Source organism: Mustela putorius, unplaced genomic scaffold (assembly GCF_011764305.1).
Source record: "Mustela putorius furo isolate JIRA1106 unplaced genomic scaffold, ASM1176430v1.1 tig00000095_pilon_pilon_pilon, whole genome shotgun sequence".
NCBI lineage: Eukaryota > Metazoa > Chordata > Mammalia > Carnivora > Mustelidae > Mustela > Mustela putorius.
This window is the reverse complement of record NW_025421280.1, coordinates 30,242,573-30,314,661: the sequence shown is the minus strand read 5'-3', so window position 1 is coordinate 30,314,661 and position 72,089 is coordinate 30,242,573. Positions and strand designations below refer to the sequence as shown.

Sequence of the window (72,089 nt, the reverse complement as noted above, 5' to 3'; positions counted from 1 at the left end):
CTCCCACCAAAATGACTAGGAGGAGGAATGCCCAACAGAAGAAAAATACAGAGGATGGACCTTCTGCAACAGAGCTAATGGTTATCAACATAGACAATATGTCAGAAAGAGAATTCAGGCTAACAATTATCCAGGCAATAGCTAAGTTGGAGAAAGCCATGGATGACCAAATGGAATTGATTAGGGCCAAGCTGAAAGCAACGAGAGATGATGTTCACAATGTTAGGGCTGAGCTGAAAGCTACCAGGGCTGAGCTTCACAATGCTCTCAATGAGTTCCAATCAAATCTAAATTCTCTCAAAGCTAGGGTAACTGAGACAGAAGATAGAATTAGAGATCTGGAGGACAAACAGAGAGAAAGGATCAGGAGGAATCCTGGAACAAACAGCTTAGAAACCACGAAAACAGAATCAGGGAAATAAATGATGCCATGAAACATTCCAATGTCAGAATTATTGGAATGCCTGAAGGGGAGGAGAAAGAAAGAAGTCTAGAAGATATAGTGGAACAAGTTCTTCATGAAAATTTTTGCAATTTTGCAAATGGAACCAGCGTTCATGTACTAGAACCTGAACGGTCTCCACCCAAGATTATACATTCCAAAAAAAAAATCATGACACTTGATAGTCAAATTGAGGAATCATAATTGTAGGTATAATCACTTGAAAGCCACGTGGACAAAGAGGCTCCTTACTTACAGAGGAAAGCCCATCAGAATAACATCAGACCTGTCCACAGAGACCTGGCAAGGAAGAAAGTGCTGGCAAGATATATTCAGGGCACTAAATGAGAAGAATATACAGCCAAGAATAGATTATCCAACAAGATTGACATTCAAAATGGATGGAGAGATAAAGAGTTTCCAAGACTGGCCAGGCTTAAAAGACTATGCAACCACAAAGACGACACTGCAGGAAATATTAACGGGGGTTGTATAAAGGAGGAAAAATCCATTGCATTGAATAGTATTGAGCAGAAATATAGAGACAATCTACAAAAAGAAAGACATCAAAGGTAACTCGATGTCAATAAAAATGTATCTATCAATAATCATTCTCAATGTGAATGGCCTAAATACGCCCATAAACCAGCACAAGGTTGAAGGCTGGATAAAACAACAGAACCCATCCATATGTTGCCTACAAGAGACCCATTTTGAACCTAAAGATACACTCAGACTGAAAGTGAAGGGATGAAGAAGCATTTTTCATGCCAATGGGCCTCAAAAGAAGGCTGGAGTAGCGATTCTCATATCAGATAAATTAGACTTCAAACAAAAGACTGTAGTCAGAGATACAGAAGGACACTACATCATTCTTAAAGGGACTATCTACCAAGATGATCTAACAATTGTAAATAGCTATTCCTCCAATATGGGAGCAGCCAATTACATAAGAAAACTGTTACTCAAGATAAAGAGTCATATTGATATGAATACACTAATCATAGGAGATCTTGACATGCCTCTCTCAGAAATAGACAGATCATCAAAGCATCAAGGGCAAAAATGAACTATTTGGATTTCATCCAGATCAAAAGCTTTTGCACAGCAAAGGAAACAGTTAACAAAATCAAAAGACAACTGACAGAATGGGAGAAGATATTTGCAAACGACATATCAGAAAAAGGACTAATGTCCAGAATCTATAAAGAACTTAGCAAACTCAACACCCAAAGAACAAATAATCCAATCAAGAAATGGGCAGAGGACATGAACAGACATTTCTGCAAAGAAGATATCCAGATGGCCAACAGACACATGAAAAAGTGCTCCATATCACTCGGCATCAGGGAAATACAAATCAAAACCACAATGAGATATCACCTCACACCAGTCAGAATGGCTAAAATCAGTAAGTCAGGAAATGACAGATGCTGGCGAGGATGCGGAGAAAGGGGAACCCTCCTACACTGTTGGTGGGAATGCAAGCTGGTGCAGCCACTCTGGAAAACAGCATGGAGGTTCCTCAAAATGTTGAAAATAGAACTGCCCTATGACCCAGCAATTGCACTATTGGGTATTTACCCTAAAGATACAAATGTAGTGATCCAAAGGGACACATGCACCCGAATGTTTATAGCAGCAATGTCCACAATAGCCAAACTATGGAAAGAACCTAGATGTCCATCAACAGATGAATGGATCAAGAAGATGTGGTATATATACACAATGGAATACTATGCAGCCATCAAAAGAAATGAAATCTTGCCATTTGCAACAACATGGATGGAACTAGAGCGTATCATGCTTAGCGAAATAAGTCAGGCGGAGAAAGACAACTATCATATGATCTCCCTGATATGAGGAAGTGGTGATGCAACATGGAGGCTTAAGTGGGTAGAAGAATAAATGAAACAAGATGGGATTGGGAGGGAGACAAACCATAAGTGACTCTTAATCTCACAAAACAAACTGAGGGTTGCTGGGGGGAGGGGGTTTGGGAGAAGGGGGTGGGATTATGGACATTGGGGAGGGTATGTGATTTGGTGAGTGCTGTGAAGTGTGTAAACCTGGTGATTCACAGACCTGTACCCCTGGGGATAAAAATATATGTTTATAAAAAATAAAAAAATTATAAAAAAAAAAAAAAAAAGTGCTCCATATCACTCGGCATCAGGGAAATACAAATCAAAACCACAATGAGATATCACCTCACACCAGTCAGAATGGCTAAAATCAACAAGTCAGGAAATGACAGATGCTGGCGAGGATGCAGAGAAAGGGAAACCCTCCTACACTGTTGGTGGGAATGCAAGCTGGTGCAGCCACTCTGGAAAACAGCATGGAGATTCCTCAAAATTTTGAAATTAGAAGTTCCCTATGACCCAGCAATTGCACTATTGGGTATTTACCCTAAAGATACAAACGTAGTGATCCAAAGGGGCACATGTACCCGAATGTTTATAGCAGCAATGTCCACAATAGCCAAACTATGGAAAGAACCTAGATGTCCATCAACAGATGAATGGATCAAGAAGATGTGGTATATATACACAATGGAATACTATGCAGCCATCCAAAGAAATGAAATCTTGCCATTTGCGACAACATGGATGGAACTAGAGCGTATCATGCTTAGCGAAATAAGTCAAGCAGAGAAAGACAACTATCATATGATCTCCCTGATATGAGGAAGTGGTGATGCAACATGGGGGCTTAAGTGGGTAGGAGAAGAATCAATGAAACAAGATGGGATTGGGAGGGAGACAAACCATAAGTGACTCTTAATCTCACAAAACCAACTGAGGGTTGCTGGGGAGAGGGGGGTTGGGATAAGGAGGGTGGGGCTATGGACATTGGGGAGGGTATGTTCTTTGGTGAGTGCTGTGAAGTGTGTAAACCTGGTGATTCACAGACCTGTACCCCTGGGGATAAAAATATATGTTTATAAAAAATAAAAAAAAATTAAAAACAAGATAATCAATAAAGAAACAAGAGCATTGAATGACACATTGGACCAGATGGACCTCATAGATATATACAGAACATTCCACCCTAAAACAACAGAATGCTCATTCTTCTCAAGTACACCTGGAACCTTCTCTAGAATAGACCACAAACTAGGTCACAAATCAGGACTCAACTGATACCAAAAGACTGAGATTATTCCCTGCATATTCTCAGATCACAATGCTTTGAAACTGCAGCTCAACCCTAAGGAAAAGTTTGGAAGGAACTCAAACATCTGGAAGCTAAAGACCACCTTGCTTAAGAATGCTTGGATCAACCACGAGATCAAAGAAGAACTGAAACAATTCATGGAAACCAATGAGAATGAAGACACTTTAGTCCAAAACCTATGGGATACAGCAAAGGCGGTCCTAAGGCTAAGGCTAAGGCTATGGATAGCTATCCAAGCCTCCCTTAAAAAAATTGAAAAACCCAGAACACAGCAGCTGTCTCTACACCATAAAGAACTGGAAAATCAACAACAAATCAAACCAACTCTACACATAGGAAGGGAAATCACCAAGATTAGAGCTGAGATCAATGAGGTAGAAACCAGAGATAGAGTAGAACGTACCAATGAAACTGGAAGCTGGTTTTTTGAAAGAATCAATAAGATTGATAAACCATTGGCCATACTAATCCAAAAGAAAAGAGAGAAAGCCCAAATTAATAAAATTATGAATGAAAAGGGAGAGATCATAACAAACACAAAGGAAGTAGAAACAATCATCAGAAGTTATTATCAATAGTTATATGCCAATAAGCTTAGCAACCTAGAAGAAATGGATGCATTCCTGGAAAACTATAAACTCCCAAAATTGAACCAGGAAGAAATTGACAACCTGAATAGACCAATATCTAGTAACAAGATTGAAGCAGTAATCAAAAACCTACCAAAAAACAAGAGCCCAGGAATTCTACCAAACCTTCAAAGAAGAAATAACACCTATTTTCCCTTAACCTGTTTCAGAAAATTGAAGCAGAAGGAAAACTTCCAGACTCTTTCTATGAAGCCAGCATTACCCTGATCCCCAAACCAGGCAAAGAACCTAACAAAAAGGAGAATTTCAGACCAATATCACTGATGAATTTGGATGCTAAGATTCTCAACAAGATCATAGCCAACAGGATCCAACAGCACATTAAAAATATTATTCACCATGACCAGGTAGTATTCATCCCTGGGCTACAAGGATGGTTCAACATTTGCAAATCAATCAATGTGATAGAACAAATTAATATGAGAAGAGAGAAGAACCACATGGCCCTCTCAATTGATGTAGAAATAGCATTTGACAAAATCCAGCATCCGTTCCTGATTAAAACGCTTCAAAATATAGGGGTAGAGAAAACATTCCTTAACTTCATCAAATCTATCTATGAAAGACCCACAGCAAATATCATCCTCAATGGGAAAAAGCTTGAGTCCTTCCCATTGAGATCAGGAACAAGACAAGGATGCGCACTTTCACTATTCTTCTGCAACAAAGTGTTAGAAGTCCTAGCAAGAGCAATCAGAAAAAAAAAAAAGGGAAATAAAAGGTATCCAAATTGGTAAGGAAGAAGTCAAACTCTCTCTCTTCGCAGATGACATGATTCTTTATATGGAAAACCCAAAAGACTCCACCCCCAAACTACTAGAACTCATACAGCAATTCAGCAATGTGGCAGGATACAAAGTCAATGTGCAGAAATCAGTGGCTTTCTTATACACTAACAATGAAAATACAGAAAGGGAAATTAGAGAATAGATTCCATTTATTATAGCACCAAGAACCATAAGATACCAGAAAATAAATTTAACCAAAGAGGTAAAGGATCTGTAGTCGAGGAACTACAGAACACTCATGAAAGAAATTGAGGAAGACACAAAAAGATGGAAGACCATTCCATGCTCTTGGATCGGAAGAATAAACATTGTTAAAATGTCTATACTGCCTAGAGCAATCTATACTTTTAATGCCATTCTGATCAAAATTCCACCAGTATTTTTCAAAGAGCTGTAGCAAATAGTCCAAAAATTTGTATGGAATCAGAAGAGACCCAGAATCGCTAAGGAAATGTTGAAAAACAAAAATAAAACTGGGGGCATCACGTTACCTATTTCAAGCTTTACTACAAAGCTGTGATCACCAAGACAGCATGGTACTGGCAAAAATACAGACACATAGACCAGTGGAACAGTGTAGAGAGCCCAGATATGGACTCTCAACTCAATGGTCAAATAATCTTCAACAAAACAGGAAAAAATATACAGTGGAAAAAAGACAGTCCCTTCAATTAATGATGCTGGGGAAACTGGACAGCTATATGTAGAATGAAACTCGACCATTCTCTTACACCGTACACACACACAAAAATAAACTGGAGATGGATAATAGACCTCAATATGAGACAGGAATCTTTCAGAATCCTAGAGGAGAACATAGGCAGTAATCTCTTTGATATCAGCCACAGCAACTTCTTTCAAGATATGTCTCCAAAGACAAAGGAAACAAAAGTGAAAAGAATCTTTTCAGACTTCATCAAAATCAAAAGCTTCTGCACATCAAAGGAAACAGTCAAAAAAACAAAGAGGCAACCCACAGAATGGGAGAAGATATTTGCAAATGACAGTACAGACAAAAGGTTGATATCCAGTATCTATAATGAACTCCTCAAACTCAACAAACACAAAACAGACAATCATATCAAAAAATGGGCAGAAGATATAAACAGATACTTCTCCAATGAAGACATACAAGTGGCTATCAGACACATGAAATAATGTTCATCATCACTAGCCATCAGGGAGATTCAAATTAAAACCACATTGAGATATCACCTTACACCAGTTAGAATGGCCAAAATTAACAAGACAAGAAACAACGTGTTGGAGGGGATGTTGAGAAAGGGGAATCCTCTTACACTGTTGGTGGGAATGCAAGTTGGTGCAGCCTCTTTGGAGAACAGTATGGAGATTCCTCAAGAAATTAAAAATAGAACTTCCCTATGACTCTGCCATTGCACTCCTGGGTATTTACCCCAAAGATGCAGATGTAGTGAAAAGAAGGACCATCTGTACCCCTATGTTTATAGCAGCAATGGCCATGGTCACCAAACTGTGGAAAGAACCAAGATGCCCTTCAACGGATGAATGGATAAGGAAAATGTGGTCCATATACACTATGGAGTATTATGCCTCCATCAGAAGGGATGAATACCCAACTTTTGTAGCAACATGGACGGGACTGGAAGAGATTATGCTGAGTGAAATAAGTCAAGCAGAGAGAGTCAATTATCACATGGTTTCACTTATTTGTGGAGCATAACAAATATCATGGAGGACATGGGGAGATGGAGAGGAGATTGGAGTTGGGGGAAATTGGAAAGGGAAGTGAACCATGAGAGTCTATGTACTCTGAAAAACAATCTGAGGGGTTTGAAGAGGCAGGGGTGTGGGAGGTTGCGTACCAGGTGGTGCATCTTATAGAGGGCACTGATTGCATGAGCACTGGGTGTGGCAAAAAAATAATGAATACTGTTATGCTTAAAATAACTAAAAAAAATTGTAACAAAAAGAAAAAAATAGAGTTAATCTACAGCCCAGCAAGTGAACTTCTATATATTTATCCAAAGGATGTATGGACTTTTGCATCATGAAACACTATGGTCTTTGTCTAGAGGTCAGTCACAGCATATATTCCCCAAATGCAGGAAAGCATTTCTCTTTAAAACTCTAATACCTGTACTCTTAGGGATAGGACTGAATGGACAAGAATTCAGAGATGTCAGGTAGCTTCCCTTAAATGAGATCAGATCTATATGAGAAATATCCGTTTATTGATAACAAAATATAAATTGTAGCATATCATTCTGTTAATAGTGCCCATTTACCCCTAATCAAAAGTATACTGCAGTATTACCTCACACCTGTCAGAATGGCTAAAATCAACAACACAAGAAACAGCAGTTGTTGGTTAGGATGTGTAGGAGAGGATATACTCTTGCCCTGTTGGGAATGCACTAATCTGGAAAACAGTATGTAGTTTTCTCAAAATGTAAACAAACAAACAAACAACAAAAACAACAAACTATTTGATCCAACAATTGCATTTCTGGGGTATTTATGCAAAGAATACAAAAATACTATTTAAAATGGATAAGTTTACTGGGATGATTTTAGCTGCATCATCTACAATAGCCAAACTATGGAAACAGGCCAGATGTTAGTCAACAGATGAATGAAGAAGATTGTGTGTGTGTGTGTGTGTACACATTTGCAATGACATGGATGGAGCTAGAGAGTAGTATGCTAAGCAAAAGAAGTCAGTCAGAGAAAGACAAGGGTCATATGATTTCAGTCATATGTGGAAATTATGAAACAAAACAAATAAGCATTGGGGAAAAAGAGAGAAAAAGACAAATTAAGAAACAGACTCTTAACTACAGAGAACATACTGATGTTTACCAGAAAGGAGATGGTAAGTGTGGTTGGGTGAAAAAGATGATGGGGATTAAGGAGGGCACTTGTGATGAGAACTGGATGATGCATGGAAGTGTTGAGTCACTCCATTGTTCACTTGAAACAAAATGTACACCATAGGGGTAATTACTTTAATTGACATTTAAAGTAAAGCTAAAAAAAGAGGAATAAATAAATAAATGAAGCTCATTTACATGAACAATTGTATGTTCTCTTTTTTTTCTTTCCTTGTAGTCACTGCCACCACATGGAAGCATGCAATGATACAAAAATTTCAGAGTTTCTTCTCCTGGGATTTTCAGAGGACCCAGAAATGCAGCCCCTCATATTTGGGATTTTCCTCTCTATGTACTTGATCATCATCCTGGCCATCAGCTCAGACTCCCACCTCCACACCCCCATGTACTACTTCCTGACAAACCTGTCCTTTTTTTTTATTTTTTATAAAAACATATATTTTTATCCCCAGGGGTACAGGTCTGTGAATCACCAGGTTTACACACTTCACAGCACTCACCAAAGCACATACCCTCCCCAATGTCCATAATCCCACCCCCTTCTCCCAAACCCCCTCCGCCCAGAAACCCTCAGTTTGTTTTGTGAGATTAAGAGTCACTTATGGTTTGTCTCCCTCCCAATCCCATCTTGTTTCATTGATTCTTCTCCTACCCACTTAAGCCCCCATGTTGCATCACCACTTCCTCATATCAGGGAGATCATATGATAGTTGTCTTTCTCTGCTTGACTTATTTCGCTAAGCATGATACGCTCTAGTTCCATCCATGTTGTCGCAAATGGCAAGATTTCATTTCTTTGGATGGCTGCATAGTATTCCATTGTGTATATATACCACATCTTCTTGATCCATTCATCTGTTGATGGACATCTAGGTTCTTTCCATAGTTTGGCTATTGTGGACATTGCTGCTATAAACATTCGGGTGCATGTGCCCCTTTGGATCACTATGTTTGTATCTTTAGGGTAAATACCCAATAGTGCAATTGCTGGGTCATAGGGCAGTTCTATTTTCAACATTTTGAGGAATCTCCATGCTGTTTTCCAGAGTGTCTGCACCAGCTTGCATTCCCACCAACAGTGTAGGAGGGTTTCCCTTTCTCCGCATCCTCGCCAGCATCTGTCATTTCCTGACTTGTTGATTTTAGCCATTCTGACTGGTGTGAGGTGATATCTCATTGTGGTTTTGATTTGTATTTCCCTGATGCCAAGTGATATGGAGCACTTTTTCATGTGTCTGTTGGCCATCTGGATGTCTTCTTTGCAGAAATGTCTGTTCATGTCCTCTGCCCATTTCTTGATTGGATTATTTGTTCTTTGGGTGTTGAGTTTGCTAAGTTCTTTATAGATTCTGGACACTAGTCCTTTATCTGATATGTCGTTTGCAAATATCTTCTCCCATTCTGTCAGTTGTCTTTTGATTTTGATAATGTTTCCTTTGCTGTGCAAAAGCTTTTGATCTTGATGAAATCCCAATAGTTCATTTTTGCCTTTGCTTCCCTTGCCTTTGGGGTTGTTCCTAGGAAGATGTTGCTGCGGCAGAGGTCGAAGAGGTTGCTGCCTGTGTTCTCCTCAAGGATTTTGATGGATTCCTTTTGCACATTGAGGTCCTTCATCCATTTTGAGTCTATTTTTGTGTGTGGTGTAAGGGAAAGGTCCAATTTCATTTTTCTGCATGTGGCTGTCCAATTTACCAAGCACCATTTATTGAAGAGGCTGTCTTTTTCCATTGGACATTCTTTCCTGCTTTGTCGAAGATTAGTTGGCCATAGAGTTGAGGGTCTATTTCTGGGTTCTCTATTCTGTTCCACTGATCTATGTGTCTGTTTTTGTGCCAGTACCATGCTGTCTTGATGATGACAGCTTTGTAATAGAGCTTGAAGTCCGGAATTGTGATGCCACAAACGTTGGCTTTCTTTTTCAATATCCCTTCGGCTATTCGAGGTCTTTTCTGGTTCTATATAAATTTTAGCATTATTTGTTCCATTTCTGTGAAAAAGATGGATGGTACTTTGATAGGAATTGCATTAAATGTGTAGATTGCTTTAGGTAACATAGACATTTTCACAATATTTATTCTTCCAATCCAGGAGCATGGAACATTTTTCCATTTCTTTGTGTCTTCCTCAATTTCTTTCATGAGTACTTTATAGTTTTCTGAGTATAGATTCTGTGTCTCTTTGGTTAGGTTTATTCCTAGGTATCTTATGGTTTTGGATGCAATTGTAAATGAGATTGACTCCTTAATTTCTCTTTCTTCTGTCTTGCTGTTGGTGTAGAGAAATGCAACTGATTTCTGTGCATTGATTTTATATCCTGACACTTTACTGAATTCCTGTATAAGTTCTAGCAGTTTTGGAGTGGAGTCTTTTGGGTTTTCCACATATAGTATCATATCATCTGCAAAGAGTGATAATTTGACTTCTACTTTGCTGATTTGGATGCCTTTAATTTCCTTTTGTTGTCTGATTGCTGAGGCTAGGACATCTAGTACTATGTTGAATAGCAGTGGTGATAATGGACATCCCTGCCGTGTTCCTGACCTTAGTGGAAAAGCTTTCAGTTTTTCTCCATTGAGAATGATATTTGCGGTGGGTTTTTCATAGATGGCTTTGATGATATTGAGGTATGTGCCCTCTATCCCTACACTTTGAAGAGATTTGATCAGGAAGGGATGTTGTACTTTGTCAAATGCTTTTTCAGCATCTATTGAGAGTATCATATGGTTCTTGTTCTTTCTTTATTGATGTGTTGTATCACATTGACTGATTTGCGGATGTTGAACCAACCTTGCAGCCCTGGAATAAATCCCACTTGGTCGTGGAGAATAATCTTTTTAATGTACTGTTGAATCCTATTGGCTAGTATTTTGTTGAGTATTTTCGCATCTGTGTTCATCAAGGATATTGGTCTATAGCTCTCTTTTTTGGTGGGATCCTTGTCTGGTTTTGGGATCAAGGTGATGCTGGCCTCATAAAATGAGTTTGGAAGTTTTCCTTCCATTTCTATTTTTTGGAACAGTTTCAGGAGCATAAGAATTAGTTCTTCTTTAAATGTTGTTAGAATTCCCCCGGGAAGCCATCTGGCCCTGGGCTTTTGTTTTTTTTGGAGATTTTTAATGACTGTTTCAATCTCCTTACTGGTTATGGGTCTTTTCAGGCTTTCTATTTCTTCCTGGTTCGGTGGTGGTAGTTTATATGTTTGTAGGAATGCATCCATTTCTTCCAGATTGTCAAATTTGTTGGCGTAGAGTTGCTCATAGTATGTTCTTATAAAAGTTTGTATTTCTTTGGTGTTAGTTGTGATCTCTCCTCTTTCATTCATGATTTTATTTATTTGGGTCCTTTCTCTTTTCTTTTTGATAAGTCTGGCCAGGGGTTTATCAATTTTATTAATTCTTTCAAAGAACCATCTCCTAGTTTCATTGATTTGTTCTATTGTTTTTTTGGTTTCTATTTCATTGATTTTTGTTCTAATCTTTATGATTTCTCTTCTCCTGCTGGGCTTAGGGTTTCTTTCTTGTTCTTTCTACAGCTCCTTTAGGTGTAGGGTTAGGTTGTGTACCTGAGACCTTTCTTGTTTCTTGAGAAAGCGTTGTACTGCTATATATTTTCCTCTCAGGACTTCCTTTGTTGTGTCCCACAGATTTTGAACCGTTGTATTTTCATTATCATTTGTTTCCATGATTTTTTCAATTCTTCTTTAATTTCCCGGTTGACCCATTCATTCTTAGAAGGATGCTGTTTAGTCTCCATGTATTTGGGTTCTTTCCAAACTTCCTTTTGTGGTTGAGTTCTAGCTTTAGAGCATTGTGGTCTGAAAATATGCAGGGAATGATCCCAATCTTTTGATACCGGTTGATTCCTGATTTAGGACCGAGGATGTGATCTATTCTGGTGAATGTTCCATGTGCACTAGAGAAGAATGTGTATTCTGTTGCTTTGGGATGAAAATATCTGTGATGTCCATCTTGTGCAGTGTGTCGTTTAAGGCCTTTATTTTCTTGCTGATCTTTTCCTTGGATGATCTGTCCATTTCAGTGAGGGGAGTGTTAAAGTCCCCTACTATTATTGTATTATTGTTGAAGTGTTTCTTTGATTTTGTTATTAATTGGTTTATATAGTTGGCTGCTCCCACGTTGGGAGCATAGATATTTAAAATTGTTAAATCTTCTTGTTGGACAGACCCTTTGAGTATAATATAGTGTCCTTCCTCATCTCTTATTATAGTCTTTGGCTTAAAATCTAATTGATCTGATATAAGGATTGCCACTCCTGCTTTCTTCTGATGTCCATTAGCATGGTAAATTCTTTTCCACCCCCTCACTTTAAATCTGGAGGTGTCTTCGGGCTTAAAATGAGTTACTTGGAGGCAACATATAGATGGGTTCTGTTTTTTTATCCACTCTGATACCCTGCGTCTTTTGACAGGGGCATTTAGCCCATTAACATTCAGGGTAACTATTGAGAGATATGTATTTAGTGCCATTGTATTGCCTGTAAGGTGACTGTTACTGTATATGGTCCCTGTTCCTTTTTGATCTACCACTTGTATGCTCTCTCTTTGCTTAGAAGACTCCTTTCAAAATTTCCTGTAGAGCTGGTTTGGTGTTTGCAAATTCTTTCAGGTTTTGTTTGTCCTGGAAGGTTTTAATCTCTCCTTCTATTTTAAATGATAGCCTAGCTGGATATAGTATTCTTGGCTGCATGTTTTTCTTGTTTAGTGCTCTGAAAATATCATGCCAGCTCTTTCTGGCCTGCCAGGTCTCTGTGGATATGTCAGCTGCCAATCTAATATTTTTACCATTGTATGTTACATACTTCTTTTCTGGGCTGCTTTCAGGATTTTCTCTTTGTCACTGAGACTTGTAAATTTTACTATTAGGTGACGGGGTGTGGGCCTATTCTTATTGATTTTGAGGGGCGTTCTCTGAACCTCCTGAATTTTGATGCTCGTTCCCTTTGCCATATTGGGGAAATTCTCCCCAATAATTCTCTCCAGTATACCTTCTGCTCCCCTCTCTATTTCTTCTTCTTCTGGAATCCCAATTATTCTAATGTTGTTTCGTCTTATGGTGTCACTTATCTCTCAAATTCTCCCCTTGTGGTCCAGTACCTGATTGTCCCTCTTTTGCTCAGCTTCTTTATTCTATGTCATTTGGTCTTCTATATCACTAATTCTTTCTTATGCCTCATTTATCCTAGCAGTGAGAGCCTCCATTTTTGATTGCACCTCATTAATAGCTTTTTTAAATTTCAACTTGTTTAGATTTTAGTTCTTTTATTTCTCCAGAAAGGGCTTTTATATCTCTCGAGAAGGTTTCTCTAATATCTTCCATGACTTTTTTGAGCCCGGCTAGAACCTTGAGAATTGTCATTCTGAACTCTATATCTGACATATTACCAATGTCTGTATTGATTAGGTCCCTAGCCATCGGTACTGCCTCTTGTTCTTTTTTTTGTGTTGAATTTTTCCGTCTTGTCATTTTGTCCAGATAAGAGTATATGAAGGGGCAAGTCAAATACTAAAAGGGTGGCAACAACCCCAGGAAAATATGCTTTACCAAATTAGAAGAGATCTCAAATCGTGAGGGGGGAGAAAGAGGATAAAAAGAGGTTCAAAAAGGAAGAAAGAAAAAAAAAAGAAAAAAGAAAAAAAAGAATAGAAAAGAATTAAAAAAAAAAGAAAACAAATAAGAAAAATATAAAAAAGAAAAAATATATATATTGGATAAACTAGTTAAAAAATGAACTATTGGGATTTCATCAAGATCAAAAGCTTTTGCACAGCAAAGGAAACAGTTAACAAAATCAAAAGACAACTGACAGAATAGGAGAAGATATTTGCAAACGACATATCAGATAAAGGACTAGTGTCCAGAATCTATAAAGAACTTAGCAAACTCAACACCCAAAGAACAAATAATCCAATCAAGAAATGGGCAGAGGACATGAACAGACATTTCTGCAAAGAAGATATCCAGATGGCCAACAGACACATCAAAAAGTGCTCCATATCACTCGGCATCAGGGAAATACAAATCAAAACCACAATGAGATATCACCTCACACCAGTCAGAATGGCTAAAATCAACAAGTCAGGAAATGACAGATGCTGGCGAGGATGCAGAGAAAGGGAAACCCTCCTACACTGTTGGTGGGAATGCAAGCTGGTGCAGCCACTCTGGAAAACAGCATGGAGGTTCCTCAAAATGTTGAAAATAGAACTGCCCTATGACCCAGCAATTGCACTATTGGGTATTTACCCTAAAGATACAAACATAGTGATCCAAAGGGGCACATGCACCTGAATGTTTATAGCAGCAATGTCCACAATAGCCAAACTATGGAAAGAACCTAGATGTCCATCAACAGATGAATGGATCAAGAAGATGTGGTATATATACACAATGGAATACTATGCAGCCATCCAAAGAAATGAAATCTTGCCATTTGCGACAACATGGATGGAACTAGAGCGTATCATGCTTAGCGAAATAAGTCAAGCAGAGAAAGACAACTATCATATGATCTCCCTGATATGAGGAAGTGGTGATGCAACATGGGGGCTTAAGTGGGTAGGAGAAGAATCAATGAAACAAGATGGGATTGGGAGGGAGACAAACCATAAGTGACTCTTAATCTCACAAAACAAACTGAGGGTTTCTGGGCGGAGGGGGTTTGGGAGAAGGGGGTGGGATTATGGACATTGGGGAGGGTATGTGCTTTGGTGAGTGCTGTGAAGTGTGTAAACCTGGTGATTCACAGACCTGTACCCCTGGGGAGAAAAATATATGTTTATAAAAAAATAAAAAATTAAAAAAAAGAAATATCAAAAAAAATGTTAAAAAAGAAAAAAGTAAAAGTTAAAAAAAAATTTACCAGAAGGCGAGAAAAAAAAACAAAAAATGAAAAAGAAAAAAATTAAATTAACTGCAAGACTAAAAAAAATCACAGGGAAAAAGCCATGAGTTCCGTGCTTTGCTTTCTCCTCCTCTGGAATTCTGCTGCTCTCCTTGGTATTGAAACCATACTCCTTGGTAGGTGAACTTCGTCTTGGCTGGATTTCTTGTTGATCTTCTGGGGGAGGGGCCTGGTGTATTGATTCTCAAGTGTCTTTGCCCCAGGCGGAATTGCACTGCCCTTATCAGGGGCCAGGGTGAGTAATCTGCTCGGTTTGCTTTCAGGAGCTTTTGTTCCCTGAGTGCTTTCCATAGAGTTCTGGAGGACGGGAATACAAATGGCGGCATCCTGGTCTCTGGCCCGGAGGAGCCGAGTGCCCAGGGCCCCACTTCTCAGTGCGCCCTCAGAGAACAGCGCCCAGTTACTCCCATCTGCCTGACCTTCGGCCGCGCTCTGAGCTCAACAAGCCTGCGAATGGTTTGAGGTAACACCGAGCTGTGAGCTCACTGTCGGCTCTGTCTCTGTAGCCGGCTTTCCCGTTCCAATCCCGCAAGTTCTGCGACACTCAGACACCCCCGATCCTTCTTTGACCCTGTGGGACCTGAGGCCACGCTGACCCCGCGTGGGCTTCGCCCCAGTTTAGCCTCTGGAGCGATGTCCCTCAGTGGAACAGACTTTTAAATGTCGTGATTTTGTGCGCCGTTGCTCCGCTGCTTGCAGGGAGCCGGCCCCTCCCCCCGGGGTCTATCTTCCTGTCGCTTTGGATTCACTTCTCCGCTGGTCCTACCTTTCAGAAAGTGGTTGATTTTTTGTTTCCAGAATTGCTGTTCTTCTTCTCTTCGATCTGCCGATGGATTTTCAGGTGTTTGCAATCTTTAGATAAGCTATCTAGCTGATCTCCAGCTAGCTGAAGTAGTCTCAGCCTGCTACTTCTCCGCCATCTTGACTCCTCCCCCCAACCTGTCCTTTGAAGACATGTTTCACCTCCACCACCATCCCCAGGTGCTGGTTAATATACAAAGAGAAAAGTTATAACCTTTGCAGGCTGCATGACACAGACATACTTTTTCCTACTCTGCATGCTGGGATTACTTTCTCCTGAATGTGATGGTCTATGATGTCTTTGTGGCCATCTGTCACCTGCTACGCTACAGGGTCATCATGAACTGGCTCTGTGGACTGCTGGTTTGGTGTCCTGGGTCATAAGTGTTCTGAATTCCTTGTTACAGAGCTTAATGTTGTTGTGGCTATCCTTCTGTACAGAGGTGGAAATCCCCCAGACCCTCAAGGTCCTGAAATACTTGCTTTCAAATTCCTTAGAGACTTATGCTATCCTTAACACCCACTAATTAAAAAGTATATAGTTAGTAACTCCTCACAATCCCATTGCAGCTCTCTGTCCACAGGTCTTGCCTTCATGCAGTAATAAAATCACCTTTTTGCACTGTAGAACCTTTCAATATTCACTCTTGACTGTTGGGCATGACCATCCCCCATCATATAATTCCTTCAGAATTGCATGTATTTGGTGCAGAAGACTTAAAACTAAGTAAGGGACAGGGGGTTCTAGGTAGGGACAGACAGGTGGGGAGCTATGTGACCAGTCTCACACAGAAGACTATATGACCAGGCTCTACAATATTTCTGAGAGAGAAATGAGATGTTTCTGAGAGAGAAAGGAACATAAGGAATCCATGTTGTTTGCCCTAAGTATAAATGAGATATTTGCATGATAGTTATCAATCACCTTGTTTGTCCTAAATGTTATAGATGAGATATTCACCAAGTTCCCTGGTCACTTTTCTATAAAAGGCCAACCATAAAAGCCCTGAGTGGCAACCCAGTCAGAACCCCTCTCACTCTAGAGAGCTTATTTTCCCCCCTTTCCTTTCTGTTCTCACCATCACTTAATAAACTTCCCTTCACTCCACCCTTTTGTGTCTGCAAGATTCATTCTTAAATTCCAGGAGACAAGAACCCTGTAACCTTGCAATAAATCCCCCTACACCTATCTCTTACACAGGAACATAGACCAGGACCAGCACATCAGCATCACCCGGGAGCTTGTTAGAAATGCAGAATCTCTGGGCCCCCCAGGACCTGTGATCTGATCCTATATTTGTACTGTGGTCTGGGTTGTTTCACATGCACATTGAAATTGGAGGGATAATGGTCTAGAAAGATTTCAAGCTTTTGTGGTTGACACTTGCACGAGGATAATAATATTATGGGGATGCTTTCCTTTTGATTGTAGATGTTCAGCAGCATCCCTTCAGACATTGCCAAACCTTCCCCAGGCAAATTCATTTCTGCTTGAGAACCACTGTCCCAGAGCTTGAGAACTAGGAGTATCTCAACAGAATGGCACTCAAGGACAACCATATACTTGGGTATTAAATGTGGACAGATCACTGTACAGCACCAAGGATCATTTATACAATGTAGAATGGAATTCATAAATGAACTTCATTAGGGATTATATGTTTATAAACGTTAAGTAAAAATCCCTATGATATGATAAACTCACATTATAATACATAAAAAGATCTAAATACATCTATTATAATAAAAATTTTTTATAACAAGGGTCAAGTGTCTGCTTTCAATTTGTGATAAAGTAAGAAATTCCTAATTGTAATGGCAAATGTGTCTTGAAGCCAATGTGTATGATGGTCAATATTTATTATCAGAAAAACTCACTTCTCCACCTTATTGAATAGAATAATAGACTGAGTCAGGAGATAGCAGGGCTGGGTCCACACCACATGTGGTATTCCACATTTTGAAAATAAAGAGACCTAACCCAGTCATGATCCTTGGACAATTGTAGAATTGGGAGAAGATTATAATTCAGAGCTTAGACAAGTGGTAGGAGATTTATACATCAGGAAGAGGGCAAGGTAAAGGAAAAGGAGTAAAACAAACAAAAGAACTGGATTGACTTAATCTCTAACCTAGTCTTTTGGGAACATATTCGTTAGGAAAACATCCTTTCTATCCATGCTACAGATTATAAGTTTATCAAAAAGAGATCTTAAAGCCCAAGAATATCAATCCAAAGATGTCACATTAAAAAGGGAAAAGGGGTTAATCTCATCCACTGTCAGATCACATGAAAAGGAATCAGTCAAATAATGATGCAGGTGGTACAGAAAAAAAAAAATCTATACTTGATATAAAAATGTCCACCTTTTTTGTATTGGGTATACTTCCTTTTGTGAAGTGTTGGTGTATCTCTTTGATCAAGGGTCTAGGATATATAAAATATATGTATATGTGTGTGTATATATACACACACATACATATATATGTATATATATTAAATTCTACACATACTTATATTTTTTATTGATATAGTTTTGTGTAAACATACATAAGATATAAGATATCCCTGTCTTTTAAATAAATTTATTCTGTTCTCTTACCATTTTTGCTACGCAAAATGTAATGCAATCAGGGGTTGGAAGCTGCCAGAACTAAGGTAGAAGATACTTCTACACAGTCTCTTAGGGACCACCCAAGCTTTTTAGAACATTCTTCTCGCTCATTCATTTATTCCCCCCTCCCTATCAATCTCTGTTTCTCTGTTTATTGTCCAGACCTTTTTTTTTTTAATGTGATGTTAGTCACCATACACTACATCATTAGTTTTTGATGTAGTCTTCAATAATTCATTATTTGCATATAATACCCAGTGCTCATTACAATGCATGCCCTCCTTAATACCCATCACTGGGCTACACTATCTCCCTACCCACTCCCTTCTAAAACCCTCAGATTCTTTCCAGGAGTTGGTAATCTCTCATGGATTCTCTCTCCCACTGATTCCCCCCTCTTAAGTTTTCTCTTCTTTCCCCTAATGTCATCTTTGCTATTACTTATGTTCCACATATGAGTAAAGCCATATGATAATTGTCTTTCTCTACTTGACTTATTTCACTTAACATAATCCCCTCCAGTTCCATCCAAGTTCATGAAAATGGGGGGTGTTCTTCCTTTCTCACCAGACTTTTTTTATGTTTGTGTAAGTCACAACAAACATTGTCATTCCAATATAGATCCCAAACTACCTTTGTTAATTTGTTTTTTTCTACTTTCTTTTTCTTTTATTAAGTTCAATAAGCCTACATGAAGTACATCATTTGTTATTAATGTGGTGTTCAGTGATTCATTATTTGCATACAATGCCCAGTGCTCATCACAACCAGTGCCCTCCTTAATACCATCTCCTGATTATACCATCCCCACACACCACACCTTTCTTTAAAACTCAGTTTGTTTCCGGGAACCCACAATCTCTTATGGTTTGTCTCCCTTTCTGAATTCTTCCCATTCAGTTTTCCCTCTCTTCCAATATGGTCCTCTATGCTATTCTTTATATTCCACATATGAGTAAAATCATGATAATTGTCTTTCTCTGCTTGACTTATTTCACTCAGCATAATACTCTTCAGTTACATTCATGTCAATGCAAATGCCAGGTATTTATCGTTTCTGATGGTTCAGTAATTTTCCATTGTGTACATGCACCACATCTTCTTTATCCATTTATCTGTTGAAGGACATCTTGGCTCCTTCTGCAGTTGGGCTATTGTGGACATTGCTGGTATGAACATTGGGGTGCATGAGTCCCTTCTTTTTTTAAATTAATTTATTTATTTTCAGCATAACAGTATTCATTATTTTTTCACCATACCCAGTGCTCCATGCAACCCGTGCCCTCTATAATACCCACCACCTGGTACCTCTGCCTCTTCAAACCCCTCAGATTGTTTTTCAGAGTCCATAGTCTCTCATGATTCACCTCCCCTTCCAATTTCCCCCAACTTCCTTCTCCTCTCTAACTCCCCATGTCCTCCATGCTATTTGTTATGTTCCACAAATAAGTGAAACCATAAGATAATTGACTCTCTCTGCTTGACTTATTTTACTCAGCATAATCTCTTCCAGTCCCATCCATGTTGCCACAAAAGTTGGGTATTCATCCTTTCTGATAGAGGCATAATACACCATAGTGCATGTGTCCCTTCTTTTCACTACATCTGTATCTTTGCAGTAAATACCCAGTAGTGCAATTGCTGGGTCAGACGGTAGCTCCATATTTAATGTCCTGAGAAACCTCCATATTGTTTTCCAGAGTGGCTGTCCCAGCTTGCACTGCAAATATCAAGCATAATTTATATTTCATTATCGTAAAATACCATTTCCAATCATTGTATTCTTAGCCATGCAGAGGGTATATATTGGTGACAGCTTCCTTGGATTTGTACTCTATTTCTGAAGTTCCTTGAGGTGATTTTGGGTATGTTATTAAAGAATACTGTGCCTCAGTATTGTAACTTGATGAATGAATGTATGGACAGAATTGTGTTTCCTTAACATTCATATGTTGAAGTCCTAATCCCCATGACCTCTGAATATGGCTGTTTTTAGAGATAGAGATGTTATATGATACGATATATGATACAGTCAACATTGGTAGTCTGTAATCTAATATGAATGGCGTCCTTAGAAGAAAGAAAGAGAAAGATGGAGTGTGGTGGGAAAAGATATATTTCACAGAATTTAACTCACTTGACTGAGGGGCTTTGTAAATTTGGAGGCTGGAAATTCAAGTGAGAGTTGATCTTGAGTATTGCAACCTGGCAGGAAACTCAGGCAGAATTTCTAGTTTGCTGAAGTGCTTCTTCAGGAAACTTTGGTATTTGCTCTTATGGCCTTCCACTGATTGAGTGGGGTTTACCCATATAACCAAAGCATCTGCTTTACTTCCAACTAGTGCTTGGAAATGTCAGTACCGTTAGGACATCTAATCCTGTGTTTGACCAAACAACTGGGTCCCCTAACCTAACCAGGAGGACATAAAGTAAGCTGTTACACAGGGAAATGGAAAAACATGTCAACCACGGATCCTTCTCTCATTTACAGGATAATTAACTAGAAGAATAATGAACAGAATGCCACCACCTTATCCCCAAGACAGCTGACTCTGGGTCTGTGGTTTATAGATCACTACATAAAATCAGTTAACTTGATTTTAAAAATTGAGGGCATTCCCAGCACTCTTGGGTGGTACAGTTGGTTGAGCATGCAACTCATTTTCAGCTGGAGTCGTGATCTTGGGATGCTGATTTGGGCCCCATGTGGGGCTCTGAGCTTAGTGCAGAGTCTGCTTGAAATTCTCTCTCCCTCTCCCACTGCCCCCTCCACTTGTGCACTCTCTCACATATAAATAAATAAATATGTCTTTTAAAAAAACAGTTTAAAAAGTGTTTTTCTTTCTCCACATCCTCACCAACACTTGTTCCCTGTCTTGTTTATTTTTATCATTTTAACTGGTGTAAGGTGGTATCTCAGTGTAGTTTTGATTTATATCTCCCTGATGGCAAGAGATGTTGAGCATGTTTTCATGTGTTTGTTTGGCCATTTGTATGTCTTCTTTGACAAAGTGTCTGTTCACGTCTTCTCCCCATTCTTTGACTTGATTATTTGTTTTTTTTTTTAATATTGAGTTTGAGAAGTTCTTTATAGATCTTGGATACCAACCTTCTATCTATAGTGTCATTTGTAAATATCTTCTCCTATTCCATGGGTTGTCTTTTAGTATTGTTGACTGTTGACTGTTTACTTTGCTCTGCAGAAGCTTTTTATCTTGATGAGGTCCCAAAAGTTCATTTTTGCTTTTGTTTCCCTTCTCTTTGGAGATGTGTCTTGAAAAAAATCACCTGGCCACTGTTTACTGACCAATATACTGAATTTACTGTACTGTGTGATTTTGGTAGATTCCTGTCTCACATTGAGGTCTTTCGTCCATTTTAGGTTTATCTTTATGTATGCTGTAAGAGAATGGTCTAGTTTCATTCTTCTGCACGTGGCTGTCCAACTTTCCCAGCTCTGTTTATTGCAGAAACTGTATTTTTCCCATCAAATATTCTTTCTGCCTTATCAAAGATTAGTTGACCATAGAGTTGAGGTTCTATATCTGCTGCATTTCTGTACACTAAAAATGACACAGAAGAAAGAGAAATTAAGGCATCAGTTTTACTTACAATAGCACCAAAAACCATAAGATACCTTGGAATAAACCTATCTAAAAAGGTAAAGGATCTATACTCTAAAAACTACAGAACACTTATGAAAGAAACAACTATACAAAAGGATAGAAAAACATTCCATGCTCACGTATTCAAACAATAAACATTGTAAAAATGTCCGTGATACCCAGAGCAGTCTATACATTCAGTGCAATCCCTATCAAAATACCATCAACATTTTCACAGAGCTGGAACAAACAATCCTAAAATTTGTATGAAATCAGAAAAGACTCTGAATCACCAGAGGAAAATTTATTAAAACACACACACACACACACACACACACAGCAATGGGCTACACAGTGCTTGACTTCAAGGTATATTATTACAAAACTGTGATCATCAAAACCATTGTGCTGGCACAAAAACAGACACATAGATCAGTGGAACAGAATAGAGACCCCAGAAAAGAACTCTTAACTCTATGGTCAATTGAACATAATTAAAAAAAAAAATCTTAGAGGAGAACATAGGCAGTAACCTCTTAAGCCTTGGCCACAGTGACTTTTGCAAGACACGTCTCTTAAACCAAGGTAAAGAGAAACAAAAATGAACTTTTGGGATTTCATTAAGATAAAAACTTCTGCACAGCAAAGGAAATAGTCAACAAAACTAAAGGCAACCCACAGAATGGGAGAAGGTATTTGCAAATGACATTATGAATAAAGGGCTGGGATCTAAGATATATAAAGAGCTTATCACACTCAATACAAAAAGAAAGAAAGAAAGAAAGAAAGAAAACAAATCCAGTAATGAAATGGGAAGAAGACATGAACAGACATTTATCCAAAGAAGATATACAAATGACCAACAGACACATGAAAACATGCTCCACATCACTTGACATCAGGGAACTACAGATCAAAACCACAATGAGATATCACCTTACACCAGTTAGAATGGCAAAAATTAACAAGATAGGGAAAAAAAAAATGTTGGTGAGATGTGGAAAAAGTAGAAACCTCTTACACTGTTGGTGGGAATGCAAGTTGTACAGGCACCTGGAAAATAGAATGGAGGTTCCTCAAGATGTTAAAAATAGAGCTATCCTATGACCCAGCAATTGCACTACTGGGTGTTTACCCCAAAGATACAGAAGTAGTGAAATGAAAGGGCATATTTCACCCCAATGTTCATAGAAGCAATGTTCACAATAGCCACATTGTGGAAAGAGCCAAGGTATCCTTCAACTGATAAATTGATAAATATATGATAAATATATACAATGGAATATTACTCAGCCATCAGAAAGGATGAATATCATTTGAATTGACATGAATGTAAGTGCAGGGTGTTATGCTGAGTGTAATAAGTCAAGCAGAGAAATACAATCACAATAAGGTTTTACTTATACATGAAATGTAAGGAATACAGCAGAGGATCATAAGGGATAGGAGGGAAAACTGAATGGAAAGAATCAGAGATGGAGATAAACCATGTGACACTACTGACTCTAGGAAACCAACTGAGGGTTGTAGAAAGGGATATGGGTAGGCCAATGGTGTAACTGGATGATGGGCTTTAAGTATAGCATGAGATACTATGATCACTGGGTGATTCACAATGATGAATCATTGAGCACTGCATCAAAAACTAGTGGTGTGATATATGTTGGCAAATTAAATTTAAATAAAATAAATAAACAATTAATTAAGTAAGTAAAGTAATAAAGAATTCACATTTAAATGCAAAGGCACAGAGCACCTGGTTGTCTCAGACATTGGAGCAACTCCAAATAAATTATAGCAACTCTTTTTTTTTTCTTTAAAGTTTTTGCCTTTTTTTAGATTTTATTTATTTATTTGACAGACAGAGATCACAACTAGGCAGAAAGTCAGGCAGAGAGAGAGAGTGGAGAAAGCAGGCTTCCCACTGAGCAGAGAGTCCGATGCTGGGCTCGATCCCAGGACCCTGGGATCATGACCTGAGCTGAAGGAAGAGGCTTTAACCCACTGAGCCACCCAGGTGCCCCTAAAGTTTTTGCTTTTAAGTGATCTCTACCAAAAACGTGGGGCTCAAACCCACAATCCTGAGTTTAAGAGTCACCTGCTCCACCAACAGAAAAGGACAGGCAGCCAGAACCCACTATGCTTGATCTTAGTGTTGTTGTTCAAACCCTACATTGGGCATAAAGATTACTTTAAAAATAAATAAGAAGGGCACTTCAGTGGTTCAGTCTGTTAAGGATCACACTATTTTTTTAAATTTATTTTTTATTTATTTTCAGCATAACAGTATTCAAGGGAAAGTTGAGAAGGAACTCAAACACCTGGAAGCTAAAGACCACCTTGCTTAAGAATGCTTGGATCAACCACTAGATCAATGAACTGAAACAATTCATGGAAACCAATGAGAATGAAGACACTTTGGTCCAAAACCTATGGGATAAAGCAAAGGCGGTCCTAAGGGGGAAGTACATAGCCATCTAAACCTCCCTCAAAAAAAAAAAAATGAAAAATACAGAACACACCAGTTGTCTCTACACCTTAAAGAATTGGAGAATCAATAACAAATCAAACCAACTCCACACATAAGAAGGGAAATCATCAAGATTAGAGCTGAGATCAATGAGGGAGAAACCAGAGATACAGTAGAACGTATCAATGAAACTGGAAGCTGGTTTTTTGAAAGAATCAATAAGATTGATAAACCATTGGCCACACTAATCCAAAAGAAAGAGAGAAGGCTCAAATTCATAAAATTATGAATGAAAAGGGAGAGATCACAACAAACACCAAGGAAGTAGAAACAATCATCAGAAGTTATTATCAATAGTTATATCCCAATAAGCTAAGCAACCTAGATGAAATGGATGCATTCCTGGAAAACTATAAACTCCCAAAATTGAACCAGGAAGAAATCGACAACCTGAATAGACCAATATCTAGTAACGAGATTGAAGTAGTGATCAGAAACCTCCCAAAAAACAAGAGCCCAGGACCTGTTGGATTCCCTGGGGAATTCTACCACACTTTCAAAAAAGAAATAACACCTATTCTCCCTGAACCTGTTTCAAAAAATTGAAGCAGAAGGAAAAGTTCCAGACTCTTTCTATGAAGCCAGCATTACCTTGATCCCCAAACCAGGCAAAGTCCCTACCAAAAAGGAAAATTCCAGACCAATATCACTGATGAATATGGATTCTAAGATTCTCAACAAGATCCTAGCAAACAGTATCCAACAGAACATTAAAAGATTATCCACCATGCCCATGTGGGATTCATCCCTGGGCTACAAGGATGGTTCAACATTCGCTAATCAGTCAATGTGATAGAACAAATTGATATGAGAACAGAGAAGAACCACATGGTCCTCTCAATTGATGCAGAAAAAGCATTTGACAAAATCCAGCATTTGTTCCTGATTAAAACCCTTCAAAGTATAGGGATAGAGGGAATATTCCTGAACTTCATCAGATCTATCTATGAAAGACCCACAGTGAATATCATCCTCAATGGCAAAAAGCTTGCAGCCTTCCCGTTGAGATCAGAAACACGACAAGGATGCCCACTTTCACCACTCCTGTTCAACATAGCATTAGAAGTCCTAGCAACAGCAATCAGACAACAAAGAGAAATAAAAGGTATCCAAATTGGTAATGAAGAAGTCAAACTCTCTCTCTTTGCAGATGACATGATTCTTTATATGGAAAACCCAAAAGACGCCACCCCCGAACTACTAGAACTCATAAAGCAATTCAGCAACGTGGCAGGATACAAAGTCAATGTACAGAAATCAGTGGCTTTCTTATACACTAACAATGAAAATACAGAAAGGGAAATTAGAGAGCTGATTCCATTTACTATAGCACCAAGAACTATAAGATACCTGGGAAGAAACCTAACCAAACAGGTAAAGGATCTGTACTTGAGTAACTACAGGACAGTCATGAAAGAAATTGAAGAAGACACAAAAAGATGGAAGACCATCCCATGCTCTTGGATCGGAAGAATAAACATTGTTAAAATGTCTATACTGCCTAGAGCAATCTATACTTTTAGTGTCATTCCGATCAAAATTCCACCGGTATTCTTCAAAGAGCTGGAGCAAATTATCCTAAAATTTGTATGGAAGCCGAAGAGACCCTGAATTGCTAAGGAAATGTTGAAAAACAAAAATAAAATGAGGGGCATCACATAACCTGATTTCAAGCTTTACTACAAAGCTGTGATCACCAAGACAGCATGGTACTGGCATAAAAACAGACACATAGACCAGTGGAACAGAGTAGAGAGCCCATATGGACCCTCAACTCTATGGTCAAATAATCTTCGACAAAACAGGAAAAAATATTCAGTGGAAGAAAGACAGTCTCTCCATTAAATCGTGCTGGGAAAACTGGACACCTATATGTAGAAGAATGAAACTCGACCATTCTCTTATACGCAAACATAAACTCAAAATGGATAAAAGTCCTCAATGTGAGACAGGAATCAATCAGAATCCTAGAGGAGAACATAGGCAGTAATCTCTTCGATATCAGCCACAGCAACTTCTTTCAAGATATGTCTCCCAAGGCAAAGGAAACAAAATTGAAGATAAACTTTTGGGACTTCATCAAAATCAAAAGCTTCTGCTCAACAAAGGAAACAGTCAAGAAAACAAAGAGGCAACAGACAGAATGGGAGAAGATATTTTCAACGGACAGTACAGACAAATGGTTGATATCCAGGATCTATAATGAACTCCTCAAACTCAACACACACAAAACAGTCAATCATATCAAAAAATGGTCAGAAGATATGGACAGACACTTCTCCAATGAAGACATACAAATGGCTATCAGACACATGAAAAAATGTTCATCATCACTAGCCATCAGGGGAATTCAAATTAAAACCACAGTGAGATATCACATTACACCAGTTAGAATGGCCAAAATTAGCAAGACAGGAAACAACATGTGTTGGAGGGGATGTGGAGTAAGGGGAACTCTCTTCCACTGTTGCTGGAAATGCAAGTTGGTGCAGCCTCTTTGGAGAACAGTGTGGAGTTTCCTCAAGAAATTAAAAATGGAACTTCCCTATGACTTTGCCATTGCACTCCTGGGTATTTACTCCAAAGATACAGGTGTCGTGAAAGGAAGGGCCATCTGTACCCCAATGTTTATAGCAGCAATGGCCACAGTCGCCAAACAGTGGAAAGAACCATGATACCCTTCATCAGACAAATGGATAAGATAGATGGGGGTGTGGGTGTGTGTGTGTGTGTGTGTTTAAACATATACACTATGGAGTATTATGTCTCCATCAGAAAGGATGAATACCCAACTTTTGTAGCAACATGGACGGGACTCGAAGAGATTATGCTGAGTGAAATAAGTCAAGCAGTCAAGAAGAGAGAGTCAATTATCATATGGTTTCACTTATTTGTGGAGCATAACAAATATCATGGAGGACATGGGGAGATAGAGAGGAGAAGGGAGTTGGGGGAAATTGGAAGGGGAGGTGAACCATGAGAGACTACGGACTCTGAAAAACAATCTGAGGGTTTTGAAGGGGCTGGGGGTGGGAGGTCGGGGTACCAGGTGGTGGGTATTATAGAGACCACGGATTGCATTGAGCACTGGGTGTGGTGCAAAAATAATGAATACTCTTTTGCTGAAAATAAAAAATAAATTAAAAAATAAGAAGATATGTGACTGGAGGAGATTATGCTGAATGAAATGATTCAAGCAGAGAGAGTCAATTATCATATGGTTCACTTACTTGTAGAGCATAAGAAATAACACAAAGGACACTGGGAGAAGGAGAGCAGAAGGGAGTTCGGGGAAATTGGAAGGGGAGATGAACCATGAGAGCTTGTGGACTCTGAGAAACAAACTGAGGGTTTCAGAGGGGACAGTGGTCGGAGGTTAGGTGAGCCTGCTCCTGGGTATTAAGGAGGGCACGTACTGCATGGAGCACTAGGTGTGGTGTTTAAAAAAAATGAATCTTGGAACACTGAAAAAATTAAGTTAAATTTAAAAAAAAAGTAAAAAGGAAAATAACTTTCTAGAGATGTCAGGGATATCATCCACTCCAAGTTAATGCTTTGAAGGACAAAAGAGATCTAGTCAGGATCAATTCCTCAGTCTTAAGCAGGAGAAAATGTTCACTCAGGAGTGGGATAAGGTGCTGGGAGTTAAGATCTCTGAAAAGCAGAAGTCATAGAAAAAGAGTAAGAAAAACTGACTTCACCTGGCTTAACATCTGGTCTCCTATGAACAAAAATTCAATAGGAAAATATTCCTTTCTGTCCACACTAGTGTCCCTCAGGGAAAACATGTGCCTACAGGTAGGAGGAACAAGAGGAAAATGTGCCTAATGAGCAGACCAAAGCAGCTGTAAATATGTCCACTGCTGCAGTCCCACAGCATGGGCAAACTTGTAAGGGACAAGATCTGGTCTTTTCTTGTGCATCCCTAAGTCTGGATGGGGCACTGGAGCCTGATTCATTCCTGCTTTCTTGTCTGGGGACAGAGCTTCATCCTCCATCATCTATCGACCAGACAGGTATTTTTGATTTCCATGTAGAGACCTTCCTCTCCGAGACCCTATCAAGTTGAATTTACTGCCTATTAGGGACACAGCAGGAAAAGATCAAGAAAGTGAAAGTCAAGGGCATTTACCTGAGGTCATCTGAGGGCCAGCCAAGCCCAGCCCAGAGCTGAGAGTTTGCTGTGGCTGTTTGCTGGCTTGATTAAGAAAAAAAAAAATTACTGGTTGTTTGATGTATATATTTATGATGCTAAAAATAGAAGTTAACATGGAACTCCAAAATGCAAGGAATAATAATAAGGGGAAACCCAATTCTGTGAGGGATAGGAAGCATAAAAGTAAAACACGATATCAAGGATCTTTGCAATTAACCAGAGTAGAAAAGTCAAGTATTAGCTGTGGAAGGATATACAGTAAAGTGAGTATACAGTGAAGTGGGGATATGTCTTTTCATGTTTAAGATGGGACATATTAGACTATATTTCTATGTTGAGGAGAAAAGTCCAGATGAAAGAATTCTCACAGATATATCCATGTAAGAGCCGTCCATAAAACATATGTATCACAGTACTTCCTTTCTCAAGTATTCCAATGAAATTTTTTACAAGGATTTGTGGAAAAGTGTATGCTAATGAGCTTCCTTTACAATTACCTCATTACCTGTGAGCCACAGTATGTGCTGGGTTAGCTAGTCACACACTTTCTCTGTTAAAAATTGTCTATAGGAGTCAGAATGGTTTTATTTATGTTTTTTATTGTATTCTTTCAAGCAAATTACTGCTATTTATTTCACTAATTTGGCTACTTGCCATTTTTTCTTTTTTAAGTATGTGTAGATGTATTTGTGCAGAATGTGCAAGTGTTTAAATTTTGAGTTTTAAGTCTCTGAGTTAGTCATAATATATTCCCTATAATAATTCTCTACTTTTTGTTTGTTTTGCTGGAACAATTGATATTACCATAATATTCATCACTTGTTCATACTTTTTTTCCAAAGACTAAAAATGAATGTCCTTCTGCATATTTATTGCTCACAAATCGCTCTTTATATCCAACTTGTGTTCACATCTCCACATACCTTATAGTTCCTTTTGGCCTTTTATTATTGGCTCTATTTCTAAAATAGAAATGCCATCATTTGAAAGGAATTCTTATTATATTTGGCCATGAATCACCTTTACCTTCCATAAGCATACTTTCATCTCTTTCTGTGAGATAAAACTAAAACGTTAGATACTGCTTCTCTCCACATTAAAAGACTTTTTCAAATTCTTTCCTAAGTCCTTGGCAATCTAATTTATATTTGAATAGGCATAGGAAAAACAAGATTTTTTTTAAAGATTTTATTTATTTACTTGAGAGAGAGACAGTGAGAGAGAGCATTAATGAGGAGAAGGTCAGAGAGAGAAGCAGACTCCCCATGGAGCTGGGAGCCTGATGCGGGACTTGATCCCAGGACTCCAGGATCATGACCTGAGCCAAAGGCAGTTGTCCAACCAACTGAGCCACCCAGGCGTCCCGAAAAACAAGATTTTTGTTGCCTGCTATCTGGTTAAAAAAATGCCCAAATTTTGTGAAATTTTTGTTTATTCTTTTTACTCATTTTTTTTCTTGTGACGTTCACTCTGTAAGGTGTTTCACACCATAAAGATCTCACTACTTTGTGTTGTGGACAAATTTAATTTAGTTCTCATTATTTTTGCTGGGTATAAATGGGTTGTAACCAGAAGGGGATGACATGAGCACCAAAGTAACTTTCCTTCCTCAGAGTCTTTCAGAACAACTGAGCTTATTAGATCATTTTATTCTTTATGGCCATCTAATTTCTCCCTCCCTCTGTCTATTTGTCTCTATCTCTCTGTCTATTGAAAATATTTTTTTTCTGCTGTTATTTTTATAATTTCTAACTTAAATTCAATTTAATTTAATGAACATATTGTGTATTATTAGATTCAGAGGTAGAATTTAGTGATTCACCAGTTGCATATAACACTCAGGGCTCATTCCATCAAGTACCCTCCTTAACGACCATCTCCCAGTCACCTCATCCCCTTACCCACTCCCCTCCTGCAACCCTCAGTTTCTATCCTATAATCAAGTCTCTATGGTTTCCCTCCTTCTCTGCTTTTACCTTATTTTATTTTTCATTTCTTTCCCCTATGTTCTTCAGTTTTATTTCTTAAGTTCTACATATAAATAAAATCATATGGTATTTGTCTATCTCTGATTTATTTTGCTTAGCATAATACATGCTAGTGCCGTCCACATCCTTGCAAACAGCAAGATTTTATCTTTATTGGCTGAGTAATACTACATTGTGTATATATACCACATCTTCTTTATCCACTTATCTGTGTATGGACATCTGGGCTCTTTCCATTTTTTGCCTATTGTGGACATTGCTGCTATAAACATTGAGTTGCATGTGCCTCTTTGTGACACTATGTTTGTACTGATTGGATGAATACCAAGCAATGCAATGGCAAAATGGCAAGGTAGCTCTTTTTTGAACTTTTTGAGGAACCTCCATACTGTTTTCCAGAGTGGCTGCACCAGATTGCATTCCCACCAACAGTGTGAGAGGATTCCTCTTTCTCTGCACCTGGGCAAACATCTGTAGTTTCCTGAATTGTTAACTTTAGCCATTCTGGCTGGTGTGAGGTGGTATCTCATTGTGGTTTTTATTTGTATTTGCCTGATGATGAGTGATGTAACCACACATTTTTCATGTGTCTTTTAGCTGTATAGAATTGTACAAAAACCATGAGATATCTAGGAAGAAACCTAACCAGAGAGGTAAAATATCTATAGCTAGAAGAATAATTATGAAAGAAATTGAGGAAGGCATAAGGAAATGAAAAACATTCCATGCTCATGGATTGGAAGAACAAATATTACTATAATGTCTATGCTACCCAAAGCAATCTACACATTTGAAACAATCCTTATCAAAATACCACCAGCATTTTTCACAGAGCTGGAACAAATAATCTAAAATGTGTATGGAGCCAGAAAAGACCCCAAATGTTGAACACAATTTTTTTTTATGTTTCTTTACATATAGGTCAGAAAGTGGCCATTCCAAAATGGAGCCCCAAGATGATTTGTCCCTGGGAAGCTCTAAATAGGAATTTCTGGGTCCTAGTTTTACATTCTTTATGGGAAAGGTAATATGATGTATATGCATTCATATTCCTAAAAAGTGTGTTAGAGCAGGTGGGGAAGAGGTGAGAATGACATAGAAGTAATAAACACCAGGAGGACATGGTGTGCTGAGTTGCATGTATGTGACACTGTGTGTGTGTGTCTGTATGAGTGTGCACGTGCACATGGGCATCTTAATGAGTGAGAGGAGTCCTCAGAGCAGTGATACACAGGGTCCTCCATTTTAATGTGAACTTTATAATACACAGGCCAAACTCAATCAACATATGATACTAAGAAGGGATAGTCAACTGACAGGATCCTATTGCAACCATTATAAAGTGTGAGAGGTACATAGTGGGGACAAGGAATTCTCTGTGTCTTGAATTTCAAGCAGCTGTGAGGTCACATGATTCTGTGTCATTCACTGCCACCACCTTTCATCACTCTCCCTTATTGTCCATTTCCCTAACCACACTGGATGCTTTCTGAGCTTTGATTTTCTGACAGAAGCACTGCCTCAAGGCCTTTTCCCCAGCTTTTCCCTCTACAAGGAAAGCCTCCCTTCTTCCATTCTCTCTCCCATGAGGTCTTTGTTCTAAGGTCACCTTGATAGCTAAGCTTGACTGAATACTCAGTATAACACTTAACACATTCTCTCCCTTAATCAGCTTCTGCTCTGTTCATATCATCTCTCCCCACCTCATGATTATTTGATCTTTAAATGTGCAACTAAGCTATCACCATCACTGAATTGTAGGGACATTTTTCTTTTCAGCACTCTACTTTATTACTAGAGTTTCCAAAACATGGTCAATGTGCTATATAGTCCTCCAATGCATGAAATATTTTCTTGCTAAAATGGTAAAATACACGACCTTTTGGGGAACATCTGATGTTGTGATGAAAATTCCTAATCAGAGAGGAACTAGGGATCCTCTCAAGGGGCCCAAATCCATTCACAAAATATTGCAATCGGTTTCTTCACTGAAAATGTAAATTGTTTCATTTCCACAATCTGAGGAAGGACTATTTGTGTGAAAATTAGTTCTGTTATTTTCCCCTGTGCTGGTAGTCAACTGCAACATATGGACCCAGGAAACAATACAGGAATTTCAGAGTTCCAGCTTCTGGGATTTTCAGAGAAACAAGAACTGCAGCTCCTCATATTCGGGCTTTTCCTCTCCATGTACCTGATCACTGTGGCTGGAAACATGCTCCTCATCCTGGCTGTCAACTCTGACTCCCACCTCCACACCCCCATGTACATCTTCCTCGCCAACCTGTCCTTTGTAGACATATGTTTTACCTCTACCACCATACCCAAGATGCTGTGGAACATTCAGACTCAGAGTAAAGTCATAACCTATGCAGGATGCATGACACAGATGTATTTTTTCATACTGTTTACAGGATTAGATATCTTTTTCCTGACTGTGATGGCTTATGACCGCTTTGTGGCCATCTGTCACCCGCTGTACTACACAGTCATCATGAACCCTTGGCTTTGTGGACTGCTGATTCTGGTATGCTGGATCCTGAGTGTCTTTCATTCCTTACTACACACTTCCATGGTGTTGCGGTTGTCCTTCTGCACAGAAGTGGAAATCCCCCACTTTTTCTGTGAACTCAACCAAATGATCCAACTTGCATGTTCTGACACCTTTCTCAATAATATGGTGATGTATTTTGCAGCCATATTGCTGGCTGCTGGTCCCTTCATTGGTATCCTTTACTCTTACTCTAAGATCGTTTCCTCCATATGTGGGATCTCATCAGCTCAGGGCAAGTATAAAGCATTTTCTACCTGTACATCTCACCTCTCAGTTGTCTCCTTATTTTATTGTACAGGCCTAGGAGTGTACCTTAGCTCTGCTGCTACCCAGAACTCCCATTCTAGTGCAGTAGCCTCAGTGATGTACACTGTGGTCACACCCATGCTGAACCCCTTCATCTACAGCCTGAGGAACAAAGACATAAAGTGTTCTCTGATGAGATTCTCTGGGATGGCCGCTCAAAAATGGACAATTTTCCTGGAGCTGAAGAAGCACCCATGATTGCCGGGTTGAAAGCAAATGTTGTGATGCTTTGATCAAGTTGTGAAAGTGGAACATACATCTTCTATATTTTCTTTCCTGTAATATCTACTTTTTTACCTTTCTGCATAATTTATGTAACTCACTTTTTTAAAAAAGATTTTATTTATTTATTTGACAGAGAGAGATCACAAGTAGGAAGAGAGGCAGGCAGAGAGAGAGAGGGAAGCAGGCTCCCTGCTGAGCAGAACCCAATGCGGGACTCAATTCCAGGATCCCTGAGATCATGACCTGAGCCAAAGGCAGCGGCTTAACCCACTGAGCCATACAGGCACCCTGTAACTCACTTTATTAAGATTTGTGATAACTCTGATATCCAAGAAATTTTCCCTTTGTCATTTTCCTTCTCTCTTAATGTCCTTTCTAACCTTGGATATGAAATATTTGGACATTCTTATTTGAGGGATTGCGTGCATATGTTAAGAATAATTTCTTCTTAAATAAAGCATCATAGTGATTTTTTTCTTTTGTTTACCTAAGTACACTTCAATGGGAAATCTACTCTTGGCCATAACAGCTACTTATGTAAGTTTATAACAGAGAAAAATCTGAGACAACTATGCTTCACTTTTGTGAACATTATTCCTTTGTATATCACTGCCTTAAGTGCTTTTCTTAAGAATGCAAACTCCAACATAATGGTGGTTATAGCAGACCATGGGATTTTTCTACACATTAGGATCTTTTTGTTACATAGCTTCTGTCCACCACGAGTTCCATAGTCACTTGCAAAAAAAAAAAAAATGATAATAAAATACATGTCTCCAAGTGCAATCTACCCAAAAAGACAAATATGCATAAAAAGAGTGACATAATATGGCCTTAGAATCAAACTTGGCTTCAAGGATGATAAAGCAAAATATTAAATCATACATTTATTGCTGTGAAAAATAGTTCTTTCTCAGGCACTTCATGTATTTATTGAATTACAGTATATCAAAGTCATTTGTAAAGTGTGTTCATTAAGGTGAAAGACCAGTGGCATGTTTTGGTTTTTATTAAATTATTTTCTAAATTCTGGTTGGAATTTTCATGTGGTACATACAAATGTGATTCCTTGGGCCCCTGCATGGCTCAGTCTGTTAAGTGTCTGCCTTAAGTTCAGGATATGATCTGGGGGTTCTGGGTTCAAGGCCTGCATTGGGATCCCTGCTCAGCAGGAGCTTCATACCTTGAAACCAGCAGTCAGAGATAATCTGTTGGTATAGATTCTGATATATCTTCTTATGTCTCAGGCTGATTGTGTGGGCGTTCAGAGTGGTCTGGTAGATATCCAGCTCAATTCAGGGAATGGTTGAAATAGGATCCCCTACTCCTCCACCTTCTTGACCTCCTCCCCTGTTGGCCATCTCTATGTCTTCATTGAAAAATGTCTGTTCAGATCATCTGCCCATTGTTTAATCAGATTGTTTGTTGCTATTAAGTGCATGACTTCTTTATACATCTGGAATATTTACCCTTTAGATACATGATTTGCAAATATTCTCTGCTACCCAGGAGGTTGCCTTTTAATTTATTGGTGGTTTCATCTGTTGTGCAGAAGTACTTACTTTGAGGTAGATCTTTTTAGTTTTGCTTTTGCTCTGTTGCTTTTGCTGTCAAATTCTAAAAATTGTTGCCAAGACCTATATGTTTCCTTTTAGGGTTTTTTATGGCTTCAGGTCTTACATTCAAGTCTTTAATCCATTGTGAATTAATTTTTGCCTTTTGTATAAGATAGTAGTCCAGTTTTTTTTTTGGGGGGGTGTGGTTGTCCAGTTTACCCAACACCATTTATTGAAACACCGTTCCTTCCTTAATTTAGATTCTTGCCTCTTTTGTCATAAACTTGTTAACCACTTATCTGTGGGTTTATTTCTGGGCTCTCTATTCCATTCCATTGACCTGTGGGCATTTCGTTCTGTTTTGGTAACCAGACCATTGTAATATAGCTTGAAATCAGGGAGGATGTTGCCTCCAGGTTCGTTCTTCTTTCTCATGATTGCTTTGGTTATTGGGGGTATTTGTGATTCCATAAAAATTGAAGGAGTGTTAGTTCTGTTTCTGTAGAATATGCCATTGAAATGTTGACAGGGATTACACTGAACCCACAGATTTCTTTGTTTTTCAATGTAGTAGGGATATAGTAACAGTATTAATTCTTCCAAATAATGAGCATGGAATATCTTTCCATTTCTTTGTGTCTTCAGTTTCATTCAGCAATGTCATACAGTTTCCACTGTACAGATGCTTCACCTCCTTGTTTAAATGTACTCTTAGATATTTTATTTTTGTTGATGTAGTTGTAAATGGGATTTTTTAAAAGATTTTCTGATAATTTCATTTTAGTGTATAGAATTGCAACCAATTTTTGTATATTGCCTTTATATCTTGCTGAATTCATTGATTAGTTATAACAGATTTTTTTCTTGTAAACAATTCATTGAATTATAATGACACACAAGAAACTAAACAGATATAAAATGCAGAATATTCTGAATTAAAGCAATCATACAAAAAGCATGAGCACATGACATCAGGAAAATACAAATCAAAACCACAGTGAGATACCACCTCATACAAGTCAGAATGGCTAAAATTAACCAGTCAGGAAATGACAGGTGTTGGCAAGGGTGTAGAGAAAAGGGAACTCTCCTACATTGTTGGTGGAAATGCAAGCTGGTATAGCCACTCTGGAAAACAGTACAGCGATTCCCTAAGAAGTTATAAATAGAGCTACCTTATGACCCAGCAATTGTGCTATTGGGTGTTTACCCTACAGAAACAAATGTAGTGATCTGAAGGGATACATGCAACCCAATGTTGATAGCAGCAATGTCCACAATGCATATATAAAATGCAGCTATCAAAAAAGCTGAAATGTTGCCATTTGCAATGTTGTGGATAGAACTAGAGGTTATTATGCTAAGAAAAAATAAGTCAATCAGAGAAGGACAATTATCATATCATATCCCTGATATGAGGAATTTAAGATAGGATGGGGGGTTGTGGGGGTTGGAAGGAAGGGAAAAATGAAACAATATGGGACTGGGGAGGGAGACAACCATAATAGACTCTTAATCTCAAGAAACAAACTGAGGGTTGCTGGAGCAGGGGGTGGGAAGAAGGGATAGGGTGTCTGTGTTATGGATATTAAGGAGGTTATATATGCTATGGTGAATCCTCTGAATTGTGTAAGACTGATGATTCACAGACCTGTACCCCTGAAAAAAATAATACATTGTACGTTAACAAAAAATAAATTTAAGAGTACATATACTGCCTGAGCCCATTTATACATAAACCAAAAAAGTGAATAAAAGCTTTGAAGATTTGTTATATGATTGTAAGAGAAATGTAATCAATCTGAAACTTCTGTTTCCTTATCTCTAATGCAGGTGGATGTTGTTAGGAATAAATACAGTGTTTGAAAATAGTGGGTGAGTCCAAGAAAAGTTTTGTGTATATATGTATGTGTATGTATGTGTGTATTACTTCTTACAAATACATTCTTACACATGTATGTGCAACACACATCAATAATCCCATCTCTTATGTTGATAGGAAATCTGAAAGAAATTTGGAGAAGATAGAAATAAAAGAGTGAATTGTTGAAATAACATAAAATTAAAAGAATATAGATATTTAGACACAAAGACTTAAAGTATAATGGAACAAATCAATTTTAGTTATGAATTCTTTTTAATCTCAAAATACATTGTACATTAACAAAAAATAAAGGGAACAAAGGGAACAAAGTCAGAATTTATATTTTAATAAAGAGAATTTTAATAAAGAGAATATTTAAATAAAAAACTTATGACATACTATATGATGACAAATAATAAATAAATAAATAAATAAATAAATAAATATCACAGGGCACCTCAGTCAGTGGATCAAGCAACCTTTTTTTTTTTTTTCTCTTTAAAGATTTTTTTTTTTTTTTTTTTTTTTTTTAAAGATTTTATTTATTTATTTGCCATAGAGAGAGAAGCGAGAGCAAGCACAGGCAGACAGAGTGGCAGGCAGAGGCAGAGGGAGAAGGAGAAGCAGGCTCCCTGCCAAGCAAGGAGCCCGATGTGGGACTCGATCCCAGGACGCTGGGATCATGACCTGAGCCGAAGGCAGCCGCTTAACCAACTGAGCCACCCAGGCGTCCCTAAAGATTTTATTTTTAAGTGATTTCTACAACAACATTGGGCGAAAACTCACAATCCTGAGATCAAGAGTCATTCACTAGACCAACCAAGCCAGCCAGGCAGTCAGAGCATGTAACTCCTGATCGTTGGGACATGGGTTCAAGCCCTTTGTTTGACATAGAGATTACTTTAAAAATAAATAAAAGGGGCACAGGGTTGGCTCAGTCAGTTAAGGTCCAACTCTTGATTTTGTCTCCCAGGATGAACTCAGGGCATGGATCAAAGCCTCATGTCAGCTCCATGGTCAGTGGGGAGTCTGCTTAAGGATTCTCTTTTCCTCTCCCTCTCCCCTTCCCATGGCTCACCTGTGAGCACACTCTCTCTTCCCTAAATAGATAAATAAATAAATAAATAAATAAATAAATGATAAATAAATGAATAAGTCAGTCACATTTACATTTTAGCAATGGGGAAGTCACCTTTTCCATTCCATTTCAGCAATGGAGGAGAAGCCCCAAATTGACTTTCTTTCATTTTTCCTCCATTTAAGGTGGCATTTTAACACAAATGCCCTCACCCAAGAGTAGAGAAATGAATTGAGAAGCCAAAGTTCGCTTTTCTCTAAAACAATTTTATTGAATAGATGTCCATATTACATTCCTTTTTCTGCTGTAACAAATGACCACATGAGAGGCTTCAAGAAACAAATATAGGCTCTTATTGTTTTGGAGGTCAGAAGCCTGGAATCACTGTTTTAGCTCCTATTTAAGACTGCGAAATTGGTCCTGGCTATGTCTCTTTGTCCTCAACAGTGAGCTAAAATCAAGATGTCTGTAGCATATGGTTCTTTCTACATGCTCCAGGAGAAAATCTTTTCTTTCCTATTGCTGTTTCTAGTGGCAACAAACATTCTTTGGCTCAATGCCCTCTCTCCATCTTAAAAGCCAAAGATGTGGCATCTTCAGGTCTCTCTCTGACCCAACAATTCTGCTTTCCTCTCCCATATTTGGAGGACCATGGTGATCACTTTAGTTCCACCTGCATAATCGTGGCCAATCTTAGTTTAATGTCAGTAATTAGCAGCCTCATTCTGTTTGCTACCTTACTCTCGTCCTTCCTATAAGAAATGGCATATTCAAAGTTTCTAGGTATTATAATGTGGACAACTTAAAGAGGCTTTTATTTTGCCTACTAGAAAGTCTTTTCCAAAAGTATTTTTTGTGCCCCTCAAGGGTCTTTTCATAAGAGAAACAAACGCAGAATTCTCACAGCCCCTAGAATGACTGTATACACTAGTCATTCAAAGTATTATACAAACATGATATTTTTGTGTCTGTGGGAAGAAGACCTAAAAACACCCACACTTTACTCTATCACAAAACAACAGCCTTGCTACTCAGAGAGTGTTCTACAGACCATGACGTGCAACATCAACATCACTCAGGAGTTTGTTGGAAATGCTGAACTGGGCCTACCAGCACCTGCTAAAGCAGAATCTTCATTTAAGCTAGAATCCTACATGATTCCCATGCAATTTGAAGTTGGGAAAATGCTGTTCTGAAGTACATTTATTCACATTTTCATTTGATCTTTAGACAGGGTCATTATTTGTATTGGGAATTGTTCTGCTCATTGGAAGTGTTTAGCAGCATCCCTCAGACATTGACAGCTATGCTCAGGGGACAAGGACCACCTCTGGTTGGGACCACTGGCACAGAGTTTGAAAACTGGGAGCATCCTGAGAGAATGCAATCAACACCCTTTCCTCTCTGCAATGATAATTTTAAGAAATCACTAAATTCTTCAAGCCTCTTATCCCTATGGGGAATAGAGTTCACACTAGTGCTTCCTTACAGAATTAGCTTCTGGAAAAATTAAATCAGACAATTCCTATAAGGTGCTAAACTTTGACCATAGTGCAGAAACACTCTAAATATATCTCATATTTAACAAATATTTTATTGTGATGTTTCAAGTCACAGATCTGAATTTGTGATAAAATTGTAAAATTCTTCATTGATTTTGGCAAAATTGTCATGAAGGCCAGGAATGTAGTGTGCAAGGTTTTTAATATTAAAAGAACAAACTTTGGGGCACCTGAGTGCCTCAGTCCTTAAGCATCTTCCTTTGGCTCAGTCACGATCCCAAGGTGCTGGGATCCAGTACTGCATCTTGCTCCTTGCTCGGCTGAGAGCCTGCTTCGCCCTCTCTCACCCTCCACCCCTCAACTTGTGTTTCCTTCTTGCCATGTCTCTTTTTGTCAAATAAATGAATAAAATCTCAAAAAAAAAGGAAAAAACTATTAATTTCTGTTTAAAAAAGCTAAAGTAACTTTCTAGAGATATCAGGGGTATCATTCATCACAAGTCAATGCTTTGAGGACAAAGGGACATAGCCAGGACCAATTTCTCAGTCTTAAATAGGAGAAAACGTTCACTCAAGAGTGGGTTAAAGTGATGGGAGTTTAGATCTCTGAAAGGAAGAAGAAGGTATGCAAAAGAGGTAAGGAAAACTGACTTCTGACTTATCACTGGTCTCCTAGTAACAGAAATGCAACAGAAAATCTTTCCTTTCTGTCCACACTAGTGTCCCATGGGGAAATCATGTGCCTACAAGATGGAAGAACAAGAGGGAAATGTGCCTAATGAGCAGACCAAAACAGCTATAAATACCTCCCCAGCTGCAGTCTCACAGGGAAGACAACCTTGGAATTGACAAGACCTGGGCATTTCTTGTGCAGTACTAAGTCTGGATGGCGTACTGGAGTTTGACCCATTCCTGCTCTCTTGTCTGGGGACAGAGCTTTATCCTCCATCATCTTCCAACCAGACAGGTATTTTAATTTCCATCTAGAGACCTTCTTCTTAGAGACCCCATCTAGATGAATTTTACTGCCCAGTAGGGTCTTCAGAGAAGGTCTAGTGAGTAGATGTTTTAGCTGAGGTCACCTGAGGGCTAGTCCAGGACAACCCAGCCCAGAGCTGAGAGTTTGCTGTGGTTGCTTGCTGGCTTGATTAAGAAATCTATGACTTATTCATTTATGTACATATGATGCTAAATAGAGAAGTGAATAGTACTCAGAAATGCAAGGTTCTGTGCTAACCACTAAATCATAATAATGGAAAACCAATTAAATGGGACATGGGAAGCATAAAATTAGAACATGAGACCAAGAATCTTTACAATTAACCAGAGCCAAAAAGTCAAGTATTACCTGAAGAGGGATATACAGTGAAATGAGAACATGTCTTTTCAAGTTTAAGACAGGGTGTATTAGATTACATTTCCATACTGAGGAGTAAAATCTGGACAGAAGAATTCTCCCAGGCATATCTATGCAAGAGCAGCACATGAAACATACATATCACAGTACTCCCTCTCTCGAGTGTTCAAATATTATTTTTTACTTGTATTATGTGAAAAAGGGTTTGCTAATGAGCTTCCATTACAATTACCTCATTACCTGTGAGCTTTAACATGGTCTGCTTTAGCTAGTCACTCACATTTTCAATTGAAAATTGTCTGTGGTGTTTTTATAGTGGGATCAGAGTAGCTTTATTCCTAAGTTTTTTTGTTTTGTTTTGTTTTGTTTTTATTTTGGTTGGTTGTGTGTGCGTGTGTGTGTGTGCTCTTTCAACAAAGAATTGTTGTCAATTCTTTGTTGAACAAGCACACTTGTCCCATATATCTTTATATGAGATAAAACTAAAACTTTAGATACCGTTTCTTCCCACACTAAAATACATTTTTAGATTCTTTTATTCTTAGGGTGCTGGCTGGCTCAGCTGGTTAAGCAACTGCCTTCAGCTCAGGTCCTGATCTTGGAGTCCTGGGATGAAGTCCCACATTAGACTTCCTGCTCAGCGGGGAGCCTGCTTCTCCTTCTTCTACTCTCCCTGCTGTTCTCTCTCTTTCTCTCTCTCTCTCTCTCTGTCAAATAAATCAATAAAATCTTCTTAAAAATGTTCTTTTATTCTCAAGTTCGTATATAATGAGACCTAATTCCTTTTTTTTTAAATTATTTTTTATTTATTTTCAACATAACAGTATTCATCATTTTTGCACCACAACCCGTGCTCCATGCAATCCGTGCCCTCTATAATACCCACCACCTGGTACCCCGACCTCCCACCCCCTACCCCTTCAAAACCCTCAAATTGTTTTTCATACCTAATTCCTTATTCATCCAACACAGCTGAAAGAGCATCTGCTCCGTGCTTAAAATTTGGTTTCATTTTTTTGTGTTTGTCAGGAAAACATGTTTATTATATTGAAGATTGCTATAATAAATCCAGTATATAAAGATAAACAAATTCATTCAATAATTACATGTATTAAGATACATAGACATAAATTTCTAAGAACTTTTTAATGTTATACCCTTGTATTTAAGGCCTTAGGGAATTTCCTTATTCATCCATGTTTATTTTGTGGAATTACTGCTCCTCTAGGTCTTGTTTCAAGTTAGTTCTCTAAATTCCCCTCAATATTGTCAGTGTAGTGGTGCTGAAACTGCTCTTTTTAACCTGGTTTTATCTCTTCAGTCGTTCTTTGTATTTCAGAAGGTCTCATTTTCTTGAATTTCTTCCAATATAAGTGCATATACAATCACTTACCTAAAGAAAAAGATGAAGAGTGCAGGTGAAGTTGTTACTTCTTTAGTCCTTATCTCAGAGTGACAGGTAAGAGTGCTGTGAGATAACCATGAGTATGAGATAATATGTTCAGATAAGTGACATGAGCAGTATTCAGAGTAAGAGGATAGATTGCCACAGGGTGTCTAGGGTTTTACAGAGTCCAGGGAGGCCTTTGCATGTTGGACAAGGAACATAACTGTGAGTAGTGGTGCTCAACAGACTAGTCAAAAAAGTGACTAAAACCCAAAGGCTAAGAATGACAAATAAACACAGAAGAATATCACATAAGAAAAGTGATAAAGGGGCTCACCTCATTCTCCATTGGACCAAATACAAATCAGTGGGTTAAAAAATATAGAAAAGGCACAGGGGAAAAAATTCTGCTTTTTGCTGTCTGTTAATAGAAATGCCTAATTTTGTGCAGTGTTGGTTTACTCTCTTTACTCGTTTTTCTCTCTTGATATTCAATCTGGAAGGTGCTTCACCATAAATATGTCACTACCTTTGTCTTTTGGGCGATTTATTTTTGCTCTTTTATTAATTTTGCTCAGCATAATTGGGATCTAGCCAGGATTGGAAGCTACCAGCACCAAGGACGCTTTCCTTCCTTACAGCCTTTCAGGACAACAGAGCTCATTAGATCATTTTACTCTTTATGTCCATCTCATGTCTCTCTCCCTCCATACACCTTTTCCTCTCTCCTCTCTCTTTCTCTATCTATTTATTGAACACAATTATTAATGTTCTTTACACAAAGTGTAAAGAAAACACTTTTTTTTTTACAAAAAGTGTTCATTTCCAAATACAAGCCCAAGATAATTTGACCCTGGGAGTCTAGAAATAGGAATTTCTGGGTAATATTTCTATGTTCCCTATGGTAAAGTCTACATACCTTATGTATACGATGTGTATCCATTCATATTCTAAGCTGTGTGCTGGGGCAGGTGGCGGGTGGGGTGAGAAGGGCATAGAATAATACACACCAGGAGTACATGATATGCTGTGTTCTGTGTATGTGATTCTCTGTGTGTGTGTGTGTGTGTGTGTGTGCATGAGTGTGTGTGTGTGTGCGGTCCATGATGAGTGACAGCGTTCCTCAGAGCAGGAATACACAGGCTCCTTTATCACAAGGTTACCCTTATAATACACAGGCTGAACTCAATCAACAGATGATATGAAGGAACGATGTTCAATTGACAGGACACTATTGTAACTGGATTCATAAAGAGCAAGAGGTACATAGTGTGGATGAGGAAGTCCCTGTGCCTTGAACTTTAAGCAGCTATAAGGCTACGTGACTCTACAGAATTAACTGCCACCATCAGTCATCACTCTCCTTTATGACCAATCACCTCGAAACACTGGCTTCCCCCTGAGCTTTGATTTTCTGACAGAAGCAGGTGCTCAGCACCTTTTAACTGACTGTTCCCTCTGCCAGGAAGACCTCCTGTATTCCACCCTCTCTTTCCTGAGGTCTTTATTCAAATGTTACCTTCTTAGCCAGTCTTGCCTGAACACCCACCATAACACCCCACCCATTGTCTCCTTTAAACTGCTTCTGTTTTTGTTTTTGTTTTTGTTTTCATGGCATCTGTCCCCGTCTCATGATTAATTAGTCTTTACATTTGCTTCTATCATATCCCCATCCTTGAATTATAGGGACTATTGCTATTCTGCACCCTCTACTTGATGACTAGGAATTTTTCAAACAGTTTCAACATTCTAGATTTACTAAACTGTGTGATATAATTTCTTATTAAAATTTTATAATACCTGACCTGTTGGGGAACAGGGCAATCTTATGTTTGGATGGAAATTCTTAATCAGAGAGGAACTGAGGTTCCTCTCAAGGGATCCAGATCCATTCACAAAATATTGAAATTAATTCCCTTACTGGAAAATATAATTTGTAGCTTTCCCACAATGTAAGCAATGCTCAATTCTGTGAAAATTAATTTTGTTATTTCCCCTGTAGTGGTAGTCAGCTCCAACAATGGATCCAGGAAACAATACAGGAATGTCAAAATTTCTTCTTCTTGGATTTTCAGAGGACCCAGAACTGCAGCCCCTCATATTTGGGCTTTTCCTCTCCATGTACCTGATCACTCTGTTTGGAAACCTGCTGCTCATCCTGGCTGTAAGCTCTGACTCCCACCTCCACACCCCCATGTACTTCTTCCTGGTGAACCTGTCCTTTGCAGACACCTGTTTCACCTCCACCACCATCCCCAAGATGCTGAGGAACATCCAGACACAGAGCAAAGTGATTACTTACGAAGGCTGCCTCAGCCAGATGTTTTTTTTCATATTCTTTTCAGGATTAGATGTCTTTCTCCTGACTGTAATGGCTTATGACCGCTTTGTGGCCATCTGTCACCCCCTCCAATACTTGGTCATCATGAACCCCTGGCTCTGTGGACTACTAGTTCTAGTGACTTGGGGGATAAGTTTCCTGCATTCCTTGTTAGAAACCTTAATGCTACTGCAGTTGTCCTTCTGCATAGAGGTGGAAATCCCCCACTTTTTCTGTGAACTCAATCAGATGATCCAACTTGCATGTTCTGACACCTTTCTCAATAATATGGTGATGTATTTTTCAGCTATGTTGCTGGGTGGTGCTCCCCTGGCTGGGATCCTTTACTCTTATGGTAAGATAGTTTCCTCAATAAGTGGAATTTCATCAGCTCAGGGCAAGTATAAAGCATTTTCCACCTGTACATCTCACCTCTCAGTTGTCTCCTTATTTTACTGTACAAGCCTAGGAGTGTACCTTAGTTCTGCTGCTACCCAGAGCTCCCACTCAGGTGCAGTAGCCTCAGTGATGTACACAGTGGTCACACCCATGCTGAACCCCTTCATCTACAGCCTGAGGAACAAAGACATAAAGAGGGCTCTGATCAGATTCTCTGGGATGGCAGCTCTAAAAGGGTGAAACATCTTGGGGCTAAAGAAATGCCTGGGTCCAAAACCTTTGAGTCAGAAGTTGTGAATTTTTATCATGAGGGTGGAAGTAGAGCTTGTTTCCTTATTTATTTGGTAGACTTTCTTTGTTTGTGATTTGATTTCTCATACAGTATATGTCACTTATTTTATTGTTTTTTATTTTCCGATAAGAGTGTTCATTATTTTTGCACCACACCCAGTGCTCCATGCAATCCGTGCCCTCAATAGTACCCACTACCTGGTATCCCGGGCTCCCACCCCCCACCCCTTCAAAACCCTCAGATTGTTTTTCAGAGTCCATAGTCTCTCATGGTTCACCTCCCCTTCCAATTCCTCCCAACTCCCTTCTCCTCTCTAACTCACCATGTCCTCTATGCTATGTGTTATGCTCCACAAATAAGTGAAACCATTTGATAATTGACTCTATCTGCTTGATGTAACTTATTTTATTAAGCTTTGTGATATCTCTGATATCCAAGTGATTTTCCATTTGTCATTTTCCTATGTCTCAATGTCATTTCTAGGCTTGAATGTGAAGAATTGGACATTGTCTCTTATTCAAAGGGCTACAGAAAGGTTTTAAAAATAATTTCTTCTCAAATAAAATATAGCATAGTGATTATTTTTTTCTTTTGATTTACTGAATACCACTCCATGGGAAAGGTGGTCTTAGTCACCACAGCTATTTATTTATTTATTTTTCAGCATGACAGTATTCATTATTTTTAAACTACACCCAGTCCTCCCTTCTCCTATCTCCCCATGTCATCCATGCTATTTGTTATGCTCCACAAATAAGTGAAACCATATGATAATTGACTCTCTCTGTTTGACTGATTTCACTCAGCATAATCTCTTCCAGTCCCGTCCATGTTGCTACAAAAGTTGGGTATTCATCCTTTCTGAAGGAGGCATAATACTCCATAGTGTATATGAACCACATCTTCCTTATCAATTCATCTGTTGAAGGGCATCTTGGTTCTTTCCACAGTTTGGCGACCATAGCTATTGCTGCTATACACATTGGAGTACAGATGGCCCTTCTTTTCATTACATCTGTATCTTTGGAGTAAATACCCAGGAGTGCAATTGCAGGGTCATAGGGAAGCTCTATTTTTAATTTCTTGAGGAATCTCCACACTGTTCTCCAAAGAGGCTGCACCAACTTGCATTCCCACCAACAGTGGAAGAGGGTTCCCCTTTCTCCACATCCTCTCCAACACATGTTGTTTCCTGTCTTGCTAATATTGGCCATTCTAACTGGTGTAAGGTGATATCTCAATGTGGTTTTAATTTGAATCTCCCTGATGGCTAGTGATGATGAACATTTTTCCATGTGTCTGATAGCCATTTGTAGGTCTTGTTTGGAGAAGTGTCTGTTCATATCTTCTGCCCATTTTTTTATATGATTGCCTGATTTGTGTGTGTTGAGTTTGAGGAGTTCTTTTTTTTTTTTTAAGATTTTATTTATTTATTTGTCAGAGAAAGAGAGAAAGAGAGAGAGAGCACAGGCAGACAGAGTGGCAGGCAGAGTCAGAGGGAGAAGCAGACTCCCTGCGGAACAAGAAGCCCAATGTGGGACTTGATCCCAGGACGCTGGGATCATTACCTGAGCCGAAGGCAGCTGCTTAACCAACTGAGCCACCCAGGCATCCCGAGGAGTTCTTTATAGATCCTGGATATCAACCTTTTGTCTGTATTGTCATTTGCAAATATCTTCTCCCATTCCGTGGGTTGCCTCTTTGTTTTGTTGACTGTTTCCTTTGCTGTGCAGAAGCTTTTGATTTTGATGAAGTCCCAAAAGTTCATCTTCGCTTTTGTTTCCTTTGCCTTTGGAGACATATCTTGAAAGAAGTTGCTGTGGCTGATATCGAAGAGATTACTGCCTATGTTCTCCTCTACGATTCTGATGGATTCCTGTCTCACACTGAGGTCATTTATCCATTTTGAGTTTATTTTTGTGTACGGTGTAAGAGAATGGTCGAGTTTCATTCTTCTACATATAGCTGCCCAGTTTTCCCAGCACCATTTATTGAAGAGGCTGTCTTTTTTCCACTGTATATTTTTTCCTGTTTTGTTGAAGATGATTTGCCCATAGAGTTCAGGTTCCATATCTGGGCTCTCTTCTCTGTTCCACTGGTCTACGTGTCTGTTTTTATACCAGTACCATGCAGTCTTGGTGATCACAGCTTTGTAGTAAAGCTTGAAATCAGGTAACGTGATGCCCCCTGTTTTATTTTTGTTTTTCAACATTTCCTTAGTGATTCAGGGTCTCTTCTGATTCCATACAAATTTTTAGATTATTTGCTCCAGCTCTTTGAAGAATACCGGTGGAATTTTGATCAGAATGGCATTAAAAGTATATATTGCTCTAGGCAGTATAGACATTTTAACAATGTTTATTCTTCCGATCCAAGAGCATGGAATGGTCTTCCATCTTTTTGTGTCTTCTTTAATTTCTTTCATGAGTGGTCTGTAGTTCCTCGAGTACAGATCCTTTACCTCCTTGGTTAGGTTTGTTCCCAGGTATCTTATGGTTCTTGGTGCTATAGTAAATGGAATCAATTCTCTAATTTCCCTTTCTGTATTTTCCTTATTAGTGTATAAGAAAGCCACTGATTTCTGTGCATTGACTTTGTATCCTGCCATGTTGCTGAATTGCTGTATGAGTTCTAGTAGTTTGGGGGTGGAGTCTTTTGGGTTTTCCATATAAAGAATCATGTCATCTGCAAAGAGAGAGAGTTTGACTTCTTCATTATGAATTTGGATACATTTTATTTCTCTTTGTTGTCTCTTTGGTAACTACCAAAAAAAAGAAAAAAGAAAATTATTGGTTTATTCAGTTATGTATTTATAATGCTAAAAATAGAAGTGAACACGGAAATCAGAAATACAAGTTTCAACCTTAACAAGTAAATCATAATAAGGGAAACCCAAACATGTGGAGGATGGGAAGCATAAAAGTAGAACATGAAACCAAGGATCTTTGCAATTAACCAGAGTAGAAAAGTCAAGTGGTAGTTGTGGAGGGATAGACAGTGAAGTGAAGATGAGTCTTTTCATGTTTATATGGAACATGCTAAATATATTTCAATACTAAAGAGAAAATCCAGACAAAAGAATTCTCCCTGCATCATCTATGCAGGAGCAGTACATAAAACATACATATCACAGTACCTCCTCTCTCGAGTGTTCAAATAAAATTTTTACATGTATTAAGATAGCGGAGAAGTAGCAGGCTGCGACTAGTTCAGCTAGCAGGAGATCAGCTAGATAGCTTATCTAAAGATTGCAAACGCCTGCAAATCCATCGTCAGATCAAAGAGAAGAACAGCAATTCTAGAAACAAAAAAACCAACCACTTTCTGAAAGGTAGGACTGGTGGAGAAGTGAATCCAAAGTGAAGGGAAGATAGACCCCGGGGGGAGGGGCTGGGTCCCGGCAAGCGGTGGAGCAATGGAGCACAAAATCAGGACTTTAAAAAGTCTGTTCTGCTGAGAGACATCACTCCAGAGGCTAAACCAGGGCGAATCCCACATGAGGTCAACGTGGCCTCAGGTCCCACAGGGTCACAGAAGGATCGGGGGTGTCTGAGTGTCGCAGAGCTTGCGGGATTGGAACGGGAAAGCCGGCTACAGAGACAGAGACGACAGTAAGCTCGCAGCAGCTCGGGATTACCTTGAACCGGTCGCAGGCTCGGTGAGCTCAGAACGCAGCTGGAGGTTAGGCAAACGGGAGTTACTGGGCGCTGTTCTCTGAGGGCACACTGAGGAGTGGGGCCCTGGGCTCTCAGCTCCTCCGGGTGGAGACCAGAAGGCCACCATTTGTATTCTCATCCTCCGGAACTCTATGGAAAGCGCTCAGGGAACAGAAGCTTCTGAAAGCAAACCCGAGTGAATGACTCAACCAGGCCCCCAAGTAGGGGCGGTGCAATTCCGCCTGGGGCAAAGACACTTGAGAATCACTACACCAGGCCCCTCCCCCAGATGATCAACAAGAAATCCAGCCAAGACCAAGTTCACCTACCAAGGAGTGCGGTTTCAATACCAAGAAGAGCAGCAGAATTCCAAAGGAGGAGAAAGCAAAGCACGGAACTCATGGCTTTCTCCCTGTGATTTTTTTTTAGTCTTGCAGTTCATTTAAATTTTTCTTTTTCATTTTTTTTCTCTTTTTTTGCTATTTTTTTTACTTTTACCCTTTTCCTTTTAAACGTTTTTTAACTAGTTTATCTAATATATAAATATATATATTTCTTTTTTTACTTTTCCTTATTCGTTTTCTTTTTTTAATTCTTTTCTTTTTTTCTTTTTTTTTCCCCCTTTCCTTCTTTTTGAACCTCTTTTTATCCCGTTTCTCCCCCCTCACGATTTGGATTCTCTTCTGATTTAATTAAAGCATATTATCCTGGGGTTGTTGCCACACTTTTAGTATTTTACTTGCTCCTTCATATACTCTTATCTGGACAAAATGACAAGGCGGAAAAACTCACCACAAAAAAAAAGAACAAGAGGCAGTACCAAAGGCTAGGGACCTAATCAATACAGACATTGGTAATATGTCAGATCTAGAGTACAGAATGACAGTTCTCAAGGTTCTAGATAGGCTCGGAAAAGGCATGGAAGATGTTAGAGAAACCCTCTCAGGAGATATAAAAGCCCTTTCTGGAGAAATAAAAGAACTAAAATCTAACCGAGGTGAGATCAAAAAAGCTATTAATGAGGTGCAATTAAAATAGGAGGCTCCCACTGCTAGAATAAATGAGGCAGAAGAAAGAATTAGAGATATAGAAGACCAAATGACAGAGAATAAAGAAGCTCAACAAAAGAGGGACAAACAGCTACTGGACCACGAGGGGAGAATTCGAGAGATAGTGACACCATAAGATGAAACAACATTAGAATAATTGGGATTCCAGAAGAAGAAGAAAGAGAGAGGAGAGCAGAAGGTATACTGGAGAGAATTACTGGTGATAATTTCCCCAATATGGCAAAGGGAACGAGCATCAAAATTCAGGAGGTTCAGAGAATGCCCCTCAAAATCAATAAGAATAGGCCCAACCCCATCACCTAATAGTAAAATTTACAAGTCTCAGTGACAAAGAGAAAATCCTGAAAGCAGCCCGGGAAAAGAAGCCTGTAACATACAAGGGTAAAAATATTAGATGGCAGCTGACTTATCCACAGAGACCTAGCAGGCCAGAAAGAGCTGGCATGATATTTTCAGAGCACTAAACAAGAAAAACATGCAGCCAAGAATACTATATCCAGCTAGGCTATCATTGAAGGAGAGATTAAAAGCTTCCAAGACAAACAAAAACTGAAAGAATTTGCAAACACTAAACCAGCTCTACAGGAAATATTGAAGGGGATCCTCTAAGCAAAGAGAGAGCCTACAAGTGATAGATCAGAAAGGAACAGAGACAATATACTGTAACAGTCACCCTACAGGCAATACAATGACACTAAATACATATCTCTCAATAGTTACCCTGAATGTTAATGGGCTAAATGCCCCAATCAAAAGAAACAGGGTATCAGAATGGATAAAAAAACAAAACCCATCTATATGTTGCCTCCAAGAAACTCATTTTAAGCACAAAGACACCTCCAGATTTAAAGTGAGGGGGTGGAAAAGAATTTACCATGCTAATGGATATCAGAAGAAAGCAGGAGTGGCAATCCTTATACCACATCAATTAGATTTTGAGCCAAAGACTATAATAAGAGATGAGGAAGGACACTATAACATACTCAAAGGGTCTGTCCAACAAGAAGATCTAACAATTTTAAATATCGATGCCCCCAACGTGGGAGCAGCCAACTATATAAACCAACTAATAACAAAATCAAAGAAACACATCAACAATAATACAATAATAGTAGGGGACTTTAACACTCCCCTCACTGAAATGGACAGGTCATCCAAGCAAATGATCAACAAGGAAATAAAGGCCATAAATGTCACACTGGACCAGATGGACATCACAGATATATTCAGAACATTTCATCCCAAAGCAACAGAATATACATTCTTCTCTAGTGCTCATGGAAAATGCTCCAGAATTGATCACATCCTCAGTCCTAAATCAGGACTCAACCGATATCAAAAGATTGGGATCATTCCCTGCATATTTTCAAACCACAATGCTCTGAATCTAGAACTGAACCACAAGAGGAAGTTTGGAAAGAACCCAAATATATGGAGACTAAACAACATCCTTCTAAAGAATGAATGTGTCAACCGGGAAATTAAAGAAGAATTGAAAAAAATCATGGAAACAAATGATAATGAAAATACGTTCCAAAATCTGTGAGACACAACAAAGGCAGTCCTGAGAGGAAAATATATAGCAGTACAAGCCTTTCTCAAGAAACAAAAAAGGTCTCAGGTACACAACCTTACCCTACACCTAAAGGAGCTGGAGAAAGAACAAGAAAGAAACCCTAAGCCCAGCAGGAGAAGAGAAATCATAAAGATCAGAGCAGAAATCAATGAAATAGAAACCAAAAAAAAAAATAGAACAAATCAAGGAAACTAGGAGCTGGTTCTTTGAAAGAATTAAAAAAATTGATAAACCCCTGGCAAGACTTATCAAAAAGAAAAGAGAAAGGACCCAAATAAATAAAATCATGAGTGAAAGAGGAGAGATCACAACTAACACCAAAGAAATACAAACTATTATAAGAACATACTATGAGCAACTCTACGGCAATAAATTTGACAATCTGGAAGAAATGGATGCATTCCTAGAAACATATAAACTACCACAACTGAGCCAGGAAGAAATAGAAAGCCTGAACAGACCCATAACCAGTAAGGAGATTGAAACAGTCATTAAAAATCTCCAAACAAACAAAAGCCCAGGGCCAGACGGCTTCCCGGGGGAATTCTACCAAACATTTAAAGAAGAACTAATTCCTATTCTCCTGAAACTGTTCCAAAAAATAGAAATGGAAGGAAAACTTCCAAACTAATTTTTTGAGGCCAACATCACCTTGATCCCAAAATCAGACAAGGATCCCATCAAAAAAGAGAGCTATAGACCAATATCCTTGATGAACACAGATGCGAATATTCTCCCCAAAATACTAGCCAATAGGATTCAATAGTACATTAAAAGGATTATTCACCACGACCAAGTGGGATTTATTCCAGGGCTGCAAGGATGGTTCCACATCTGCAAATCAGTCAATGTGATATAACATATCAATAAAAGAAAGAATAAGAACCATATGATACTCTCAATAGATGCTGAAAAAGCATGTGACAAAGTACAGCATCCCTTCTTGATCAAAACTCTTCAAAGTGTAGGATAGAGGGCACATACCTCAATATCATCAAAGCCATCTATTAAAAACCCACCACAAATATTATTCTCAATGGAGAAAAACTGAAAGCTTTTCCACTAAGGTCAGGAAGATGGCAGGGATGTCCATTATCACCACTGCTATTCACCATAGTACTAGAGGTCCTAGCCTCAGCAATCAGACAACAAAAGGTAATTAAAGACATCCAAATCGCCAAAGAAGAAGTTAAACTATCACTCTTTGCAGATGATGTGATACTATATGTTGAAAACCCAGAAGACTCCACTCCAAAACTGCTAGAACTAGTACAGGATTTCAGTAAAGTGTCAGGATATAAATCAATGTACAGAAATCAGTTGCATTTCTCTACACCAACAGCAAGACAGAAGAAAGAGAAATTAAGGAGTCAATCCCATTTACAATTACACCCAAAACCATAAGATAACTAGGAATAAACCTAACCAAAGAGTCACAGAATCTATACTCAGAAAACTAGAAAGCACTCATGAAAGAAATTGAGGAAGACACAAAAAAATGGAAAAATGTTCCATACTCCTGGATTGGAAGAATAAATATTGTGAAAATGTCTATGCTACCTAAAGCAATCTACACATTTAATGCAATTCCTATCAAAGTTGTTGGGCACAGCAAAGATGGCGCTGGCCTGCCTTCTCTTCCGGCTAGAAAAGGCGCCACCGTGGCAGTATTGGCGCCAACGTGGCGGTTTCGGTTCCACATATCTCTGATATTTCCTCCTCTCGCCCAACACACCCTACCCAGTTACTGACTACGTAACCAAACCCCATAGGCTCTCTCCCCGCTGACCTCATTTCCCATCCCCTACCCAATATAAGCTGCAACCCCGCTCAATAAAGTGAGATCCTGCTTCGACAGATCCCCCGAGTCTGGTGTGGTTCGTTAATGCGCCTGGACTCGCGACACTCGCCATCCCGCTCAGCCCAAAGGGGAGCTACCGGCTGGCCCGGACGCTCTCCTCGTGCCTGTCGGCCCGCAAAACCTACCGGAGTCCGACACAAAGTACCATCCATCTTTTTCAAAGAAATGGAACAAATAATTCTAAAATTTATATGGAACCAGAAAAGACCTCGAATAGCCAAAGGGATATTGAAAAAGAAAGCCAACGTTGGTGGCATCACAATTCCGGACTTCAAGCTCTATTACAAAGCTGTCATCATCAAGACAGCATGGTACTGGCACAAAAACAGACACATAGATCAATGGAACAGAATAGAAAGCCCAGAAATAGACCCTCAACTTTATGGTCAACTAATCTTCGACAAAACAGGAAAGAATGTCCAATGGAAAAAGACGGCCTCTTCAGTAAATGGTGTTGGGAAAATTGGACAGCCACATGCAGAAAATTGAAATTGGACCATTTCCTTACAAAACACACAAAAATAGACTCAAAATGGATGAAGGAACTCAATGTGAGAAAGGAATCCATCAAAATCCTTGAGGCGAACGCAGGCAGCAACCTCTTCAACCTCAGTCGCAGCAACATCTTCCTAGGAACATCGCCAAAGGCAAGAGAAGCAAGGGCAAAAATGAACTATTGGGATTTTATCAAGATCAAAAGCTTTTGCACAGCAAAGGAAACAGTTAACAAAACCAAAAGACAACTGAGAGAATGGGAGAAGATATTTTCAAACATCATATCAGATAAAGGACTAGTGTCCAAAATCTATAAAGAACTTAGCAAACTCAACACCCTAAGAACAAATAATCCAATCAAGAATTGGGCAGAGGACATGAACAGACATTTCTGCAAAGAAGACATTCAGATGGCCTACAGACACATGAAAAAGTGCTCCATATCACTCGGCATCAGGGAAATACAAATCAAAACCACAATGAGATATCACCTCACACCAGTCAGAACGGCTAAAATCAACAAGTCTGGAAATGACAGATGCTGGCGAGGATGTGGAGAAAGGGGAACCCTCCCACACTGTTGGTGGGAATGCAAGATGGTGCAACCACTCTGGAAAACAGCATGGAGATTCCTTAAAATGTTGAAAATAGAACTGCCCTATGACCCAGCAATTGCACTACTGGGTTTTACCCTAAGGATACAAACATAGTGATCCGAAAGGGCACGTGCACCCGAATGTTTATAGCAGCAATGTCCACAATAGCTAAACTATGGAAAGAACCTAGATGTCCATCTTCAGATGAATGGATAAAGAAGATGTGGTATATATAGAAAATGTGGTATATATACACAATGGAATACTATGCAGCCATCAAAAGAAATGAAATCTTGCCATTTGCAACAAAGTGGATGGAACTAGAGTTTATCATGCTTAGAGAAATAAGTCAAGCAGAGAAAGACAATTATCATATGATCTCCCTGATATGAGGAAGTGGTGATGCAACATGGGGGCTTAAGTGGGTAGGAGAAGAATAAATGAAACAAAATGGGATTGGGAGGGAGAAAAACCATAAGTGTCTCTTAATCTCACAAAACAAACTGAGGGTTGCTGGGGGGGAGAGGGGTTGGGAGAAGAGTGGTGGGGCTATGGACACTGGGGAGAGTATGTGCTTGAGTGAGTGCTGTGAAGTGTGTAAACCTGGATTCATAGACCTGTACCTCTGGGGATAAAAATATATGTTTATAAAAAAATAAAAAATTTAAAAAATTTAAAAAGAAATTTTATTGTAAATAAATGTTGAATTTTGTCAAAAAAAAAGAATACCTTTTGGTGCTTATGGCATGACTTTCAGAAATAGGTCTAATCACAAAATGCCAAAAAGTACAATAAAGAATAATAGAAATGTGAACACAGGGAGAAAATACATATAAAAACTGATTTATTACTTTAGATGTTGCAGAACTTTCTACACTTAAGCAAGGGGGGAGTAAATTATGACATGATGGCTTTGAGCACACAAAATATATTAACTTTCCTAATACCCTCGAATACATCTACATCTACATTAAGGAACTAAAGGTCAAATAACAAAGTTAATGGAAAATAATTCAATTCCCATGCTTGAAAATATGAAATAAAAAACCAGGAATATAAACACTTGAAACCCACCAAACAAAACAGAAAACAAATGCCTAAGAAACCCCCAAAAATATTCATACCCACCAGGAAGGAAATAATTGCAATGTAGAGCTTTTCTCCTATACCCCTTTCATATATTAATTTAAAAAATTATTGATGAAGTCCAACCAGTTCATTTTCACTTTTGTTTCCTTTGCCTTTGGAGACATATCTTAAAAGAAGTTGCTGTGGCTGATATCAAAGAGGCTACTGCCTATGTTCTCCTCGAGGATTCTGATGGATTCCTGTCTCACATTGAGGTCTTTTTCCATTTTGAGTTGATCTTTGTGTACGGTGTAAGAGAATGGTCGAGTTTCATTCTTCTACATATAGCTGTCCAGTTTTCCCAGCACCATTATTGAAGAGAATGTCTTTCTTCCACTGTATATTTTTTCCTGTTTTGTTGAAGATTATTTGACCATAGAGTTGAGGGTCCATGTCTGGGCTCTCGACTCTGTTCTACTGATCTATGTGCCTGTTTTTATGCCAGTACCATGCTGTCTTGGTGATCACAGCTTTGTAATAAAGCTTGAAATCAGGTAACATGATGCCCCTGGTTCTGTCTTTGTTTTTTAACATTTCCTTAGTGATTCAGGGTTTCTTCTGATTCCATACAAATTTTAGAATTATTTGCTCCAGCTCTTTGAAAAATACCGGTGGAATTTTGATCGGAATGGCATTGGTTAGAATTGTTCAGGAATGGTCCCTCTATCCCTATACTTTGCAGTATTTTAATCAGGAACGGATGCTGGATTTTGTCAAATGCTTTTTCTGGATCAATGGAGAGGACCATGTAGTTCTTCTCTCTTCTCTTATTGATTTGTTCCATCACATTGATTGATTTGCAAATGTTGAACTATCCTAGTAACCCAGGGATGATTCCCACCTGGTCATGGTAGATAATCTTTTTAATGTGCTGTTGGATCCTGTTTGCTAGGTTCTTGTTGAGAATCTTAGCATCCATATTCATCAGGGATATTGGTCTGAAATTCTCCTTTTTGGTGGGGTCTTTGCCTGGTTTGGAGATCAGGGTAATGCTGGCTTCATGAAAAGAGTCTGGAAGTTTTCCTTCTGTTTCAATTTCTTGAAACAGCTTCAAGAGAATAGGAGTTATTTTTTCTTTGAAAGTTTGGTAGAATCAAAAGCTACCGCACAGCAAAGGAAACAGTCAACAAAACAGAGAGGCAACCCACGGAATGGGAGAAGATATTTGCAAATGACAGTACAGACGAAAGGCTTATATCCAGGATCCATATGAACTTCTCAAGCTCAACACACACAAAACTGATAATCATATCAAAAAATGGGCAGAAGATATGGAGAGACACTTCTCCGATGAAGACATACAAATGGCTATCAGACACATGAAAAAATGTTCATCATCACTAGCCCTCAGGGAGATTCAAATTAAAACCACATTGAGATACCACCTTATACCAGTTAGAGTGACCAAAATTAGCAAGTCAGGAAACAACATGTGTTGGAGGGGATGTGGAGAAAGGGAACCCTCTTACACTGTTGGTGGGAATGCAAGTTGGTGCAGCCACTTTGGAGAACAGTGTGGACATTCCTCAAGAAATTAAAATTAGAGCTTCCCTATGACCCTGCCATTGCACTACTGGGTATTTACTCCAAGATACTGATGTAGTAAAAAGAGGGGCCATCCGTACCCCAATATTTATAGCAGCAATGGCCATGATCGCCAAACTGTAGAAAGAACCAAGATGCCCTTCAACAGATGAATGGATAAGGAAGATGCGGTCCATATACACTATGGAGTATTATGCCTCCATCAGAAAGGACGAATACCCAACTTTTGTAGCAACATGGACGGGACTGGAAGAGATTATGCTAGTGAAATAAGTCAATCAGAGAGAGCCAATTATCATATGGTTTCACTTATTTGTGGAGCATAACAAATAGCATGAAGGACAAGGGGAGATGGAGAGGAGAAGGGAGTTGAGGGAAATTGGAAGGGGAGGTGAACCATGAGAGACTATGGACTCTGAAAATCAATCAGGGTTTTGAAGGGGTGGGGGGTGGGGGTTTGGGAGAACCAGGTGGTGGATATTAGAGAGAGCACAGATTGCATGGAGCACTGGCTGTGGTGCAAAAACAATGAATACTGTTATGCTGAAAGTAAATTTTAAATTTTAAATAAATAAATTAATTAATTAATTAAATTAAAAATTTATTGAAATGCCCAGAAAGAAACAGGTCAACAATTCACTGGAAATGTATGTCTTATGACTCATTGGTCTGGGTATTTCTCGTCAATATGGGGACATGCTCAAATTTTCCCTGGCTTTTAAGAAGAAAACTTCCTTCATTTCACTACTTAGCTATTGGAGCTATTATCATATAAATTTATTCCTCTTAATTGCAAAAATTCTTGGACTGGTGTTCTACTCACTTCGACCACTTTCTGTCACCCATCACCACTCTTCTATCAGTACTACTTAATCCTCAAAAGTCTCTCCTGCATGATTGATTTCAGTGTTTACTTCTCTTTTTAGGATCTTAACTAAATCTAATCATTAGCTAATCAAGCAAGCCAACAACCTTAGCGATGTCGTGTTGCTGGGCTAGGCTGAATTGGCTCTCAGGTGGTTTCAGGTAAATGTTCTCACCCTTCTATTCTCTGTGGCCCTTTCTTGCAATATCTGCTGGTTTCTCAGACTCACCTGCATGGGGGTCTTTATGTAGAAGTCCAAATTACTCCCTAGATGGTTGATGATGGACACTGAAGCTCTGTTCTCAAACAATACAACAGGAGTCTTCTACCCAGACTTAGGACTCCAAAAGAAATAACCATGCCCCAGCATCACAAGGTTACACCTGTTGAGGAACAATAGCACAAGAGATATTTACAGCTCCCTTCCTGCTCCTTAAGTGTATTTTCCTCCTATTGCTCCAATGTGATGTGTGCTTTGAGCACATCATTCCCCCATGAAACATTGCTCTGGACATATTTGGGAGGGTTTTATTCTAGTCTTTTTCATATGTGTGCTACTTTAGTCACTTATAAAAACAATAAACCCAGATTTTACACAGCCTCAGGAATGAGTGAATACAGGTTTCCATCATAATTTTGTGCAATGACCACATTCAGTGCAGAAGACTTAAAACTCCCTGCAACTATCTCTAATACTGGATCACACAGCCTTGATAAAGAAGAGTGATCTGTATACCAGGATCCACACACCAACATCACCTGGAAACTTGCTGGAAATACAGAATCTCTGAGCCACCCTGGAAATAAGATAAGATCCCGAATATTTAGTGGGATCTGTGTGGATTCACAGGAACACTGAAGTTGGAGAGGTGCTAGTCTGGATGGGTTTCTCGGGATTTATGGTTGTCATTTGTTGTAGGATAATAATATTTTGGGGTGCTTTCCTTTGGACTGTGAGTGTTCAGCAGCATCCCTTCAGACATTGCCAGACATGCCCAGGGATAAGTTCATTTCTGGTTGAGAAACTGCCTGAGAGCTTGAAAGCTAGAATCATCCTGCAGAATGACACTTCAGGCCCACAACATACCCATATATTCAATGTGAACAGTTCACGAGACAGCACCAAGTATCATTTCTGGAACATAGATTGGAGTTCATAAGTTTACTTCCTCAGGATAATATTTTTATAATAATTAAATCAAACAATCCCTATAAGATGAAACCTCACTTTATAGTACAGAAAATGATTTAAACATATCTGTTTTAACACTATATAACATCATTTTATGACAAAGAACTAAGTGACAGCCCTTTGGGCTCTCTGCTCAGCAGGGAGCCTGCTTTCCCTCTCTCTCTGCCTGCCTCTCTGCCTACTTCTGATCTCTCTCTCTGTCAAGTAAATAAATTAAAAAAAAGAAAAAGAAAAAAGAACTAAGTGACAGCCCTTAACTTGTATAAAGAAAAAAATTCTAATTGTAAGAAATATAAATAAACATATAGTAAATATAAAGTCACTATATATATATATATATATATATATATATATAGAGAGAGAGAGAGAGAGAGAGATTCCTAATTGAAACAACAAATATGTCTTGAAGCCAATGGGTGTAGTGGCCAAAGTTTATTATCAGAAGAGCCCTCTCTGCAATGGCCATGGTCACCAAACTGTGGAAAGAACCAAGATGCCCTTCAACGGATGAATGGATAAGGAAGATGTGGTCCATATACACTATGGAGTATTATGCCTCCATCAGAAAGGACGAATACCCAACTTTTGTAGCAACATGGACGGGACTGGAAGAGATTATGCTGAGTGAAATAAGTCAAGCAGAGAGAGTCAATTATCATATGGTTTCACTTATTTGTGGAGCATAACAAATAGCATGGAGGACATGGAGAGTTAGAGAGGAGAAGGGAGTTGGGGGAAATTGGAAGGGGAGGTGAACCATGAGACTATGGATTCTGAAAAACAATCTGAGGGTTTTGAAGGGGCAGGGGGTGGGAGGTCGGGGTACCAGGTGGTGGGTATTATAGAGGGCATAGACTGCATGGAGCACTGGGTGTGGTGCAAAAATAATGAATACTGTTATGCTGAAAATAAATTAAAAAAAGAAAGAAGAGCCCTCTCCTCTGCCCTATTGAAAAGAATAACAGACTGTGTCTGGAGATAGCAGGGCTGAGTTCCCACCACATATCAATGCTTTGAAGGTAAAGAGACCTAATCCAGGTGGCCCCTGGATCATAGACTTGGAGAAAATTGTAACTTCAGGCTGATGTGAGATGCTAGAAGATTCACATATCAGGAAGGGGGCAAGTTCAGGGAAAGACACTAGAAAAGAAAAGAAAAACTGATTTCACATGACCTCTAACCTAGTCTTTTGGGAACTGAGGTTCATTGGAAAAATAACCTTTCTGTCCAGAGGACTTTCCCTCTTGGGAATCATGTGCTTAGAGTTTGGAGTCACAAGAGGGAAGTGTGGCTAATGAGCAGACATGGAGAGTTGTAAATACCTTCTTGTCTCCAGTCCGTCAGTCCTGGCAACAAGAAGGGCCATGATTCTTGTCTATTTGTGCTGAGTCCTTACTCTGGCTAGAGACCAATATTTCACTCCTTCCTGCTGCCTCAGCTGAGGGCAGAGCTTGAGACCCTATCAGCTATCATCCAGGGAGGAATTCAACTTCCACAAGTAAACCTTCCTGTCACACACCCCAGCCAGGTGAGTCCAACATCACAGTGGTCCATGGATGACAGGGTCAGAGAGAATGGAAGCCAAGAACATTGAAGCATCACCATGTGAGAGTCAACTCAGCTTAGCCCAGAACAAGTGATCACTGTATTTGTCCATTTGCTTAAGTATTTAATGTATTATTAGTGCTAATGTCAATTTTACAGAGTAACAGCTACTCATTTTTGAAGGTCTTTCATATTATTTATTATTAAACTGCTAATATAGCAATGCTATAAAAAGTGTGTTGAGATTGTTACACTCAATGTGTGGATCTAATTGGGTATGATTTTGTCCTCTGGGAGTCACTGATAAGCTGGAGCCAGCTTTGCCTGTTACACTGGAGAAGAGTTCATGGAGGACAGGAATATCTAAACATCCTACAATGCACAGGACACACCTCACCCCAGGGCAGGCTCTGGCCAGAATGTCCAGGTGCAGAGACAGAGAAACCCTGCAGTAAAGAATATCTCTATTTGGATCACAGCTATCTTCAGGTTCTGCCTTCAACCTTGTAACACTTACTTCCTGCCCACAAATTCACAGTAACCCCTTGGCTACCTGTTTAAAAGTTTTAACCACAGTGGTACCTGAGTGGTGGCTCAGATAGTTAAGCATCTGCCGTCAGCTCAGTCATTATCCCAAGGTTCTGGGATCCAGCCCCACAGAGGGCTTTCAGCTCAGCAGTCAGCTTCTCCCTTTCACTCTGCCTGTCCACCTGCTTATGCTCTCTCTGTCTCTCAGATGAATAAATGAGATATTTAAAATAAAATTAGTTTAAACATTGTTGATTAATTAATTCAACATTGTTTGTTCAACAAAATATGCAACAGCTCTGTAATTTTTCCCCCCAAGGTGCTGGTGATGGAGATGTTTCTTGTTTTCTTAAAGTATCCTTCAGGTTCAGCAAACTTCATGTATTTGATTGCTATTCTGATTGGCCTTTATTATTAGATGCCCATATGTTATTCTCTCTCTCTCTCTCTATCTCTCTCTCTCTCTCTGTTTTTACTTTTAAAACATCATCAGCGTTTCAAATTGTTTCCTCTGATCATTGTTTCTCCATTGACATTTGGAACATATAATTTGACCATAAAAATTTACATTTTATGTAAATATGTCTACCTTCTTATTTCTGAATTTCTTGCTTTGTTTAGGGGTGTTGCCCATCTGTAATTTTTATATGTAGTTTTATTGATGTTATACTGTATTGTTTGGTTACATGTACCCTGAAGTCATAAACCCTCTGGTTTTCTATAGGGTCTGAGAGAGGGAACAGATTTCATAGTCTTCCAGATAGATACCCCTTTGCCTGCATTTATTGAGAAATTCAACCTTTTCCAAGGAAACTGAAATACAACCTTACCATGTGGTAAATGTCCCTATACATTGAGGCCTGATTTCTAACTCATTTAACAAACAAATACTAAGTATTTTAGGAACATTATATATTATATTCTTTTGTGTCTAGAACTTCTACAGTTTAATTATTGACCCATATTGACATCATTAATAATTGTTATTTTATATCCTATTTTAGTTAATTTTGGTTTTTCATGCAATTTTGCCTAGAACAAGTGTTTTGAAATTACTCGATTTACATTTTTTTTAATTTATTTTTATTTATTTTCAGCATAATGGTATTCATTATTTTTTCACCACACCCAGTGCTCCATGCAATCCGTGCCCTCTATAATACCCACCACCTGGTACCCCAACCTCCCACACCCTCACCACCTCAATCCCCTCAGATTGTTTTTCAGAGTCCATAGTCTCTCATGATTCACCTCCCCTTCCAATTTCTCCCAACTCCCTTCTCCTCTCTAACTCCTCATGCCCTCCATGCTATTTGTTATTCTCCACACACCTTACACCAGTTAGAATGGCCAAAATTAACAAGACAGGAAACAACATGTGTTGGGGGTGATGTGGAGAAAGGGGAACCCTCTTACACTGTTGGTGGGAATGCAAGTTGGTGCAGCCTCTTTGAAGAACAGTGAGATTCCTTTAATTTCTTGATATCCCTCAAGAAATTAAAAATAGAACTTCCCTATGACCCTGCCATTGCACTCCTGGGTATTTACCCCAAAGATACAGATGTCGTGAAAAGAAGGGCCATCTGTACCCCAATGTTTAGAGCAGCAATGGCAACAGTCGCCAAACTATGGAAAGAACCAAGATGCCCTTCAACGGACGAATGGATAAGGAAGATGTGGTCCATATACACTATAGAGTATTATGCCTCCATCAGAAAGGATAAATACCCAACTTTTGTAGTAACATGGACGGGACTGGAAGAGATTATGCTGAGTGAAATAAATCAAGCAGAGAGAGTCAATTTACAGTTTAACCTGGTTTTATGATCTCTTTATTCTGTTCATTCTATACCTATCCATATTTGAAGGGCTTTTTATATTAAACACATATATTCACAAAACTTGGTGAAAAAACAAAAATGAACAAAGTTGAAGTCCCTGCACTTTTAAACATGAACCCTCACAATGGGGACAGAACATAATGAAATAAATGTGTGTATGAAATGATCCACAGACAAAATGATATGAAGGAAATTAGTGAGTACAAAAAGATAGAATTATCATGGTGGACAGGATTGTAGAGCATGGTCTGTGGACCCCATTGCACATTGGGCGAAACCCAGAATGAGGATTTGAGTGTGCCCACTGGGTTCGTAAAATAGGTCTATACCCAAAGCTCAAGAATATCAAGAAAATATGCCACATAGAGAAGAGAGAAAGGGACTAACATCCCCTATCAGACCACATAGAAATGAATTGGCCAGAAATGATGCAGAGGGTACATGAAAAATAAGTCTCCAGCGTTTGATATAAAAATGCCCAACATTTGTTGTGTTATGTATACTTCCTTTTGTGAAGTGTTTGTTTAACCCAATGCTCAATTTTAAAAATGTGTGTGTGTGTGTGTGTGTGTGTGTGTGTGTGTATTTGGGCATATATTTTAATATTTAAATAAATTATTTGCCCATGGTAGGCTTAAGAATTGGCATTTCTGCATTTTGCAGGGGAACAGTTAGTGATCTGGACTATGTGGATTGAATCCATTTCTATTCCTGGCACAATCAAGATGGCAGGGAATGGTGTTGTGTGCGTGTGTGTGACTTGTAGAATGTGAGCAGTCCCCATAACAAAGTGCAAGGACTCAGGACTCCCAAGGTGACAAGAGAGGCCACTAAGAAGGGGATCTGGTTCAATTCATGAGATGCCTTTGCAACACAATGAATACAGTGGGAGAGGCAGTGTGGACAAGGAAGACCCTTTGCCTTGAGGTTTCAAGTTAGCAGAGAGGCCACTTCTCTACTCAGGCTCCCTTCTGCTCATTCTGCTTGTAGCACTGGCTTTGCTTTTTTCACGTGAACATTTGGAAATAAGTACTTTTCTCAAGGCCTTTGCATTGGCAATTCCCTCTCCTCTGTAATCCTTGAGCTGCCTCCATCTCTTACTTGAGATTTTTTGTTCCAATGTCACCTTGTTCACAGAATTGACGTACATACCCAAGAAAATAGCATGCCATATTCACTCTGCTTTATCCGTGCTTTCTTTTTCTTCATACCATCTCCTACCCTCTGAAATGCTATTTATTTTCTTATTTGTTAATATATTATTTCTCCATTATTGAGTGATAGGGAATTTTGTTCTTTACAACCCTATATTCATCACCTAGAAATGCCTAAATCATGGCCAGGACTTAATTTGTATTTCTGGGATTTGCAATAATTTTTAACTAAAAATGTGGAATGCGTGGTCTTTTGTAAATTAAGTGATAGAAACAAAAATCCCATAACTATGGTAGTACAGGGGCTCCCCTGAATGGGACCCTATCCATGTGCAAAATATTAAAATAAATACAGACTACAAAATTAATTATGAATTAAACTACAAAATTTAAAAGTTAGCATTTTAAGTCTGTGAGTGTATGAAAATTAATCATGCTATTGCCTCTGTCCATGAAGTCACCTCCACCACATGAAAGCCAGCAATGATACACGATTTTCAAAGTTTCTTCTTCTGGGATTTTCAGAGGAACCAGAACTGCAGCCCCTCATATTTGGGCTTTTCCTCTCCATGTACCTGATCACTGTGGTTGGAAACCTGCTCATCATTCTGGCCGTCCACTCTGACTCCCACCTCCACACCCCCATGTACTTCTTCCTGGCCAACCTCTCCTTTGTAGACATCTCTTCCACTTCCACCACTGTCCCTAAGATGCTGATGAATATACAGACAGAAAGTAAAGTCATAACCTATGCAAGCTGTGTCACACAGATTTATTTTTTCGTACTCTTTGCTGTATTGGATGTCTTTCTCCTGGCCGTGATGGCCTATGATCGCTTTGTGGCCATCTGTCAGCCTCTACACTACATGGTTATCATAAACCCTCAGCTTTGTAGACTTCTGGTTCTAATGTGCTGGACCATATGTATACTTCATTCCCTTCTACAAACCTTAATGGTGTTGCGGCTGTCCTTCTGTACAGAGGTGGAAATCCCCCACTATTTCTGTGAACTCAATCAGATGATCCAACTTGCCTGTTCTGACACCTTTCTCAATAATATGGTGATGTATTCTGCAGCTGTCCTGCTGGGTGGTGGCCCTTTTTCTGGGATCCTTTACTCTTATTCTAAGATTGTTTCCTCCATATGTGGAATATCATCAGCTCAGGGCAAGTATAAAGCATTTTCCACTTGTGCATCACACCTTTCTGTTGTCTCCTTATTTTATTGTACAATGCTTGGTGTGTACCTTAGCTCTGCTGCTACCCAGAGCTCCCACGCAAGTGCAGTGGCCTCAGTGATGTACACGGTGGTCACACCCATGCTGAACCCCTTTATCTACAGCCTGAGGAACAAAGATGTAAAGAGGGCTCTGAAAACATTCTTTGTGAAGGAGACTCTACGTGGCCAGTTGTCATAGGAAAGAACAAGTTCCTGAGATCGCTTAAGCTTAGTTTCCTGAGCAAAATTTTATTGGATAAGTGTTTTTATTCAGTTACTAATGACAATGTAAAATGAGTACATTAGTGTTTAAAACACATTTATGGTCTGACAATTCAAGGGGTCAAAAACTCTGAAATGGTTCTCATTGGGCTAAAAAAAAAAGTGTTTGCAAGACTTGGTTCATTCTGGAAGCTATAGGGACAAATGTGCTTATTATTTTTATTCCAAAATCATTAAAAGAGTGCAAAAAAATTCTAAATATATTTCTTATAATTCTTATAATTAAAAAATTCTTGTTAATAATTTGTAAGGGACCAAATAACTAAATTTACAAGTATGAAATTCCTAATCATTTGGAAAATGTGTCATGGAGCTGAGGTATGTCTTGCTCAAGATGTTTGTTTGTTTGTTTGTTTAAGATTTTCTTTATTTATTTATTTATCACAGAGAGATAGAGAAAGAGCATGCAGAGGGAGAAACAGGCTCCGCACTAGGAAAGAGCCTGATATGGGACTCAATCCCAGTATCCCAGGATCATGACCTGAGCTGAAGGCAGACACCCAATGGGCTGAGCCACCTAGGCATCCCTTGCTCAAGGTTTATATCAAAATATCTTAGTTCTCCTCACTGAAAAGGCAAATAGTGATATTCTATAGATCACAGGGCTGTGTGTCCAACACAAGTCAACATTAGATCCAAGGGATCTAATTGATACACATTGCTCAGTCCTAGACTTTGTGGAAAGTTGAAGTCAGGGTTAGGATAAGGTGAAGGTCCATACTCTGGGAACAACAGAGCTCCTGAGGAAGAGCTCTGGATTCACTTGGTTATAACCTAGTCTGTAAGGAGCACACAATCTCCAGGAAAATTTTCCTTCATGTCTACAGCAGTGTAACATAGGAAACTCATGTGCTTAGAAGTTAGAGGAGCAGGAAGGAAACATGCCTCATGAACAGACAGAGGAAGCTCTAAATATATCCTGTGTAGCAGGAGATACTCTGCCTGTGCCTCCTTGGGCTGGATGGTACAAGACTGTTGTCTCTGGAATCCTAAGCTTGGCTGGAAGACTGATGCCAGCCACCTTCCTGCCATCTTGTGAGGGGACAGAGTTTAGTCACCATCATCCCCACACAGGAGGAATTCAAACTACCACATAGAGACCCCTCCTTCAGAGCTGCCATTCAGGTGAGTCCCAGAGCCAGCAGGTCCTGAAGGCAAAGGTTAGACAAAATCCAAGCCTGCTGCATTTACCTGAGGTTACCTGACAGCCTCCAGCCTTGCCCAGAACCTGGGGATCTCTATGCTCAATTGCATGTCTGATGAACTGATGAATGAATTCATTGGGGATGTTAAAGAAAGAAGTGAATAATGAGCTCAGCAACACATGGGTGATTGGTGACAAGGAAATGAAGGGATGGGAGGCATAAAGTACTTCCAGTAAAAATAGAACATAACCACTGAGTTTTGCAGTTAAACAAAATAATAATATTAGTTATGGAGGGATGTCCAGGGAAGTCAGGGCATTTCTTTTTTGTTTTTAAAATGGGACATATTGGACTCTGTTTCCATACTGATGAGAAAAACCTAGACCAATTTATTTCTTGCAGATAAGACCCTGCAACATAATGTATGAGGCATACATTTTCACAGCATCCCCTGTTCCTCTGGGCATTCACATGAAAACAATTATCTAACAATGAAAACTATATGAAGGAGCTTTGCTTTGAAATGGTTTCATTACTAAGGGAGCTGAATATATTTGTGAATTAGCTTTTCATTTTTTCTGTACAGTACATTGTCTCTACTATGTCATTGCATTTGTACCGTGGAGTCAGTGGTTTATTCCTGCTTTTGATTGCATTCTTTCAAACAAGGAATCAGAAGAGGGGTTTCTATTTGTTTTACCAATTTTGTTGTTTTCATTGTGTTCTAGTGTATATGTATTGACATATATGTGTTGAATTGTGTTATTAGTAGTATGGGCTCAGATCTGCCACTCTGTATATGGTATTCTTTATATTACGTTTTTGATATTATCCATTCTGAAATATTGAGCTGTCACTAATATATATTTTTTTTACTTAGCAGTCCTTGCAATAAACAAAAATGAAAATAAATGATACTTTGTACATTGTGTGCTAATAAATCACCTCTATATGTATTACCCAATTGTTTTTGCATTTCTGTCATTCCCCATGAGTCTTTCTCTCTTTGTGATGAGATCCATTTCTAAAAGTTGCATCATATTTGACCATCATCTCTTCTTTACATTTGACTGAAGATTGCTTTTACCTTCATAAGCATATTTCAATCTGCATATCTTTATGTCAGAAAAAATAATCACTTAGTGCTTGCTCCCCAGTTGTAAAGATCATTCACTCATATTATTTTTTTCCAAGTCTTTAGACATTTAATCTGGAATTAGTGACCCATCTTGACAACACTGAATTATTATTTTATGTATTCACATACATTAGTTTTAGATTCTCATTGAATTTTGTTTTACACAGTTGTTTTTTTAATTTATTTTTTATTTTCAGCATAACAGTATTCATTATTTTTGCACCACACCCAGTGCTCCATGCAATCTGTGCCCTCTCTAATACCCACCACCTGGTACACAGTTGTTTTGAAAATAGTATACTTGACCTAATTTCATTCCTCCTGACAATCTTTATTCCTTAAGTACTTAGTGTCTTTAAAAACTTCTCTTCCTGAGTGAAATTAGTAAAGTAGAGAAAGTCAGTTATCATATGGTTTCACTTACTTGAGGAACATAAGGAATAACATGGAGGACATTAGTGCAAGGAAGGGAAAAATGAAAGGGGGGAAACCTGAGGGGGAGTCAAACCATGAGAGACTGTGGACTTTGAGAAGCAAACCAAGGGTTTTAGAGGGGAATGGGTTGGGGGATGTGTTGGCCTAGTGATGGGTATTAAGGAGGGTTCATATTGTATGGAGCACTGGTTGTTATATGTAAAAAATAAATCTTGGAACAATGCACCAAAAATGAATGACATACTGTTTGCTGAATAACATACATAATAATGAATAAATGAATAAAACTGAAAAACTCTTCCTGGATTATGCACTCATGCACATTCATACACTGTACAAAAGGATAGGTTGTATCATATGCTCATCAGAAATTCTTCTTATGTTTTAGGGCTGCCTTTTTTCCTACCTGCTTCCATTCTTCCCTTTTACTCAATAATACCTCATGAACTTGCCTCCAGTCAACTAAGGTAATGCTGATTCTTTACTTCAGAGTCTGCATGATATTTCATGATGTGGCTATGCCATTCATGATTGAAAGCCTTTTCTACTCTTTCTTAATATATTGCTTTATAAGAATTCTGCAAAAATATCTTTCTTATCCATTCGTCCGTTGAAGGGCATCTTGGTTCTTTCCATAGTTTGGCGACCGTGGCCATTGCTGCTATAAACATTGGGGTACAGATAGCCCTTCATTTCACGACATCTGTATCTTTGGGGTAAATACCCAGGAGTGCAATTGCAGGGTCATAGGGAAGTTCTATTTTTAATTTCTTGAGGAATCTCCACACTGTTCTCCAAAGAGGCTGTACCAACTTGCATTCCCACCAACAGTGGAAGAGGGTTCCCCTTTATCCACATCCTATCCAATACATGTTGTTTCCTGTTTTGTTAATTTTGGCCATTCTAACTGGTGTAAGGTGATATCTCAGTGTGGTTTTAATTTTAATCTCCCTGAGGGCTAATGATGATGAACATTTTTTCATGTGTCTGATAGCCATTTGTATGTCTTCATTGGAGAAGTGTCTGTTCATATCTTCTGCCCATTTTTTGATATGGTTATCTGTTTTGTGTGTGTTGAGTTTGAGGAGTTCATTATAGATCCTGGACATCAACCTTTTGACTGTACTGTCGTTTGCAAATATCTTCTCCCATTCCGTGGGTTGCCTCTTTGTTTTTTTTTTTTTTTTTTTTGACTGTTTCCTTTGCTGTGCAGAAGCTTTTGATTTTGATGAAGTCCCAAAAGTTTATTTTTGCTTTTGTTTCCTTTGCCTTTGGAGACATATCTTGAAAGAAGTTGCTTTGGCTGATATCGAAGAGATTACTGCCTATGTTCTTCTCTAGGATTCTGATGGATTCCTGTCTCACATTGAGGTCTCTTATCCATTTTGAGTTCATCTTTGTGTACGGTGTAAGAGAATGGTCGAGTTTCATTCTTCTACATATAGCTGTCCCGTTTTCCCAGCACCATTTATTGAAAAGACTGTCTTTTTTCCACTGTATATTTTTTCCTGTTTTGTCAAAGATTAATTGCCTCCATCATAAAGGATGAATACCCAACTTTTGTAGCAACGTGGATGGGACTGGAAGAAATTACGCTGTGTGAAATAAGTCAAGCAGAGAGAGTCAATTATCATATGGTTTCACTTATTTGTGGAGCATAACAAATATCATGGAGGACAAGGGGTGTTAGAGAGGAGAAGGGAGTTGGGGTAAATTGGAAGGGGAGGTGGAGACTATGGACTCTGAAAAACAATCTGAGGGGTTTGAAGTGGAGGGGCTGTGGGAGGTTGGGGTACCAGTTGGTGGGTATTATAGACAGCACGGATTGCATGGAGCACTGGGTGTGGTGAAAAAATAATGAATACTGTTTTTCTGAAAATAAATATATCAATTAAAATTAAAAAAAAAGAGGGTCCCCTTTCTTCACATCCCTTCCAACACATGTTGTTTCCTGTCTTGCTAACTTTGGTCATTCTAATTGGTGTAAGGTGGTATCTCAATGTGGTTTTAATTTGAATCTGCCTGAGGGCTAGTGATGATGAACATTTTTTCATGTATCTGTTAGCCATTTGTATGTCTTCATTGGAGAAGTGTCTGTTCATATCTTCTGCCCATTTTTTTTTATATGATTGTCTGTTTTTTGTGTGTGCAGTTTGAGGAGTTCTTTATAGATCCTGGATATCAACCTTTTGTCTGTAGTTATTTGAAAATATCTTTTCCCATTCCATGGGTTGCCTCTTTGTTTATCGACCATGACCAGGTGGGATTCATTCCTGGGCTACAAGTATGATTCAACATTTGCTAATCAGTCAATGTGATAGAAAAAATTAATATGAGAAGAGAGAAGAATCACATGGTCCTCTCAATTGATGCAGAAAAAAGCGTTTGACCAAATGAAGCATCCGTTCCTGGTTAAAACGCATCAAAGTATAGGGATAGAGGGAACATTCCTGAACTTCATCAAATCTATATATGAAAGACCCACAGCAAATATCATCCTCAAAGGGAAAAAGCTTGCAGCCTTCCCGTTGAGATCAGGAACACGACAAGGATGCCAACTCTCACCACTCTTGTTCAACATGGTATTAGAAGTCCTAGCAACAGCAATCGAACAACAAAGAGAAATAAAAGGTATCCAAATTGGCAATGAAGATGTCAAACTCTCTCTCTTTGCAGATGACATGATTCTTTATTTGGAAAACACAAAAGACTCCACCCCCAAACTAATAGAACTCATACAACAATTCAGCAACATGGCAGGATACAAAGTCAATGTACAAAAATCAGTGGATTTCTTATACACTAACAATGAAGATACAGAAAGGAAAATTAAAGAGTCTATTCCCTTTACTATAGCATCAAGAACCATAAGATACCTGGGAATAAACCTAACCAAATAGGTAAAGGATCTGTACTCAAGGAATTACAGAACACTCATGAAAGAAATTGAAGAACACACAAAAAAGATGGAAGACCATTTAATGCTCTTGGATTGGAAGAATAAACATTGTTAAAATGTGTAAACTTCCTAGAGCAATCTACACTTTTAATGCCATTCTGATCAAAATTCCACTGGTATTCTTCAAAAGGCTGGAGCAAATTATCCTAAAATTTGTATGGAATCAGAAGAGACCCCGAATCACTAAGGAAATGTGAAAATCAAAAACAAAACTGGGGGCATCATGTTACCTGATTTCAGGCTTTACTACAAAGCTGTGATCACCAAGACAGCATGGTACTGGCATAAAAACAGACACATAGACCAGTGGAACAGAGTAGAGAGCCCAGATATGGACCCTCAACTCTATGGACAAATAATCTTTGACAAAACAGGAAAAAATATACAGTGGAAAAAAGACAATCTCTTCAGTAAATGGTGCTGGGAAAACTAAGCAGCTATATGTAGAAGAATGAAACTCAAGCATTCTCT

At 38.9% G+C, this 72,089-nt stretch overlaps 3 protein-coding genes across 3 annotated transcripts; all 3 read left to right on the top strand.

Moving 5' to 3' along the window:
* The first annotated feature begins 32,638 nt into the window (after window positions 1–32,638).
* Window positions 32,639–33,607, top strand: LOC101677594 (olfactory receptor-like protein OLF4). Its single transcript, XM_004781409.1, has one exon. The coding sequence runs from the start codon at window positions 32,639–32,641 to the stop codon at window positions 33,605–33,607; it is 969 nt and encodes a 322-aa protein (XP_004781466.1).
* A 10,790-nt stretch (window positions 33,608–44,397) lies between these two features.
* LOC101677877 (olfactory receptor-like protein OLF4) lies at window positions 44,398–45,336 on the top strand. The gene has a single exon (XM_004781410.1). The coding sequence runs from the start codon at window positions 44,398–44,400 to the stop codon at window positions 45,334–45,336; it is 939 nt and encodes a 312-aa protein (XP_004781467.1).
* Window positions 45,337–64,910: 19,574 nt separating this feature from the next.
* Window positions 64,911–65,858, top strand: LOC101678170 (olfactory receptor-like protein OLF4). The gene has a single exon (XM_004781411.1). It carries the CDS (start codon window positions 64,911–64,913, stop codon window positions 65,856–65,858), a length of 948 nt encoding a protein of 315 aa, XP_004781468.1.
* Window positions 65,859–72,089: the final 6,231 nt, after the last annotated feature.

Coding starts and splice junctions, on each gene's coding strand:
- LOC101677877 (XM_004781410.1), top strand. CDS start 44,398: ATGGATCCAGGAAACAATACAGGAATGTCAAAATTTCTTCTTCTTGGA.
- LOC101677594 (XM_004781409.1), top strand. CDS start 32,639: ATGGACCCAGGAAACAATACAGGAATTTCAGAGTTCCAGCTTCTGGGA.
- LOC101678170 (XM_004781411.1), top strand. CDS start 64,911: ATGAAAGCCAGCAATGATACACGATTTTCAAAGTTTCTTCTTCTGGGA.